Here is a 71727-nt window from a genome sequence, read left to right as displayed (position 1 = left end):
ACTAGGTACACTGAGTGTTTGCTAGTATAATGGCTTGGTTAGAATGAGTTGTAGTGTGCAACGCAGGCAGACGCGCTCTGCAAATGTCTTTGCACTAGTGGGACTATAGCAAAGTCCAATAGCCACGTATAGGATGCCACTAGGTACACTGAGTGTTTGCTAGTATAATGGCTTGGTTAGAATGAGTTGTAGTGTGCAACGCAGGCAGACGCGCTCTGCAAATGTCTTTGCACTAGTGGGACTATAGCAAAGTCCAATAGCCACGTATAGGATGCCACTAGGTACACTGAGTGTTTGCTAGTATAATGGCTTGGTTAGAATGAGTTGTAGTGTGCAACGCAGGCAGACGCGCTCTGCAAATGTCTTTGCACTAGTGGGACTATAGCAAAGTCCAATAGCCACGTATAGGATGCCACTAGGTACACTGAGTGTTTGCTAGTATAATGGCTTGGTTAGAATGAGTTGTAGTGTGCAACGCAGGCAGACGCGCTCTGCAAATGTCTTTGCACTAGTGGGACTATAGCAAAGTCCAATAGCCACGTATAGGATGCCACTAGGTACACTGAGTGTTTGCTAGTATAATGGCTTGGTTAGAATGAGTTGTAGTGTGCAACGCAGGCAGACGCGCTCTGCAAATGTCTTTGCACTAGTGGGACTATAGCAAAGTCCAATAGCCACGTATAGGATGCCACTAGGTACACTGAGTGTTTGCTAGTATAATGGCTTGGTTAGAATGAGTTGTAGTGTGCAACGCAGGCAGACGCGCTCTGCAAATGTCTTTGCACTAGTGGGACTATAGCAAAGTCCAATAGCCACGTATAGGATGCCACTAGGTACACTGAGTGTTTGCTAGTATAATGGCTTGGTTAGAATGAGTTGTAGTGTGCAACGCAGGCAGACGCGCTCTGCAAATGTCTTTGCACTAGTGGGACTATAGCAAAGTCCAATAGCCACGTATAGGATGCCACTAGGTACACTGAGTGTTTGCTAGTATAATGGCTTGGTTAGAATGAGTTGTAGTGTGCAACGCAGGCAGACGCGCTCTGCAAATGTCTTTGCACTAGTGGGACTATAGCAAAGTCCAATAGCCACGTATAGGATGCCACTAGGTACACTGAGTGTTTGCTAGTATAATGGCTTGGTTAGAATGAGTTGTAGTGTGCAACGCAGGCAGACGCGCTCTGCAAATGTCTTTGCACTAGTGGGACTATAGCAAAGTCCAATAGCCACGTATAGGATGCCACTAGGTACACTGAGTGTTTGCTAGTATAATGGCTTGGTTAGAATGAGTTGTAGTGTGCAACGCAGGCAGACGCGCTCTGCAAATGTCTTTGCACTAGTGGGACTATAGCAAAGTCCAATAGCCACGTATAGGATGCCACTAGGTACACTGAGTGTTTGCTAGTATAATGGCTTGGTTAGAATGAGTTGTAGTGTGCAACGCAGGCAGACGCGCTCTGCAAATGTCTTTGCACTAGTGGGACTATAGCAAAGTCCAATAGCCACGTATAGGATGCCACTAGGTACACTGAGTGTTTGCTAGTATAATGGCTTGGTTAGAATGAGTTGTAGTGTGCAACGCAGGCAGACGCGCTCTGCAAATGTCTTTGCACTAGTGGGACTATAGCAAAGTCCAATAGCCACGTATAGGATGCCACTAGGTACACTGAGTGTTTGCTAGTATAATGGCTTGGTTAGAATGAGTTGTAGTGTGCAACGCAGGCAGACGCGCTCTGCAAATGTCTTTGCACTAGTGGGACTATAGCAAAGTCCAATAGCCACGTATAGGATGCCACTAGGTACACTGAGTGTTTGCTAGTATAATGGCTTGGTTAGAATGAGTTGTAGTGTGCAACGCAGGCAGACGCGCTCTGCAAATGTCTTTGCACTAGTGGGACTATAGCAAAGTCCAATAGCCACGTATAGGATGCCACTAGGTACACTGAGTGTTTGCTAGTATAATGGCTTGGTTAGAATGAGTTGTAGTGTGCAACGCAGGCAGACGCGCTCTGCAAATGTCTTTGCACTAGTGGGACTATAGCAAAGTCCAATAGCCACGTATAGGATGCCACTAGGTACACTGAGTGTTTGCTAGTATAATGGCTTGGTTAGAATGAGTTGTAGTGTGCAACGCAGGCAGACGCGCTCTGCAAATGTCTTTGCACTAGTGGGACTATAGCAAAGTCCAATAGCCACGTATAGGATGCCACTAGGTACACTGAGTGTTTGCTAGTATAATGGCTTGGTTAGAATGAGTTGTAGTGTGCAACGCAGGCAGACGCGCTCTGCAAATGTCTTTGCACTAGTGGGACTATAGCAAAGTCCAATAGCCACGTATAGGATGCCACTAGGTACACTGAGTGTTTGCTAGTATAATGGCTTGGTTAGAATGAGTTGTAGTGTGCAACGCAGGCAGACGCGCTCTGCAAATGTCTTTGCACTAGTGGGACTATAGCAAAGTCCAATAGCCACGTATAGGATGCCACTAGGTACACTGAGTGTTTGCTAGTATAATGGCTTGGTTAGAATGAGTTGTAGTGTGCAACGCAGGCAGACGCGCTCTGCAAATGTCTTTGCACTAGTGGGACTATAGCAAAGTCCAATAGCCACGTATAGGATGCCACTAGGTACACTGAGTGTTTGCTAGTATAATGGCTTGGTTAGAATGAGTTGTAGTGTGCAACGCAGGCAGACGCGCTCTGCAAATGTCTTTGCACTAGTGGGACTATAGCAAAGTCCAATAGCCACGTATAGGATGCCACTAGGTACACTGAGTGTTTGCTAGTATAATGGCTTGGTTAGAATGAGTTGTAGTGTGCAACGCAGGCAGACGCGCTCTGCAAATGTCTTTGCACTAGTGGGACTATAGCAAAGTCCAATAGCCACGTATAGGATGCCACTAGGTACACTGAGTGTTTGCTAGTATAATGGCTTGGTTAGAATGAGTTGTAGTGTGCAATGCAGGCAGACGCGCTCTGCAAATGTCTTTGCACTAGTGGGACTATAGCAAAGTCCAATAGCCACGTATAGGATGCCACTAGGTACACTGAGTGTTTGCTAGTATAATGGCTTAGTTATCAGTTGGAGTGTGCAGAGGACAAGAGGGTACAGTGGCAGGATTGTGGTGCTCTGGGTAGAGGAATGGAAGACTGCCTTTCTATTCCCTCCTAATGGTGAAATGCAGGTAGGAAATCCCTGACCTGGGCTACACAGACGCTGTTGCTGTTTGCAGGACCTGTCACCTATGGCTCTCTGACCCTGCCGGTTGGAGCCCTTAAAAGGACTGCTATAAAGTGCTCTCCCTAAGCTGTCTAACGCTGTGTATGCAGCGCATACAGCTGTATCGGCTATAGGACTCAGGAAGACGGAGCTGCGACAGTGATGTCTGACACCAAAGACGCAGAAGGCAGATAATGGCGTCCGTGAAGAAAATGTCCGGTTTTATAATGCAGGGACATGTGACATGCAGATCCTATCACACATGCCGTTGCTTCTCTGGCTCAAAGTCCACTTAGCTGTGTGTGTGTCTGGGATTGGCTGACATGCTGGCCCGCCCCACAAGACGCGCGCGCTTAGGGAAGGAAGACAAGAAAAAAAAAAAAAAAAATGGCGATCGCCATTATAGAAACAGCAGTGATCTGAAGGCGCTGTTCACGCACACTATACACTGAAATGTGATAATAGTTTGATTCACAGAGTGACTTACACTATTACAGCAGAAACCAAGCTATGATTTAGCTGTTTTTTGGCTGCTAGAACCGTTCTCGAACGTTTCTAGAACTACCGAGCTTTTGCAAAAAGCTCGAGTTCTAGTTCGATCTAGAACATGCCCCAAAATCACTCGAGCCGCGAACTGGAGAACCACGAACCACGAACCGCGCTCAACTCTAATGTATATATAAACATATATATTATATACAGTGTATACATACATATACAGGGTGCTGTTCGATTGCTACTACTACCGACTCCAGCTCTGATGGGAGATGATGATAAACCAAAAAAAAAGATTTCTCAACTCAATCACTATCATGAGTATAATCTAGGTGGTTTTGTGATCTTGTCTGTTTTAAATGTGGCAGGAACACCACACGTCTTTGTGGTTTAGCGAAAGACATATTCTCACGAGGTTTTTCATTAGATTACATCTACCAACTTAGAGAGCATCCAACCTTTTATTTATTTAATTATTGCTTGGTCTTTGCAAAGCTATGAATTTTTGAGAATCCATATTCAAAAAACTATTTACAAGCCCTCTCCCTGAGCATGGGGTAAAGGGGCAGAAAAACAAACAGGTGGAGCATTTGTTAAAGCGAATACATCAGCAGGGTTTTGATAGCTGATCTGAGAGCAGCATGATGTAGATATTCAGAGACCCTGAATCCAACAATGTATCACTTAGTTTACTGGATTCAGCAGTTCTGACACAATCAGAGATTTTAGATTTAGCATGTAGCAGAGCTCAGAAACCTGCTCCCACCCACGCCAGGCTCTGTATGTACATTTCTATATTACAGCAGGGGGTGTGCTGGACTAGCTGACGTAGTTCAGCAATGATAATTTACTGAAGCTAAAACAAACATTGCGGGGAAAACAACTCTATACAGTGTGACAAGATACATTGCTGAAATCTGTGTGTTAACCCCTACAGCATGCTGTCTTCAGATTACATAGCAAAAACCTGCTAACAGGTGCTTTTTACCAGTGCTTGAATATGGATTTTTTTTCTACAGACGTAATTCACTGAAAATCAAGATAGGATACATGTGATCACCCTCATCATCAATGTTAGAGGTCACTCTCAATACTACAATTTATTTAAACCCAAGAGAATTAAAGAGAATCAAGACCAATATATAATGTTTGAACCGAACACGACTCCAAACAATCCATTTTTGGTAAATTATCAAAAAATCTTTATTATACAAAAAACTTTAAAATTAACACCAAAAATACAGGAAATACATAGATATTCATATCATCAAAGGTGAGGAGTGAAAAATCCAGATAAAATTATCTGTTTGGGGGCCAACATCGGGTATTGCCACAGTCCAGTATGGGATGTGGCAAAGGTGTGTGCCAAAGATATCACACAATGCTGGATAGAGTGTAAGTTTAATTCATACAAAAGAGGGACGAATAAATAAAAATCCCCCTAGAATACTAATTGAGTGCAAAGTGCAACAATTATAGCAATGGGGATATCTCTGGTACCACACATCATATGAGACAATATAATAGCTAGTGCTTACCCATATTGGCTACCTCAAGCAGATAACAACGCACCCCAACGCGTTTCGTGGTCTTCCTTGGGGGGCTGCGACCACCAAATGCGATAATATCAATACATTAGATTGGATAGATGTGACGTAAAAAATGAGCAATATACTACAGTGGCGCTGACATCGGTTATCGTTGGTTTCGGTTTTCGTTGATTTTTTTCCATTAAAAATTTGCCTCGGTTTCAGTTTGTCTTCATCGGCATGCCCACGTGACTACGCTGCTAATTTTGCGGCAACAAAGGGTGATCCACGCATTCTCCTGTTTTGTGTAACATTGTGTGAGTGTCACCCGCTCGTCATTTTGAAAATGTATCTAACAAATGTAAGATAAAATGTATTTATTCTTTACATTAGTATTTTATATTCATTTTATATTCATTATATATTAATTTCTTATTGTTTTTAGTATTAAACGCTATCTTTATTCCCTATAAAATGTGTTTTTGGCATGTATTTTAAAGGGAACCAATCACCAGAATTTTTGTATAGAACCTAAAGCCAGTGCTATACTGGCACTATCAGGCTGATTCTATACATACCTGTAGTGGTCAGCTCGGATGTTTAGGTTTTGAAATCCAAGAAAGTAAAGTAAAAAAAATAAAGGGAACTTTATTTTTTTTGAGCAGTATATATATATATATATATATATATATATATATATACACTGTATATATATATATACATATATATATATAGTCTATATATATATGTGTGTGTGTGTGTGTATATATATATATATATATATATATATATAGATAGATAGATAGATAGATAGATAGATAGATAGATAGGTATATATATATATATGCAGTGTGTCCACCCATATCTTGTCCACCGCCATTACCTTGAGAACCGCGGTAGCTATAGGCATAGAAGTGGTGTCTAGGTATTGTAAAGTAGCCATGTGCTACGCAATGAAACTACCTATTGCGCCACCTGGTGGAAAACAACGGAGTTAGCGTTTTTATCTTGAAAATGAAACAAGATAGAGAAAAAAAGTGAATTAAAAAATTGTAGGGCATCATCAATTCAATACGAATCGACACCTTGCATACAGAAATGCTATGATATGAAACCCATGACCCCCCAAAACATTGAATGCTGATCACGCATATGGCGCTCATTTAACTTTGATGCTCAAAGTGGCCACCGTCAGCTGCAATGCACATCGGGACTCTGGACAGCATACTGTATCTTGCTGCACGTTGTGCAATATGGTAGGTGACACGTTTGCACAAGCATCTGTGATACGTCGTCGTAGCTCCTGCAATGTTGGTGGAGGTGTGGCGCCCCAGGACCTGGTCGCCACAACAGCATTGCCCTCCCAAAGGGTTAATGCTGAGCCTGGAGGTAATTGGGAGATCATTGGCCAGTAAGTTTAACACCCAACGCAGTTCTCCCTCCGGCCAGCAGAGGGAGCTCTGAACCTGGAATTTCAGGGAGGATTCCTTAAGTCTGGCTGGAGGGAGGAAGTAGTAGTTAGTCTGTAGACAGGAGTGAAAGAGGACAGACGGAGAGTAGTGCTGCCTTGTAGAACTGGGGCCTAGAGCTGGGATAGCTTGGCCCAGTGAAGCAAGAGGTGCAGAGAGGCACAGAAGAGACTCGGACATCGGAGTCTGTGGTTGCCAGGGCATAAAATCCATCCCTGGTAGCTGAATCCGGAGGGCAGGAGAGCTGCAAGCCCCCTGGCCCAGAAGCAATCTGAAGGTACAGCTGCATCCCAAGGGCCCGGTGTGGACTCCAGCAGAGAAGCACCAGAGAGGGCCTGCGCAGTCTACCACACAGAAAAAGGGACGAACCACCAGTCCCAGCAGCAGGAGGGCAATTGCTAACCCAAAGTGCAGTGTCCTAAAACAGCAAAGAAAGATTAGGGAGTAGGCCTCATACTCAACTGGCCAAAGATCACCCCATGCACTTCCAGGCCGGCCGGACCATCTTTACCATCTGTGACGGTCTCCCTGGACTAAACTTCTGCCGAGTAAAAGAGGAGAAGGTAAAGAGACTACTGTTTGTGCCTGTTTCTTTCATTGCTTGTCGGCCCTGCACCGTGTTAGTCACACAACACCATAGACTTCCACAAGCACCAACTGTGTCCCGGGGCACCGCTCCACCTGTGGGGAGCAGTACCACCTTTGCTGCCACTTCATCACCCCGGAGGCCTTACACAGCAGCGGCGGCTTAATAGCCGCATACCACAGGTGGCGTCACGAACACAAACTTAAAGTCATCAGCCACATATTCTACTGACACCCACCAGGGCCACGGAGCCGGGCCCAGCCACCACTGACTACCACCGGACTAGTCCGGCCCGGCACCGGGTGTCCCATAGCCCTGGGGTGGGCGAGTCAACTTTGGCGTCACGAACAGGATTTCGTGCCCGGTCACACCGGGTACTGTGCGCCTGCAGGAATTGTGCTTAAAAGACTGTGTACTGTCTGCAAACTGCCGCCGCCATTAGCCTCGCCGAGCGCAGGAAGAAGGGGGGCGTGCCTGACAAAGAGCGCGAAGGGAGTGCGCCATCAGAGCAGAGCGCTGTTAACCCCGCGCGACCCAGAAGGAAATTTGAAAAGTGAACGGAGCCTGGTAAGGTTGACTAAGGGGGAGGAAGATGTCCGACTCAGAGGGAGAGCAGGTGGCTGCCATCGTCCGAGGCGCTGCAGCACCGGCCGAAGCAATCCCAGTCGCCGTCGCCCCAGCCCCCGCTGTAGCGCCGGTAATGCCGATCACAATGCCGTACATCCCGGGAGCAGAATGGCTGCCGCAGTACTCCGGGGAGTCCCATACCTTGAGCGACTTCAGAGCAAGCCTGCACAGCTTGTTCCGGGTGTATCCTCTGACTGAGAGCCAGAAGGTGGGCATATTAATGGGACAGCTAGCCGGCGCAGCCCAGCGTGAAGTGAAGTCCTGGCCTGATACAGATAAAGGGACAGTAACCCAGATATTGGCCAAGCTAAAGAGTACTTTTGACACCCGCACCACAGCAGAGATAAAGATGAGATTCTTTGGGTGCAAGCAGCGGGCCACAGACAGCATAAGGGACTATGCCTTAAACTTGCAGGAGGCCCTGAAAGCAGTTAAACAGGTGGACCCAGAGAGTGTACGTGAAGAACACAAACTCCTAACTGAGCAGTTCATAGAGGGGCTCCGGTCAGATGCCCACAGGACCCAGCTGCGTATCATGGTCCTGCAGAACCCTGCTCTGGACTTTGCAAAGTTTAAGGACCAGGCCATCCGGGTACTGAGAGAATCTACACCGAATGACCCAGTACCCCTCCGGCCTCTTGCTATCACGTACCCCGGGGTGGTGCCTGCAACACGAGCTGCTGCAGGGGCTGAGGCGCAGTCCCTGGATAAGGATCCCACTGCAGAGCTCAGACAGCAGGTCCAGGAGCTGACCAAGACTGTAGCTGCCCTTGCCAAGACCGTGCAGTCTCTACAAGTGACCCCATCGCCTGCAAGAATCGAGTTGGCCTCCAGCCCAGATGACGTCCCATGGATGCGACAGAGGAGGATTCCGCCGACCCGAGGAAAAGACACAGACCGGTATGATTCAACAGGACAACCGATCTGCCGCCGCTGCAGCCAGGCGGGCCACATTGCACGACGCTGTCCTTTAAATGGGCCGAGCCTGGGGCCAGGAGCCAACCCCCAGGTGTAAGGAAGCCCGGCTCAAACCCCAGCCGCAGCAAGTATGTGGGAGGACGACCGGTCCTTCCTATTGTGCTGGATGGGATCCCTTTGAATGCCCTCCTGGATACGGGGTCCCAGGTAACAACCATCCCCTACAAACTGTACAAAAGATATTGGGCTGATTCAGACATTGACCATGGCCCAGATGATGATTTAACAATTGTGGCCAGTAATGGTCAGCCCTTACCTCAAATTGGGTACAAAGAAGTAACCATTAAAGTGGGGCGGGTAGAATTGCCATGTCAGGGGATGATAATTGTAGATATAGATCGCAAAGAATCTGACCCACTGCTAACCATTGGTACAAATGTGATAGAAAATTGTATTGCCGAAGTGATAATTTTGTTGCAACAGGCATCTGAAACCGCCAGCTCCGGGCAGCAGCGTGCCCTACAGAGGGAGATCAGAGCCCTGGTGAGGAGGCAGCAGGTAGAGCTGGCCGGAGGAGAAATTGGCAGTGTGAGGGTAAGTGACCCCCTCCCCATTGCAATACCCCCAAGAAGTGAAATGTTGATATGGTGTCGGGCAGCAATAGGCCTCAAGGGTCAGGATTACAATGCCTTGGTAGAACCGGTGTATTCAGACAGTAGGCCTGGAGTCCTGGTAGCCAGAGGGGTAGCAGACGTCCGCAAGGGGAGAGTGCCCGTCCGTGTCCTGAATTGTGGGGAGGAGGAGGCCAAATTGCCCCGGTACGCCACTGTAGCAAAACTGTACACTGTCAGCAACAATACCATCAAAGCAGTGGAACCCTTGATCCCGTCCGACCAGGCGGAAGACAATGGCTCCAAGGGGCAGCTGGAAGACTGGTGCCAAAAATTACATGTGGGCACCGACTCCACCCCCTCACACCAAAAGCATGGGGTTTACCGGGTGGTACAGGAGTACGAGCGGGTCTTCAGCAAACACCCCCTAGATTTTGGGCAGGTGAAAGGGGTTAAACATCAAATCCCCACGGGTGATCATCATCCCATTAAAGAGAGATACCGCCCTGTACCCCCCGCACAGTATCAGCGTGCCAAAGAAATGTTGCGGGAAATGAAGGAGGCTGGGGTTATCAGAGATAGTTGTAGCCCCTGGGCAGCTCCACTAGTGCTCGTAAAGAAAAAAGATGGTACAATGAGAATGTGGGTAGATTACAGGCAAATTAACCGCATTACACATAAAGATGCTTATCCACTGCCCAGAATAGAGGAGTCACTAACAGCCTTAAAGTCAGCTAACTATTTCTCCACCTTGGATCTCACCAGTGGGTATTGGCAGGTTCCCGTGGCAGAGGCGGACAAGGAGAAGACTGCATTCACGACACCAATGGGCCTCTGTGAGTTCAACTGTATGCCATTCGGGCTCTGCAACGCTCCAGGGACATTCCAAAGGCTGATGGAGTGCTGCTTGGGCCACCACAACTTTGAAACCGTGCTATTGTACCTGGATGACGTCATAGTCTACTCCAAGACTTATGAAGACCACCTGAGGCACTTAGCAGAAGTGTTTGAGTCCTTGTCGAAATATGGCCTGAAGATAAAGCCGTCCAAATGTCACCTCTTGAAGCCAAAGGTACAGTACCTGGGTCATGTGGTCAGCGCAGAAGGTGTGGCACCTGATCCGGAGAAAGTCACCGTAATCAAGGACTGGCCAAGACCCACCACGGTAAAGGAGGTGCGGCAGTTCCTTGGGCTGGTGGGCTACTACTGAAGGTTCATTGATAGCAGCGCCCCTTCAAGATCTCCTGGTGGGCCAGCCAAAGCAGGCTAAGAAGCAGAGCCCTCCATTTGAATGGAGCAGCCAACTAGAAACATCCTTTGTCCGGCTGAAAGGGGCTCTCACGGGAGAAGAGATTCTGGCCTACCCTGACTACAGCCAGCTGTTTGTACTGTATACAGACGCCAGCAACGTGGGACTGGGAGCAGTTCTGTCCCAGGTGCAGGGAGGCAGAGAGAGGGTGATAGCGTACGCCAGTAGGAAGCTACGGCCCACAGAAAGGAATCCAGAAAACTACAGTTCCTTCAAGCTGGAGTTCCTCGCTATTGTTTGGGCAGTGACTGAACGCTTCAAGCACTATCTGGCATCGGCCAAGTTCACCATCTTCACGGACAACAATCCGTTGACACACCTGGCAACAGCCAAGTTAGGTGCGTTGGAACAGCGATGGATGGCCCGGCTGTCTAACTTTGACTTTACCATCAAGTATCGGGCTGGCAAGAAGAATAACAATGCTGATGCGCTGTCCAGAATGCCTCACTTACCCGAGTCTGGAGAAGACCTGGATGAACTCGAAGAGATAGAGTTACCGGCTTTCCATCACCAAGGTGTTTCCCAGTGTGAGCATGCTGTAGGAGTGAAGCGCTCGAGCCAGCACGAAGTCTCAGTCAACCCATTACTCCACCATAATTGGGAAGAGACACAGAACGGTGACCCGGCCGTGCGATTGGTCAAAGAAAAGCTAGCACAAGCTGAGACTCATCTTGGCCCAGATGCTCCAGAAGAAGCCCAGCAGTTGTGGAAGGAGAGGGGACGACTGTTCACCTACCAAGGCAAGCTCTGCAAGAGATATGTCAACTGGCGAACGAATGAACTCGTCTGGCAGATAGTGGTTCCGCAGAGGGATGCTCCAATGGTCCTAGCAGCTTATCATGATAATGCAGGACACTTCGGGTGGAAGAAGTTGGAGACCCTACTCCGTGATCGGTTCTACTGGGTGCACATGAGAAAGACAGTCGAGAAGTGGTGCCGAGACTGTGGTCCGTGTAACCTGAGGCGGAAAGATGATGCTAGCCAGAGGTCTCCTTTACAGCCAATTGTCACGAAGCAGCCCCTGGAGTTGGTGGCCCTGGACCACGTGAAGTTAACACCAAGCCGGTCAGGTTATGTGTACGCCCTCACCATTGTGGACCATTACTCTCGTTTCCTGGTAGTAGTGCCCGTGAAGGACCAGACAGCCAGAACAGCAGCGAGAGCATTTCAGGCCTACTTTTGTCGACCTCACGGTTACCCTGAAAGGGTACTGACTGATCAAGGTCCTGCATTCGAGGCAGAAGTGTTCCAAGAGTTCTGTAACATGTACGGTTGTAAGAAAATCAGAACCACACCGTACCACCCCCAAACCAATGGATTGTGCGAGAAGATGAACCATGTGGTTATTGACATGCTCAAGACTCTACCTTTGGAAGAAAGAAACCAATGGCCAGAAAAGTTACCAGATCTGGTAGACTTGTACAACCATATCCCGGTGAATTCGACCAACTGCAGCCCTGCTTACCTGATGCGAGCCAGACCTGGCAAGTTACCCGTAGACTTTGAGATGGGGACTGTGTCACCTGAGGCGGTTCAGGAAATAGAGGATTGGGATACAGAGCGGCAGCAGCGGTACCGTAAGGTCCAGGAATGCGTAGAGAGGAGCCTGTCTCAAGCAAGAACGAGACAAGAGCAGCATTACAATCAAACAGCCCCAGCAACTCCCTTAGCACCTGGAGAACAAGTCCTCAAGAAGAAGCGGAGGACGCATAAATTGGATGATCAGTGGGAAAACGAGCCCTACACCATTATCCCCTCCAACTTTGACAATAGTAAGGTATGCCTCATAAGCAAGGATGAAGGCAAGACCTATCAAGCAATTTCTCGAGACCGCCTGAAAGCGTGCCCTGAACGGTGCAGAACCCAAAAAGAAGTAGAAGAAGTACAAGAAAGTCCCCAAAGTCAAGAAAAAGAGGAAGAGATGATCCAAACAATCCTTGGAAAATTCCCCAAAACTTGGACCCGAATAAACAATGCCATAGTGGTACCAGTCTTGACGTTCCCGCAGTTGGTCGAGCCAGAAACAGAAGGGGTTCCAGATCCACCTAAAGAACCGGCCGCTCCAACACGAGGTGACACGCCAGCAGTGGAACAGGAGGTTCAACCCCCTGCCAGTGGTGAACCTGCCGTACCCTTGGCGAATCTGAGATCCCGTAGGCAACCGACATGTATCCCTGTCAGGGTTAGGCCTACCAATCACACGGGGGGGGCAGACACTCTAAGTAGTCAGGGACAAACCCCAGAGCTACGCCGGTCCCAACGTAGCACTCGGGGACAGCCCCCTCCAAGGTATAGAACATAGAAAGTAAAATATCTAACAGAATGTAAATAGTTATGTGAAATGTCTGTCATGTTGTGTATAAAATGCTTTTTGTCTTAGGTGATTAAGTAAATGGACAATTGGGCCACTGGACTATGGGTGGCCAACACCTAAATTGTTCATAGTTAGCACCAGTGTGCTCAACACCCCTGAAGAAAAACCCGTCCGGCGTGCATAGAGTGGGGTCATCAATGCTCTGACGCACGCCCAGAGCCTACGTTGGGGGTTTGATCGCGGCGGGTCCCCCATGGAGCAGTGTAATGGACACCCGGCAGGGAGCCACACTGGACTCTTATAGTAATGTTTAAGTTTGTAACGTTCAAGTAATGCGCCTCCCATAATGGGATGAAATGTTCTAACATGTCATGTTTGTTTCTACAGTCCGGGAGTACTGAATTTAACTAAGGGGGAGTGTGGCGCCCCAGGACCTGGTCGCCACAACAGCATTGCCCTCCCAAAGGGTTAATGCTGAGCCTGGAGGTAATTGGCCAGTAAGTTTAACACCCAACGCAGTTCTCCCTCCGGCCAGCAGAGGGAGCTCTGAACCTGGAATTTCAGGGAGGATTCCTTAAGTCTGGCTGGAGGGAGGAAGTAGTAGTTAGTCTGTAGACAGGAGTGAAAGAGGACAGACGGAGAGTAGTGCTGCCTTGTAGAACTGGGGCCTAGAGCTGGGATAGCTTGGCCCAGTGAAGCAAGAGGTGCAGAGAGGCACAGAAGAGACTCGGACATCGGAGTCTGTGGTTGCCAGGGCATAAAATCCATCCCTGGTAGCTGAATCCGGAGGGCAGGAGAGCTGCAAGCCCCCTGGCCCAGAAGCAATCTGAAGGTACAGCTGCATCCCAAGGGCCCGGTGTGGACTCCAGCAGAGAAGCACCAGAGAGGGCCTGCGCAGTCTACCACAAAGAAAAAGGGACGAACCACCAGTCCCAGCAGCAAGAGGGCAATTGCTAACCCAAAGTGCAGTGTCCTAAAACAGCAAAGAAAGATTAGGGAGTAGGCCTCATACTCAACTGGCCAAAGATCACCCCAGGCACTTCCAGGCCAGCCGGACCATCTTTACCATCTGTGACGGTCTCCCTGGACTAAACTTCTGCCGAGTAAAAGAGGAGAAGGTAAAGAGACTACTGTTTGTGCCTGTTTCTTTCATTGCTTGTCGGCCCTGCACCGTGTTAGTCACACAACACCATAGACTTCCACAAGCACCAACTGTGTCCCGGGGCACCGCTCCACCTGTGGGGAGCAGTACCACCATTGCTGCCACTTCATCACTCTGGAGGCCTTACACAGCAGCGGCGGCTTAATAGCCGCATACCACAGGTGGCGTCACAAACACAAACTTAAAGTCATCAGCCACATATTCTACTGACACCCGCCAGGGCCACGGAGCCGGGCCCAGCCACCACTGACTACCACCGGACTAGTCCGGCCCGGCACCGGGTGTCCCATAGCCCTGGGGTGGGCGAGTCAGAGGGGTTGCATATGTGACGCCCTGGAGTCACATATGAAGCCAAGGGTCACAGGTAATGATATCACCACACCCTACACCCCGGTTAGGCACATCTAAGCTAGACCAGAAACCCTTGTTGCCTTCCTCCAGGGGCTGATGTTCACACCAGGGGGTGGGCCAGGCGGTTGGCCCCGCCCACCGAGGAGTTCACAGTCCTGGAGGCGGGAAAACACAGGCAGTGAGAGTGAAGCTAGGGAAGTGAGAGGAGAGATCAGTTTGAGAGGTGAAAGTGGAAGGAGGAAAGTGACAGCTTAAGAGCCTGAAGTTGGTCCGGGTGTGTGCCCCGGACAGAGACAGCAAGGTTAGCAGACGGCGGTGACCGTCTGCAGGAGTGGCCTATCAGAGTTGCCGTAAGGACCGTGGACGGGTGGTACCGGACCGGTACACAAGGAGAAGCCAGCACCATTGGCAGGGGCGTTTCGGATCCCGGCAAGGCTAGGAGTCACCGTGAATTTGCCAAATCCGTCAGTGAAGGGGACCTCCGGGTTTCTAAACAACTAAGTCCCGATTGAAGGCAACAGTCCAACCGTATGAGAGAGACACCACCACCGCCAAGGCACCAGTTTCTCAGGGCCAGCGGCTGCGGGCAAAGAGGGGCTCCTCCGGCCCATATCCAAGTCGGGGAGCGGGTTACCGGTGGGAACCCATCGTAACCAACAGAAGTACTAGGTGCAGGGAAAGAGACAGTCACCGTTAACTACTGGGGAAAAGCAACAGCAGCTGTCCGTGGGAACCGTCTTTCCAGCCGTGTGTTTTACCGAGAACTGTGTCAACGTCTCAGGCTGAGTGAGTACCACCGTGCCGTGCGGCACAGTGCTGCCCCTGCGACCCTGCACCTCACCAGGCCCCGCACCCGGCCTGCCATCCACCCCTACCCCATCACCGGGCCCCGGGACAACCAACCCCCTACCCACGGAGGGGAGGAATAACAACAAAGCTGCTCCCTGTCACCGCTCCCGGGATCCCCGTCCAGAGCAGCGGTGGTGTCCACACAATCACCACAACCGTGGGTGGGGTGGCGTCGCGGACAATATCCCCAAAACCCAAACCACCCCTTTTCACTAACGAGCGAGGAGCACCGCTCGAGTCCCCGGGATCCGGCCCATCGCTCGAGCCACCGAGCAGCAGAGGCCGCAGCAGCAGCGGCAGCCGGACCCGAGCAGTGGGAGAGCGCAGCGTCCCCTCCTCCGCCCGCGACACATATACCTGCTGTTTGATGTGACCGCACAGAAAGAAGTCTAATGGGGTCAGGTCAGGTGAGCATGGAGGCCACTCCACGCAGACACCATACCCAATGACTTGTAGGAAGGTCTCCATGAGTATCGCTTCACATCCGCAGCCTTGTTGGGTTTTACACATTCTAATCATAGCATTTCTGTATGTAAGGTATCGATTCGTATTGAATTGATGATGCCCTACAACTTTGTAATTCACTTTTTTTCTCTATCTCGTTCCATTTTTGAGATAAAAATGCTAACTCCGTTATTTTCCACCAGGTGGCGCAATAGGTGGTTTCATTGCGTAGCACATGGCTACTACACTATACCTAGACACCACTTCTATGCCTATAACTGCCGCCGTTCTCATGTTAATGGCGGTGGACAGGATATGGGTGGACACACTGTATACTGTGTATATAGTCATTATACCGTGCTCCTATTCTATTGCGTGCGAGAACTGGATCACAGGTGAGGAGAAGGACAGATTAGTTTCTCCATCGCCTGTCTCTGCGTATTTCGGACATTCTACTGCAGTCCGATGTTTCACATGCACCCATAGACTTATATAGGTGCGCATGATCCGAGACCTGCTGCCAATTGAAGCATTCTGCAATTTTTTTTTCCTCAATCCATTTGGTGCTAAGGAAAAACTCGCAGATCTGACCTGCATCATTGACTAACATTGGTCTGAGTGCAACGTGAGATTTTCTGGTATTGTGAGTGTGGCACCCTGGAAAAGCCAGGACGTCACAGGTACTACATCAACACACCCCACACCCCGGCTAGGCACATCTAGGTCAAACACAAATCCTTGTTGCCTCCCTCCAGGGAATGATGTCCACACCAGGGGGTGGGCCAGGCGGTTGGCCCCGCCCACCGAGGAGTTCACAGTCCTGGAGGCGGGAAAAGGAGTCAGAGATCAGTTAGGGAAGGGAATAGTGAAGTGGTAGTAGAGGAGACTGACCGTGTCCGGGTGCGTGGCCCGGGCACATACAGCAAGGTTGGCAGACGGTGGTGACCGTCTGCAGGAGAGGCTGATTGGAGTGAACCGTAAGGACCGGGGACGGGCGGTGGCCCGCCGGTACCGGATCGGGGAGTGAAGAGCAGCCAGCACCATTCGGCAGGCCTACGGACCCCGACCAGGCTAGGAGTCGCCGTAAAACTGGTCAAATCCGTTAGCGAAGGGAACCTCCGGGGTTTCCCAGCAGTCAAGACCCGATTGAAGGCAACAGCTCACACCATAAAGGGAAACACAGTCACCGCCAAGGCTACAGTTCCCAGGGCCAGAGCCTGCGTGCAAAAGGGGCTCCCTCAGCATCTATCCAAGCTGGGGAGCGGGTTACCGGTGGGAAGCCATTGGAACCGTAAACACAACACAGGTGCAGGGAAAGGCAGTCACCATCAACCTACCGGGAGGAGAACAACCGCAGCCGTCTGTGGGACCCGTCCATCCAGCCGTTTGTTTTACCGGAGACTTTGCATTATTCATTGGCTGAGTGAGTACCACCGTGCCGTGCGGCACAGCGCTGCCCCCGCGACCCTGCACCTCACCAGTCCCCGTAACCCGCCTGCCATCCTCCCCTCACCGGGCCCCGGGACAATCAACCCCCCCCCTACCCACAGAGGGGAAAAACAACATCTAAGCTGCTCCATGTCATCGCTCCCGGGATCCCCGTCCAGAGCAGCGGTGGTGTCACAACCTCACCACAACCGTGGGACAATATCCCTAAACCAAACCACCCCCTTTCACTCACGGGCGAGGAACGCCGCTCGAGTCCCCGGGATCCGGCCCATCGCTTGAGCCACAGAGCAGCAGCAGCCGGACCTGAGCAGTGGGTGAGCTCAGCGTCCCCTCCTGCACCCGCAACATGAGCGAGCCCTAAACAGGAAAAATACTGATCTTCATCTACTAACGGTAGGCACCATGCAACATCCTCCTAAATGTGAAATAACGCAGACATCAGCTCTCACGTGGATGCAATACTAACAGTTGAGTAACACTGGTATACTATACCCTCTATGATAGTGATGATGGTGATGATGACTCATATGTGAAGCTGCGGAATTTTCCACGGAGGGAAATGCTACTTTATGTAGATAAGATTAAGATTAAGCTAATCACATGTGTTATATAAAGACTCATGGATCAACAAATATGAGTTGATCAGCCATGGAGCATTTCATCATCCTGCTTCTCTCCGCAGTATGTCTGCTGGTCTCTGAAGGTAGGGTGCAATCATTTTTACGTATTTTCTCTAGTTCTTCATTGATTGAATTCCAAGTACAAACTGCATACATCATTTAATAGATCTTAATCCCAATGAAGCTGGTGTACTTACTTTGAAAATTCATTTAAGAATGACTGTATAATCATTTTATTAAAATGTACATATTTTACACAAGCTAGTGCTTTATTTTCATGTAGATTTTAAAAGGTCTATAAAGCCATTGTGACATGGATTTTCAAAGTAAATACACCAGCCACATCAGGTCAAATAGATTCATTTAAAAGGAATCTATCATCTACCCAAATGCTAAAAACCTGCAGATATAAAATTTATTTCCAGGTTAAGAGAGTTACAATGTTGTTCAGTTGTTTTACTGAGATTGCAGCTATAAACTTATTTCCTTTCAGAAGCTGCTGTCACTGTGATTGACAGCGAGTGCTGCACGGATGTGCTGCAGTCAGGTGTCAATCAAAGTGCCGAGGCGTGCTTACAGACCCCGTTCACTATGTTAAAAGCAATGACCATAGTAGCTCTGGGCACATCTGCATGACTGAAATTCAGCATCTCGCAGAAGAAATAATGTTTTTTTTTCTCCTGGTAGCTGTTTCAGTAAGGCAACCAGACAACATAGGAAAGCTATTAAAGGGAATCTGTCAGCAGATTAAGGGCCTATAAGCTGCGGCCACCACCAGTGGGCTCTTATATACAGCATTCAAACATGCTGTACATAAGAGCCCAGGCCGCTGTGTAGAACATAAAAAGCACTTTATAAAGTTATCTAAAACGGTCACTGCGGTGGAGTTGGGCCATATGGGCATCTCTGTTCTCCGGTGCCGTTGCCTCTTCTTTCGGCCATCTTCGTCCTCCTTCTGAAGCCTGTGTGCATGACGCGTCCTGCACACAAGGATGACAAAGGTGGACGAAAGAGGAGACGCCGGCACCAGAGAACGAAGACGCCCATCTGACCCACCTGCACCTCAGCGACCATTTATATGAGTATTATAAAGTGATTTTTACGCTCTGCACAGCGGCCTGGCTCTTATATACATCATGTTAGAATACTGTATATAAGAGCCCACTGGTGGTGGCCACAGTTTATAGGCCCCAAATCTGCTGATAGGTTCCCTTTAACCTGTAGATTAATTATATATCTGCAGGTTAATAGCATTTGGGGACATGACACCCTCCCTTTAATAATGTATGTGTGTCGCCCGTGGATAAGGGGTACTCAGATCCGGGCCACGAGGTCACTTCTGTGGGTATCACGGTGGCGTGACCCGGTCTGTGATCCCAGGCTCCACAGTAAAAAAAAAGGTTAGGTAAGGGAGATTGTCCGTGACGCCACCCACGGTTGTGGTGAGGTTGTGACACCACCGCTGCTCTGGACGGGGATCCCGGGAGCGATGACAGGGAGCAGCGTAGTTATGTCCCCTCTGTGGGTAGGGGGGTTGGTGGTCCTGGGGCTCGTGGAGGGTTTTGGAGCTGGCAGGCGGGTTACGGGGCCTGGAGAGGTGCAGGGTCGCGGGGGCAGCGCTGTGCCGCATGACACGGTGGTACTCACTCAGCCAGTAATGATGACACAGTTCTCGGTAAAACACACGGCTGGATGGACGGGTCCCACAGGCGGCTGTGGTGTTTTTCCCCTGACCCCAGGTTGGTAATGTAAGTCCTCTCTTTCACCTCCGAGCTTGCTCCTCCTGCAATCTGGTTTCCAGCTGGCTCCCCGATTCAGTACCGGTGGGCCACCGCCCAGCCCCGGCTACCTACGGTTCCACCAACTGTCTTCTCGGCTCTCGCAGACGGCCACTACCGTCTGCCTCACTCTCTGCACGAGGGCCCTAGGCTCCAACCTAGGCCCCAGTCTGCATCTGCCTCTCTGCAGACCTTCTCTCTCCTCCTCTCCCTGGACTTGACTGGGCTTGTTTCCTACCTCAGGCCAGCTAAACTCCTGGGTGGGTGTCTTCATCTCCTGACTCCGCCCACCTGGTGTGTCTGTCTGAGCCCGAGGAAAGGAATCAAGTTTCACTGGGGATGTCTGCTGTGAACTGCTGGGGGTGGGGGTGTGTGTGTGTTGTTATCTGTGGCCCCTGGCTTGTCCAGGGCGCCACATATGCAGTTTGTATTATGTAGTCTGGGGACAAATCTCATTTAAGGCATCTTATTGTGGGTACAACTACTATCAATGCACCCCCCATACAAACCTTTGCGGTGTGGCTATGTACCGCCCCGCGCTCGGCTGCAGCCGAGCCGCTCGGCTGCAGCCGAGCCGCTCGGATGCGGGCTCGTGGTTTTGGTTTAAGTTCGTGACGCCACCCACGGGATGTGGTGAATATGGACACCACCGCTGCTGTTTACTCGGCACCCGGGGAAGATGTTGCGCAGGTGTTAACCCCTCCGTGGGTAGGGATGATGGCCCCGGGACCCGATTGGGTAGGACGGGCTGGTGTGGTGCAGGGCAGTGCGCGGCCCGAGGGCACAGGGGTACTCACGATGATTGACACACACGAGTCTCTGGTAAACCAAGATGATGGTGGTCGGTGCCCGCATATGGTCACCCACCCGGTTTGGTGGTCTTGGCTTCTTTTTTGCACCTGGTTGTGTGGTTATGGGCTGCCCGTACTTCAGCGACGGGAGCCCGCTCCCAGGCTTTGTGGATGCCGGGAGAGCCCGTTTCCCGCAGACGCTGGCCCGTGGGATCTCTCTGCCTGTGCGGTGGCTTTCTACGCCCCTCGGTGGGCTGTTGTCTTCAGTCGGGACTTGGTTGGGAAAGGACCTAAACTCCAGACCTCAATCAGTTAATTAACTTGGTCCGGTAGGTTCTGGACCTCGTTTCAGGGTCTGAGTACCCCCCTTTTGTGCTCCGGTTTCCAGTCGGTTCCCCGGTTCGGTACCGGTGGGCCACTACCCTGTCCCGATCCCTTACGGTTACACCGAGCCATCTTCCCGGCTCCTGCAGGCTGAGGCCACCGTATGCCTCCTAGCCAGAGGTGGCTGGGCTCCAACCCAGACACCTGTTGTCAGAGTGCGGCAGACCTGGGCACAGGCCTGCCTCAGGACTTGAACTTCAGACTAAAACTCTTAAACTGACTTGTTTTCCGGCCTCATGACATGAGAACTCCTCGATGGGCGTGGCCAACCGCCTTGCTCCACCGCCTGGTGTGTACATCAAGCCCTGAGGGAAGTGACTAGGGTTTTGTGTGGTTGGCTGGTGTCACGTAATGTGGGACTGGTGTTGTGTGGGGCGCTATTTGTGACTACCTGGCTAGTCCATCACACTCCCCCTTGGTTAACTACAGACCGTCCGCGGGCTGTCCAACCACCACCGTTTATTTTGCAACTGAAAAGAGATGAAAGAAAACATTTACAGTTATAATAACTTTTTACAATTCAAGTCAGTTCAGGAATCATCCCTTGCGTGAGCCATTTTGCTTTAACGTTGCAAACATGCAAAAACAACATTTTTATTAACCGGGAATGGGATGGGACCGGGTCCTTTCATTTGCCCACCCAAACAAACCTACCCCTTCATGCTGCCTCTAAGAAACAGGTCAGCACCCCTTTTCCGCAGTCCAGGAATCGGGTACGGGTCCGGGTGTTGCCCACAACGGGCCGGGTACAAAGTTCCATACCCGGCAGACTCTCAGAGGCTCCACGTCCAGGGGACCCCTGGCCCGAAGGGTAGTCACCGGTTGCTATGGTGACGGGACCTCGGCCTCCTCTGCCGCAGGCCCTTCCTCCAACCAGCCTCTCCGGAGACCGCAGACATGAAAGGGTGGTCCAGGGGTTATTTACAAAGCCCAAAAGTTTTTGGGTGGCCTGCAAGTTCTCGGCCTTGTTCATATTTAAATGGGGGGTAAAACAATGGGAAGTTCAACAAAGTCCCAACGGGGACGGACAGTATGGTAGCCAGGAGCCGCTACCTTTTAACACTATTCTTCTTCCATGGAGCTGTATGGCGGGGGAGGGGACTGGGGGCGCCTCGGGACGCTGCCGCTCACCCTCCTCTTTAAATCAAGGGCGAACCAGCCCCTCTCCCTGCAATGTTGGGTGTACGTGACGATCTCACCGGGCTCCAGGTCACGGTCTGGGTGACCAACGGGCAGGTGCGGGTACACGTCCCTGCGGGACACAAACACTGCTGCCTCCAGGCCGGGCTCATAGATAAACCCCCATCCATGCTGGGGGTCGAACTGCCAGACTTGGCCTTCGTGGGTCGGGCCCCGCACCCGATAGGTGGCGCTGCAGTGGTTTTCTTTTTCTCTGATGGTCCGGGCCGGCACCTCCTCCTTCTGCCTCTCACATGCCGCGATCTCCCGGCCCAGCTGGCGCTGCTTCCGCTCCCAATACGGAGCGTCTGCCTGCTCCCTTTGCGTGGGGGTCGGGGCCAGCCAGAGCTTCCCCATGCCGGCTACGACCGGCACCTTCTGGACTGGGGGACTCCGCCGTGACATGGCCTGCTGTGCTGCTCTGCAGCGGCAACCCTGCGACGCCTCAGCCGAGGCCTGGTTTGTGGGAGCGGCCAGCTTTGCCCGCTGGACCTCCTTCCGGTCACCGGGTACTTCCATCTGGGCCAGGCGGACTGCCGGGGCCTGGATTAGCTGGGGCGCGGCTACTTCCGGGACTAACGGGCTCGCTCCAGGGCCGGACACCTGCCGGGGAAAAATCTTCCAGGGAAGCGGGATTGGTGCATACCATGCTATCGGCCGTCCGTAGGCTGCCTCCACAGGCAGGTCCTCGTGGGCGGATGGGATGGGCTAAGGCCACCGTATGCCGCCTAGCCAGGGGTGGCTGGGCTCCAACCCAGACACCTGTTGTCGGACTGCGGCAGACCTGGGCACAGGCCTGCCTCAGGACTTGAACTTCAGACTAAAACTCTTAAACTGACTTGTTTTCCTGCCTCAGGACATGAGAACTCCTTGGTGGGTGTGGCCAACCACCTGGCTCCGCCCCCTGGTGTGTACATCAAGCCCTGAGGGAGGTGACTAAGGTTTTGTGTGGTTGGCTGGTGTCACCTAATGTGGGACTGGTGTTGTGTGGGGCGCTATTTGTGACTACCTGGCTAATCCAGGGCGTCACAGCTACCTCATGAGCCAACTGTGAGGTGGTGGAGGTTACACTGGAAGTGTTCCAGTTCCAGTAACGTTTGCCTAAACGAACAGGTCTCTATGATTCTTTCGACAGTCTCTGGTACATACAGGACAGTTAGCTCAGGAGGACGTCATGGACCTCGCCGTTGCATGTCTTCCCGAGTTATGACTGTGCCACCAGACCTACCAAAGAGTCTCTTTGCAAGGGCCAACATGGACCTCTGGTGGCAGGAGGCTGACACTACCGGTGTGATCTCCACCACCTCACAGTTGCACCAACGAGGCAGTGGCTAGCATAACTGCTTCAGGTAGCATACATTTGCACCCTGTCTTACCTCTGCTCACCTGGACATTGGCTTTCACATCTGTTTTTTTACAGCAGTCATTTGGCCTCCTTTCTCAGCTCCTCTCTCCTCTCAGAGAGCTTTCTTTTACCTAATAAAAAAATCTGTCCTCTGTTTCATAGCATAGCGCACAGTTCAATATTAGAGATGAGCGAACCCGTGGATATTTGGATTCACTAAGCTAGCACAGACCCCCCCAAAAAAACAGGATTCGGCACCCAAACTAGACCTTGAGCTTGACCCCTAACAACGAACCCCATATAAGTCTATAGGGACCCGAACATATGTGCTGTAAAATGGTACTAAGTAAGGGCTAGGGGGCTGCAATGCAGGAGAATTATACTTACCAAGTCTCACTCGCGGCTATCACACTATTTTCGGGTCCTCTCATTAGCTTTCATGGATATTCACTGCTTCCCCCGCCCACCTTCTGTGGCAGTGTCTGTGATTGTTTGCAAGAAAAAAGACTGATGGCACATCCTATCTTTCTAATGTGAATAGGTGCAAACAGAATATTAACAAAAAGGAGACAGTTGGACTCTGTAGTCTAAGATCTGTGGAATAATGAATATGGGAATATAGACATATATTACTGCTATGAGAAAACATGTAAAAATTGGGTCTCTATCAGCTTCTTTAACCCAAAAAGACGCATTAGTTTGATAGGGACCCAACAAAAATGAGGTCGCCTTAACGCTGGCTGTTGAGCTGACATAAAATTTCGCCAATTTTGTGTGCTAATTATCTCTATATTTACATGTTTTTTATAGAAGTAATGCATGTCTATATTCTCATATTCATTGTTCCACATAATTTAGCACTACAGAGTGCAACTGTCTCATTTTCATTACTATGATTGGTTGCAATCAAACTGCTGGCGTGTCGGCATCTGTGATTGGTTTTGGAGTGTAAAAATAAATAATTGGGAAAAAAATTAAATAGTGTCTTCCTTATAATGATACCCAGCACAGAAAAAGCAGACAGTTACAGGCTGCAGCAACTAGCTACGTGTGATATCTTGGATGTGTAACAAAATATGAGGGACCCCATGTGGCATTTTTTTTTTAATTATTTAAAAAAATAAATGTAAAAAATGGCGTGAGGTTCCCCCCCAATTTTGATACCCAGCCAAGATAAATCGGACAGCTGGGGGCTGGTATTCTCAGGCTGGGAAAACCTATGGTTATTGGGCCCCTCCAGCCTAAAAATAGGCTAAATCCATTAGATGCGAGAATTCCGGCACTTTATCAGGCTCATTCCGACTGCCTTGGTGCGGTGGCAATATAAGGGTTTAATGACAGCTGTGAATTGTGAAAAATTCACAGTTATCATCAAGCCCGAGTTTAGTAATGAGGAGGGGTCCATGAGACCCATCATTCCTAACCCTGTAAGTCAAAAGAAATAAACACAAAACACAAAAAAATACTTCATTTAAAAAAAATAACAAAAAAACACCCTCTCTCTCCAAATTATTAACCCCTAAAAACACCCTGCAGGTCTGACATAATCCACATGAGGTCCCATGATGACATTAAAAAACATGACCGCTCACAATGGCCATCAGGGACACACTGAATGAACCTCAGCTGTGAGCAGTGATGTCACTGAGTTCCCCTGAAGTCACAGCTGGAGGTTCCCATGGTTCCCCAGATGTGACCTCAGATGAACTGACCTGAGGTGAATTCTTTGAACTCAGTGACCTCATCTCAGGTGAGCTCAATACCAGATTATTGGATGAGGCTATGTGTGCATATTGAATTATTGGGTGTAGACATTTCTGCACCAAATCTGGCAAAAAAAACATACCATAACCGCATCAAAATGCATGCGGTTTTGATGTATTTTTTTGCCAGGATATACAGATTTTGTGCAAAAATGTCTGCACCCAAATAGCCTTTTTTTAGGCTGGGGGGAAATAAGCATGGGATTTTCCAGCCTGAGAATACCAGCCTCCAGCTGTCAGCTTTATCTTGATTGGATATCAAAATTGGGTGGGGGGGAACACACACCGTCTTTTCAATTACTTATTTATTCATTTATTTATTTAAATAATTTAAAGAAAGGTTGCCTGAGGTCCCTCATATTTTGATATACAGCCAAGATAACGCTCACAGCTGGGGGCTGCAGCCTGTAGCTCTCTACTTTATCTGTGATGGGTATCAATATCCAGGGGAGCCTATGTCATTATTTTCAATTATTTATTTATTTTTACATTTCATAACCAATCACAGGTGCCAGCAGTCTGATTGCAACCTATCACAGACGCTGTCACAGAGGGAGGGCGGAGGAAGCAGTGAATATACATGAGGCTTAATGAGTGGACCCGGAAGCAGTATGACAGCAGTGCGGGAGACATGATAAGTTTAATTCCCCTTCTTTAATCTGAATTTTGCTTCCTTTTAACTTTTTTTTTATTTTTAGCCCCACTCGAACAGGAACTGGACATTCAGTACAAAGTCTATGTTCGGGGTTCAGCACTTTACAGTTCCAGTTCGCTCACCACTATTCAAGATGTTTCCACTACTCATCTACTAGCCACTACCCAGTAAGGCCATGTTCACACAGTATTTGGTGAGTTTATCCTCAGTATTTGGAAGCCAAAACAAGGAGTAGAAAAGTCAGGGAAAAAGTATAATAGAAACACGGGCACCACTTCTGCATTTTTTTCACCCACTCATGGTTTTGGTTTTCATATAACTGAGGTAAAAAATTGACCAAATACTCAAAGTGTGCACGTGGCCTAACTTGGCTCCTGTTCACTAAATAGACCACCTGCAACTGACATTACTTCCTCCCTCAACTGACACTGTATGTAGGAAGACCAGCTTGTACATAACCGTCTGTCACAATTTCTACGCAGAGACTTCAATTCTTAAACTGCTGCAGCATTATGATGACTTAGCACTACTCGTAGGCACACAACACACTGAATTTGACGCACCCACGGGGTCTGGGGGGTTCCTCATCACCGGGCCGGTGTAGAAGGCTGGGATGTCACAACAGCTAGGCCCAGTTCCATGACCCCAGCGGTGTCAAGAAATGGGGGATGATGATGGGGATAGTAGTTATTTGTGACGCCACCTGTGGTGTGTGGATAAAATAGGAGCCGCCGCTGCAAGAGGTTTCCTCTGAGGGTAGATGGTAGTGCAGCTAGGTTGGTACAGCTCTCCATAGGCAGAGCTCAGGCCCACAGGGTGGTTGAGAGTAGTAGTAATCTTTTGGCGGAGCGCAGGGTTGGAGGCGGTGAAGAAAGGGAGTGGCACAGGGGTTGCAATCAAAGTTCTTTACTCACTGAGATATCACCACCTTTGGACTGCCGGACTCCGCTGTCATGGGCTCCAGCCGATCCCGGATAGTTCGGAGGTCAGAACCGGTGTTTCTTTCTGTGCGAGTCCTTCCTACTTGCGCTGTGTTGTGTGAGTCCCTGCGGCTTGAAGCTACGCTGGGACCCAAGTCCTTATATTGGCTCCGTTCCTGTCCCGTATGGCAGGCAGCGTGAGTCCGTTACTGTTGCCACTCTTTTGTCACGACTCCTGGCTCTATATGCTGCTGTGCCCCGGGCACTTTGTGTGGGCCAGAAGACTTGAAATCCTCTGCCCGGCGGATTCTGCTGGCGGGACGTGCAGTGCTCACCAGCCTAGAGCTCCGTACCCTTTTCTGTACGTTCAGTCCTGAGGGAGATATGGCGCAGCTCTCTCCCCAGCGACCGTGTTCTCTCCTCACTTGTTCCCTGTTGCTGACCAACTGTCTGTGTGTGTGTCGCCTACTCCCCATTGTGTAGCTCCACCACCCGAGTTGCTGAACTAGTGGGTAGGAGGTCCCATACCTTGTGGTGACCGTCCAAGGGTGTCCTACCCTAACCCAGTCCCAGTGGAAGGGCAACTGACTGTGTGTTTTGGTGAATTGTGGTGGTTTACCGGCAATGACCTCTTCTGTACCCGTGATAAATACTGCTCCTCTGGTGAGGTGCAGTACCCTGTGGCGACTGAAGCCTCAGGGGTGCCACAAATGCATTGCTGGAAATGAGTAGTCAATTAAAACAAAAGCAGTGCTCTGAATATACATATATGTGAGCGATGGAAACACTTAAAGAGGTATTCCCATCTCTAAGATCCTATCCCAATATGTAATAGGCATAATATAAATAATACTGTATTAGCAAAATACCTCCAAATAGAAATGTAGTATAGTTCTCCTGATATAGCCATGTCTCTTGCCTCATGTGTAGCTTAGGTATCTATGGTTACAACCACTCATATAGTGACAGTTAGTTCATTGCTTGTGGTCGTAACCATAGATACCTAAGCTGCAATGCCCTGGAGATCAGGTAAGAGACATGGCTATAACAAGAGAACTATACTACAATCTGAATTGGAGATATGTGCTAATATTATTAGTATTACACCTACTACATACATTTATTATAGCGCCATTTATTCCAAGGCACTTTACAAGTGAAAGAGAGTACAACAATCATTAACAATATAAAACAGACTGGTATAGGAGGAGAGAGGACCCTGCCCACGAGGGCTCACAGTCTACAGGGAATGAGTGAGGGTACAATAGGTGAGGCCAGAGATGGTTGCGCAGTGGTCTACTGGACTGAGTGTTATTGAAGGTTGTAGGCTTGTTGGAAGAGATGGGTCTTCAGGTTCCTCTTGAAGCTTTCCACGTTCGGTGAGAGTCTGATGTGTTAGGTGAGAGTCTGAGCATTCCAGAGTATGGGGGAGGCACGGGAGAAATCTTGGATGCGATTGTGGGAAGAGGAGATAAGAGAGGAGTAGAGAAGGAAATCTTGTGAGGATCTAAGGTTGCGTGCAGGTAAGTACCGAGAGACTAGCTCACTGTATGCCTCTATGTATATAGAGGTATACTGTTACGGTTGCTGCGAGCACTGGAGACTAAGTCCAGATTTCTTACTACTGCACATGTGCGAGCGCTGGAGACTAAGTCCAGATTTCTTGCTACTGCACATGTGCGAGCGCTGGAGACTAAGTCCAGATTTCTTGCTACTGCACATGTGCGAGCGCCGGAGACTAAGTCCTATTTTGGAGCCATTGCACATGTGCGGGTGACATCATCGCTGACACGAGGTCACATGTCTCTGACACCTTCTATGCCGATTGGTCGCTGGTCATGTGCTTGTGATGCCTTGCTCGGTGATAGGCCAGCATGACGTCACTCCTGTCGTTCTGGCAGCGGATTGGCTCTGGTGTCCTCCATCTTGGATGAGGCACAGAGTCTATATAAGACCCTGACACACGCCGCATGGCGCTCAGTCCTCTTGGTTCATGCATAAGAGTAGACGCTCTGTGCGCGTTCCTCTAGGCATTCCTCTGTCTATGCTAGGTGAGCGCTACCGGCAGGGTAGCGTTCTTATACCTTACAGCTTCGGCTGCTGTCCGTATCCTTACCTCTTAGGGGAGCGGACATAGGCAGGTGCCTGAGGCACATGGTCTGGCTGGGCCTTGTGGTTCGACTCGTAGGTGGACGTTGCCGCTAGGGTAACGTTCCTTATACTGCGTCTGGCAGTTGTTCGTATCCTCGCACACTAGGGGAGCGAACAGAGGTAGGAGCTTTGTGCGGCTTACACTGCTGTTCGTCTCTGTTGCACCACTAGAAGAGCGGACCTAGGCAGGTGCCATATCTAGTGGTTCGTGTCCTCGCACACTAGTGGAGCGAACGCAGGTAGGAGCTTTGTGCGGCTTACGCTGCTGTTCGTCTCTTTTGCACCACTAGAAGAGCGGACCTAGGTAGGTGCCATTTCGCACACATTGCCTTTGTCTCTGTGATTATTAACAGAGATCATTCCACACACCCTCCAAGTAAGGGAGGAATTGCTTTACTTACTTATTATATCCTTCTGTGAGTTAACAGAGGTATTGCACTCTGCCATAGTCTGCAGCAGAGTCTTTGCACGGTGGACCCTGACTGTCTGATACTCCTTTAGGTTATCAGACAGCCCCCCGTAACATATACAGTGGAAATGAACATTGCAAAATCAGAGGGTTAACACACCCAACACAATTATAGCAGCTTAATTGATGAAAAATGCCTAGAGTGCAGCTTCACCTTTTTATATATATATATATATATATATATATATATATATATATATACAATGCAGACCAAAAGTTTGGACACACCTTCTCATTCAAAGACTTTTCTTTATTTTCATGACTCTAAAAATTGTAGATTCACATTGAAGACATCAAAACTATGAATGAAAACATGTGGAATGAAATACTTAAAATAGTGTGAAACAACTGAAAATATGTCTTATATTCTAGGTTCTTCAAAGTAGCCACCTTTGTCTTCGATTACTGATTTGCACAGTCTTGGCATTCTCTTGATGAGCTTCAAGAGGTAGTCACCGGAAATGGTTTTCCAACAGTCTTGAAGGAGTTCCCAGAGATGCTTAGCACTTGTTGGCCCTTTTGCCTTCACTCTGCGGTCCAGCTCACCCCAAACCATCTCGATTGGGTTCAGGTCTGGTGACTGTGGAGGCCAGGTCATCTGGCATAGCACCCCATCACCCTCCATCTTAGTCAAATAGCCCTTACACAGCCTGGAGGTGTGTTTGGGGTCATTGTCCTGTTGAAAAATAAATGATGGTCCAACTAAACGCAAACCGGATGGAATAGTATACCACTGCAAGATGCTGTGGTAGCCATGCTGGTTTAGTATGCCTTCAATTTTGAATAAATCTCCAACAGTGTCACAAGCAAAGCACCCCCACACCATCACACCTCCTCCTCCATGCTTCACGGTTGGAACCAGGCATGTAGAGTCCATCCGTTCACCTTTTCTACAAAGACACAGTGGTTGGCTCCAAAGATCTCAAATTTGGACTCATCAGACCAAAGCACAGATTTCCACTGGTCTAATGTCCATTCCTTGTGTTCTTTAGCCCAAACAAGTCTCTTCTGCTTGTTGCCTGTCCTTAGCAGTGGTTTCACAAAGTCTCCCCTTAATAGTTGTTCTAGAGATGAGAAGGTGTGTCCAAACGTTTGGTCTCTACTGTATATATGTGTATATATATATATATATGTTTATATCCTACCAAGGGTGGGCATGGTGAGACAGCTGCATCTTCATTGTGTTTTAAAGATGAGTTGCTGCGTCTATTTATATCTGTAATGGATATTTCTATTTTTGTGGCGTAAAGTTATTTTTTCCTAATTCTTAGGCAAAACCGTGAAAATCATAAATGGAAATGAAGCTATTCCTCATTCTCGACCTTACATGGCTCTGATATATTTTGAGACAGAGACAGATGAAATGATTTGTGGAGGAAGTTTAATACATCCAAACTGGGTACTGACTGCAGGGCATTGCCACAAGTAAGTGCCGCTATATGTAATGTCACCCGTTATATACACTGCACAGAATCATGCCATGTTCTAAGTGCAGTCACCCTCACAGAATATCTGTAGACACTGTTCATATTATCTGTTATGTCCTTTCTATGTTATATGCAATAAAAGTGTGAACAATGAGGTTGAGAACTTCAGCCCAGTGGCATATCTACTGCGGGGGCAGAGGGGACCACTTAGAGCTACTGCCCCTATAAAGTGTATCAGCGCATGTGGCGTGCCGATACGGTCAAGCTCTGTGAATTCTGTAGATGTACTGCCCCAGTGCCAGCAGCCGGGCTGCTGCTCGGATCCGGATCTGCGGTGGCTCGAGGGATCTCCGGACCCAAGAGGGGGGTCGCGCGGATAGCCAAAATAAAAGGGGTATTTACAGGGGAGTTTGTGATTATAGTCCATGACACCACCCACGGTGTGTGGTAAGGTGAGATACCACCGCTGTTGTTGGGAGCGCCCGGTGGCGATGGAATAGCAGCCAGATGTTTAACCCCTCCGTGGGTAGGAGGAAGATGCCCCGGGGCTTGGTGATGGTGAGAGGGGAGCACCGTTGGGAGGAAAGGGTCACTGCGTACTCACTCAGTCCAATAACGCTGACACCGACAACTTGTAAACCGGAATTCTTAGCACCACTGTAGCCAGGAGGGAGCACGCCAGGATCCCGTGCCCGATGGTGTTGCCTGTTAACCTGTGGCCTTGACCATGGCACCTTTTTCTGGTTTGGTCCCTTTCAGCTTGGAACTGAACGGGTCCTGCTCACCCGTATGGCTAACGGAGTGAGCTTGCTCTCAGGGTTCACGCTTGGGATTTTCTGGACTATAATTTGGGAAAGTCCTATCCCCATCTTTGCACTAGTACCCAGATTTTGGAGCGGGTGGAGAACGAATCGTGAAGTCTTCGCCCTCGTCGGTTAAATTACCAGAACGCGTGAAGCTACTTCCCAGCCTAGGGTCCACGTACCCCGTCGTGCCCTGGCCCCTGCCAGGAGATAGCTCAAGGCCGCCAGCTGCCCTGCTCGGCATTTCCGTGCCTCTTGACACAATCCCCTGCGACCAGGGTTCCAGCTCCTACCAGACCCAGACCAACGTCTGTCACCTAGCAACTGAGGAGCCCAGCTTCCTGACCTCTCCACACGAGAGTCACCACTCAACTTCTCCTTCTACTTCTACTGTCTCCTAACACTCCTGACCTCCCCTTACCAACCCCCCAAGGGGCCAGCCCTATTCCCTATAGGCTGTCCATTGTTGTGGCTGGTGGGTGTAGTGCAGAGTGTTTCTAGGATTTTGATTAGCTTGTTCTTGGCAACACCACAGGCTAGGGATCCGTAACCAAGGAGGATTGGATATCATGCAGAAGGTTAGATTGCACAATACCCTGTGATGACCTGATAGGCCAGGGCGTCACATAGACTGCAAGTACAATTAGGTCTGCGGGCTACAGAAAAGCAGTGAGGTGCACAGAAGAAGTGGGGGGATGGGTCATGCAAAGGTATTACCACATTGGTCTACCCACGCATTGGTGCTGTCTACTGCTGGCTCCTCAGGATCCATGGTTGGGTGAGTATGCCATTTTTTGTTTTATTTTAATAGTGCTCATGGGGGGGTTTACTGTGGGTCATCATACAGTGTGGGGGGAATACTGGGGACCATGATACAGTGTGGGGGGGAAACTGGACTACTAGGTGCCATCCATACAGTATGGGGTGACTAATGGACTACTGAGGGCCATCTGACGTGCTACGCGGGGTCTCTGAGATTTGTCACCGGGCCGGTGTCGGTTTGGGATATCACAGTGGCCTGGCCCGCTTTTGTGACCCGGCAGTGTCACTAAAGAGGAGGATGGGGATGATAGGATTAGTAGTTATTCGTGACGCTACCTGTGGTATGCGGCCAGGTATGGGAGCCGCCGCTGCAGGGTTGATGTCCGCTGGGGCTGATGGTGACGCAGGATGGGTGTTGCAGCTCTCCACAGGTAGAGCTAGGCCCCAGGGAGGACATTGGGAGTAGGCCACCCCAGTGTGAGAGCGTGGGGCGCCAGAAGGATTTTAAGTTGTTTACTCACTGAGTTGCTCCTGCTGTTGGACTGCCAGACTCTGCTGTGATGGGCTCCAGCCGATCCCGGGTAGTTTGAAGGAAAGAACCGGTGGAATGCTCCATGAGTCCTCCCTCTCTGCGCTGTGTTGTGTGAGTCCCTGCAACTTGAAGCCACGCTGGGACCCGAGTAGTGGGGGTGATTATGTTCCCCATCACGTATAGCAGGCAGTGCGAGTCTGTCGATAGGGTCGCCCTATGGTCACGACTCCTGGCTCTATGTGCTGCTTTGCCCCTGGCACTGTTGTGGGCCAGAAGACTTGAAATCATCTGCCCAGCAGATTCTGCTGGTAGGCCGTGAAGTGCCCACCAGCCTAGGGCTCCGCATCCTGAGATGTGTGCCGGTCCCGAGGGAGCTAAGAGTTCTCCCCTTGGCGACCGTGTTCTCCTGCGTCTCACTTCGTTCCCGGTAGTTTCTCAACGCTCTGTGTATGTGTGTGGCTCCTTTCTCCCCCGATCAGTCGCTCCGCCCACCTGAGCACCTGAGCTAGTGGCTGAGATGCCCCAGAAGAGATGATGACCATCCTAAATGACCCTACCCTAACCCCGTCCCGGTGAGAGGGTAACTGGCTTATGTGGGTTTGTGGATTGTGAATGACCGACACCAATCTCCTCCTTACCCGGGATGAATACTGCACCTCTGGTGAGATGCAGTACCCTGTGGCAACTGAAGCCTCAGGGGCGCCACACAGCCATACTGTCACAATTCCTCTGTGCAGAGCATTTTGACTTTGGAGATGCTCTGCTGCACTTTCCTGTGTTACTAAGCTACCATAGCAGTGTGTTTGAAAGCAAAGAATTCCATGTTGGTACTGATTACGCAAGTGCTCCACCTGTCATGATTTGTCTGTGCAGAGCATCTTGTCTTTGGAGATGCTCTACTGCACTTTCCTGTGTTACTAGCTAGAAGTGTGTTTGACAGCTCAGGATTCAATGTTATTGCTGATTACTCAGGTGTTTCACCTTTCTGGTAATTCCTCAAGCTTCTTTACTGAACATGCTCGCCCAGACATCATCAGTTGTATTTTCTGGTTCTGCAGTTGTGCTATTAGTTTGTGTCTCTGTTCTGATCTTTGTTCTCTGACCCCGATCCGTGTTGTGACTCCTCTCTGCCCGCTCCCTATTCCTGTCGTGACCCCCTGCCTGTTTGACCTCGGACCGTGTCCTGACTACGTCTCTGCTTTCTCCCTGAACTTATTACGTGCTCTCCTGGACTTCTGACCCTCGGATATCTCCCTAACTACGCCTCTGTTTACTCCTTGTGCTTATACATGTCCTCCTGTTAACAGACCCTGGCTTTCCTGACTACTCTGCTGCCCACACTCCCCATAAGTAGTGGCTAGCATCTCACACACAGTTTGGGAGGACTAATGGGGTTCATCATACAGTGATGCAGGACTACAGGGGGAAATTCATACAGTGTGGGGGTAGGGGCCTTCATACAGTGTGAGGGGAATACTGAGGGTCATCTTACAATGTGGGGAGAATACTGAGGGCCATCATAAAGTGTAGGCAAACTACTGGGGACCATAATACAGTGTGGGGGGGTTGCTGAGGACCATCATACAGTGTGAGTAGGGCTACTGAGGGCCATCATACAGTGGGGGGGGCTACTAAGGGCTGTCAAAAAGTGGGATGGGGCTATTGTGGGGCATCATGCTGTGCATCGTGAGCTGTGGACTCATCATTCTCTTTAGATGGGAGCTGTAGACAGCATCAAACTGTGTAGAGAAGAGCTGTGAGGGTCATCATGCTGTGCATAGGGAGCAGTGGATCTATCTGGCTGTGTATGTGGGTGTGTGGGGAGCATCATATTGTGTGTAGGGACCTGTGTATTCATCATCCTGTATAAGTGAGAGATGTGGAGAGCATTATACTGTGTAGAGGGGAGCTATAGATGGCATTATGCTATATATAGGGAGCTGTGGATACATAATCATACTGTGTAAAGGGGAGTTGTAGGTGGCATCATGCTGTGTATAGGGAGCTGTAGATTCATCATCCTGTGTAGGTGGGGTGGGAGCTGTGGGGAGCATCATATTGTGTAGAGGGGAGCTGTGGGGGGCATCATGCAGTGTATAGGGAGCTGTTGATCTATTCTGCTGTGCATGTGGGAATGTGGGGGGCATAATGCTGTGTAGCGGGGTACTATATATGGAGGGACTTGGGACATTATTAATTGTTAAATGGGCACTTAAAGGGAACCTTTCACCAGATTTGGCGACTATAAGCTGCGGCCACCACCAGAGAGGTCTTATATACAGCATTCTAACATGCTGTACATAAGAGTCCAGGTGTAACGCCTGCCTGGATCAACAGACTCAGGTGGGATGTAATGGACAGACTAGAGGGAAGCCGCTCACCAAGCAGGACCCCCATAACCCTGAAACCCTTTAACCCCTATACAGGGATTTGGAATTACACAGGGCCCTGGAGATCACTACCTGTGGAAGGCAGCAGTCCGATGAGAGTAGTCGTCAGGCAGGGTCAAACCAGGAATAGAAGAACAGGGACAGAATCGTCAGACAAGGACGTAATCAGAAAACGTAGCAGAGGTCAAATCCGGATCGGACAGCGAGGTACAAAAACAGCAGGCAGAAGGGTAGTCAGAAAACACGCAGAAGTCAGCACACATGAATCACAAAACAGAATAGGGCGGACCAGGAGCCAGGAAATCAGAACTATCTCTGGCAGAGGTCAGCAGACAGGAGGGGGAACTAAGAAGAGTGTGGTGCCTTCCCATTGGCTGTAGCTGAACGTTGGCAACTTCAGCCGGAAGGCACACGCCACCCACAGTCAGCCAGTTGTACTGCAGATCCCAAGATAACCCAGCCCAGTGGATGATCGGAGCCTGCGCCCACCGGTGCCGCTAGCATCGACTCCTCTCCCATCACCAGCACCATGCATGGCAGGAACACGGCGTCGCCTGGCGGTTGGAGGAGAAGTCGCTGGAGCAGACTCCGGTGGCGACGTAACACCAGACCGCTGTGTAGAACGTAAAAATCACTTTATAATATTCACCTAATGGGTGATGCGGTGCAGACTGGTCAGATGGGTGTCTCCGTTCTCCGGGTCCGGCACCTCCTCCTTTGGCCATCTTTGTCCTCCTTCTTCTGAAGCCTGGGTCCTTGACGCGTACTACATCATGCACACTAACCGGCACACTAACAGGCGCACTTTGATCTGCCCCGAGCATCGAAGATCAAAGTATTGTAGTGCGCCTGTGCAGGACTTCAATGCCGGCTAGTGTGCATGATGTAGGACGCGTCATGCACCCAGGCTTCAGAAGAAGGAGGACAAAGATGGCCGAAAAAGGAGGCGTTCACCTTTATTCTTCACACCATTATGAAAGACATGACCTTCTTTCCCTTTCTTTAGCTTAGTGTGGGGTACTGCTCCTTGACCTGTCCTCCCCATCCTCCCTCCCCCCCGCTATCTTGGCCCTCGTTCTCAAGCTCCAGAGGCTGTGTCTTCTTTAACCCACATCCTCACACCTGCATCCAATGCTGAACCCCAATGGCTCTCTAGCCAGACGACTCTCTAAGCCCACCAGGGTGAGCCGTAGGCTCAGGACCTCTATAGGTTACCTCAGGGCTCCCTGATTTGCCCTAACACCAAGGCTATGTCTTATCTCATTTGAACCCTCTACTCTACTGTCCCTTCTCGAGACCTCCCTACCATCCTCCTTCCCGCATCTGTCACTTCCCCCTTAACCCTATCTTTTCCATTCTTCTTCACTAGGTGATGTCTGTTGGCAGCAGTACCACTCTACTGCATCTGGAACCTGCACTTAGCTAGCAGCATTAAATATTAACATATACAATACAATTGGTATAACATATAGAACACATAGCAAAACCAGTACAGGGCCAAGTCCACCTCCTCCAAGCGTATAGATGGTACTGGAAGCCATGGGACTTTATGAGTCATCCTAGGCAAAAGGTATAGATGGAGAAGAGTAGAGGTTCCAAGAAAGAGCCTTGAGGGACATCAACAGAGAGAGGATGGGATGAGGAGGTAGCATGGGAATAGGAGAAGCTAAAAATGCAGTTAGAAAGGTATGATTAGAGCCTTGAAAAGGCAAGGTCTTTGACGTCAAGACAAGAGAAGATCTGTAGTAGGAGGAGTGGTCGGCTATCGAAGGCACAGGACAAGTCTAGAAATGTTCGTTTTCTGTGGCAGTAAGTAATTTTGGTTAGGGCAGTTTTGGTGGAATGGTAGGGACGATAGATGGATTGTAGGTTGTCAGTGAGTTAGATGAGAGCTGGAAAGAAAGTTCACTATTAACATACTGCATGAAGAGTTTGGAGGCAATGGGAGTAGTGACATGGGACACTAGCTATATGTAGAGGTCAGGTCAAAGGATGGCTTTTTTAGGCTTGGTATGATCTTGGCATGTTTGAAAGCAGAAGGGAAGGTACCATTAGTTAATGATGGTTTAGGGCTGGGATACGTGTGATAGTGAGATTGGGGAGGATGTGGCATGGTGTCAAGTGCAGAAGTATTGAGGTGCAATTTGCTGAGTTAAGTAAACTTTCCTTCAGTAAAGAAGGGCAGTGAGCCCCATAGGGGTGAATGGACCCCATGACGATCGGGAGGGTGCAAGGTTAGGAAAGGGTTAATGGGTTTGCATGGGATGGGGGATAAGTGGGAGTACAGGATTGGTAGAAGGGAGCTGTAAGGGGATTGGGGGGGAGCAAGGATGGGGTGGGGTGTTGTGAGAGGTATAAGAGAGGGGGGTGTACTGATCACCTCCCCTTTCGTCGCTTGATCTCTGTGTCCCAGGACGTACTGCTGCCTCCTGCCATGGCTGCCCTTGCTGAACTGCTGGAGATGGTGCGGGGGGCCTCCGAGGTATTAGGAGTGGATGCCCTGAGGCAGCAGCTGGCAGCGGTCTGTGGGGCTGGAGCGGCGCCGCCTGCTGTTCCAGCGCCCGGGCCGATGCTACGTGCTCGGCGGGCGCGACCGCCGGAGCGCTACTCCCCCAGCGGGAGGGGGAGAATACGATCAAGGAGCCCCTGCGGGGACCCTCCGGAGCAGCGGCGGAGCCCTTCCACTCACCTAGGGGAGCAGCCGGCCACCGGGAGGAATCCGCGTCGGAGATCCCGTGGGTCGGGGGTGGGCGGAGCCTCGGCGAGGCCCACTTCCGGTCCGCGGCCTGCGCAGCATCGGACCGGAGCATGGATGACGGCAGCCCCCAGTGATGTGCCGGCTGGGGGTGGCGCTCGGCGTGCCGGATTGCCGGAGGAGACTCCCTGCAGGCCGCAGGGGAGAGCTACAGGACGGAGGACGGGAGCGGATGCGCGCGGCGAGGTCAGGAGATCGGAGGAGGGGTACGGTGGCCCGCAGGCACAGAGGAGATCGGTAGTCACGGTCCCCCCCGGCGAGGAGCGTGCTGGGGGAGGGTCCCGGCGAGGAGCAAGCTCGGCACGGCCTTCCTGCAGTCGGCAGGGAGAGAGCCCTCTGAGGACGGCAGGAGAAGTGGCGGCGCAGCAGGATGGCACGACTACAGCGAGGAAAGACGGCGGCAGGGCGCCACGGCGGGAGAAACGGAAGAGGTCAAGCAGGAGTCGCCCGGACGAGCAGGGTGCGGTGACCGTGGGGGTCGACGGCCGCCAGGTGCGGGCTGTCCCCTCGCTGGTCCCCCCTGAGGATTTCGGCAGCGCATCTGACTCCAGCGAGGAAGAAGGAGCAGCGGCGGGTCGGACGGAGCGGCAGCAGGAAGATCGTGGCACGGCTGTTCCGGGGTCGGCGCAACGGCAGGCTGGTGAGCAGACAACAGAAATGTTTCATGCTGTGGGTAGCGCGAGCGGGGGCGGGGGTTCCGTCGCGGGACGCGTTGCGCTGGGGGCGAGTGCGGTCGGGCAGTCTGGTTTACCAGGTCCGGAGTTTTGGGGGCAGCTTATGGGGGTGTTGCAGGGGTTGTCTGCGGAACGGGTTAGTCGGACTGGGCCTGGGGCTCCGGTGGGGGCGTGGGTGGGCCCCACGGAGGTGGTGCGGACAGAGGCGCCGGTGCGCGAGGTTGCGGCGGGGGACCCGACCTCGGCGGCAGGTACGGGACAGGAGGCAGGTGGGGCGGCTTCCGGGGGCGCAAGTAAGGAGGCGGAAAAGGAAAAAGAAAAGGAGGATGAGGTTGTGCGCTTGGATGATAGGGCGAGGAGTGAAATTTATGTGTGTTTTGAAGGTCAGTTAGGGGTTCATTTGAAAAAGGAGGTGAGGGAAAAGATTTGGAAAGGGGAGTATGTGGAAATTTTTTCCCTGCTTCCCTTGGAAAAGTTTAATTTGGATAAGGTAAAGCCCAGTGATACAAAAAAGGAGAAGGAGGATGAGGAAAAACGGAGGTATAGGTTGATCCCGAGGACGTTTACTAACTGGCTACAGGCCTTTGCGATCTTAGCCAGCGTGATCGGGGAAAAGGAGCCGGAGCATTGTTCCGCCTTATTTGGATATATGGATGCGATAGGGGAAGCGTATAGAGTATATGGCGGTTTAGGGTGGTTGAGATATGATGAGCAGTTCCGGCAACGGAAGGCTCTGCGGCCGGGAGTCCAGTGGGGCCACAAGGATATTTCTTTGTGGATGCGGTTAATGACGGCGCCGGTTCAGCCCTTTCGAGGGGGTGCCGGGAGCCCGGGTGCGAGCGGCGGGTCCTCGGCTGGACAGAAAAAGGGAGCTTGTTGGCAGTATAACGAGGGACAGTGTAAGTTCGGGGCCTCTTGTCGGTTCAAACACGAGTGTTCTGGATGTGGAGGGTCCCACCCTCTGGCCAGGTGTTTCAAGAAAGGGAAAGGAAAGGCGGGGGATGGGTCTGGAAAAAGGGAGGACGCCAGTGAGGGTCGAGGCGATGCTTCCCTATTTAAGTAGATACCCGGATGTTCGGGCGGCGGAGTTGTTGGAACGGGGTTTTACGGAGGGCTTTCGGATTCCGTTTGAATCTGAGGCGCCGGTGTTTCGCCCGGGAAACCTGAGGTCCGCAAAAGAACATCCGGCGGTGGTGAAGGAAAAGCTGCAGAAGGAGGTGGAGTTGGGAAGGATGTCGGGCCCATTCCAGGACCCGCCATTCTCCAATTTACGGATTTCCCCCCTTGGGGTGGTTCCTAAGAAGGAGCCGAACAAATTTCGGCTCATTCATCATTTATCTTATCCGGCGGGATTGTCGGTGAATGATGGGATATCACCGGAATTGTCGGCGGTATGTTATGTATCGTTCGATAGGGCCTTGGAGCTGGTAAGGGTAGCGGGGCGGGGGGCCCTGATGGCTAAGGCGGATGTGGAAGCAGCTTTTCGTTTACTCCCGGTGCATCCAGAGAGCTTTCATCTCTTGGGGTGTATGTGGGATGGTGAATACTATGTGGATCGTTGCTTGCCGATGGGCTGTTCCATTTCGTGTGCTTATTTTGAGGCATTCAGTACGTTTGTGGAATGGGTAGTCAAGGAGGTGACAGGAGTCCATTCGGTGATTCACTATTTGGATGACTTCTTTTGCGTGGGTCCGGCGGCCTCTTCGGTTTGCTCCTTGTTGTTGTTCACGTTAGAGCGGATCGCGCGTAGCCTGGGTATTCCGTTGGCAAAAGACAAAACAGAAGGGCCGGTGACGGTTTTATGTTTCTTAGGTATCGAAATTGATACACTGGCAATGGAATGCCGGTTGCCGGAGGGGAAGCTGTTGGATTTGAAGGCGTCGGTGCGGTTTTTGTCTCAGGCCAAGAAGGTGCGGTTGCGCGAGTTGCAGTCAGTGCTCGGAAAATTGAATTTCGCTTGTCGCATTATGCCGATGGGGCGGATATTTAATAGGAGACTGGCGGGCGCAACCGCGGGGGTAAAAGCTCCAAATCACTTTGTCCGAGTGACAAAAATGATGAAAGGGGATTTGTTGGTGTGGGAGGAGTTCTTGGACCGGTACAACGGTCGGACCCTTTGGATGAGCAAGGCAGTGTCCAATAGCCAGCTGGAATTGTACACTGATGCTGCTGGGGCGACGGGTTTTGGTGCAATTTTTCAAACGCGCTGGTGCGTGGGAAAGTGGCCGCAGCGTTGGGTGGAAGCAGGTTTGGTGAGGAATTTGGCGCTGTTGGAATTGTTTCCCATTATTGTGGCGGTGGAGTTGTGGGGCCCTGTTTTTGCTGGAAGAAGGGTTTGCATGCATTGTGACAACATGGCGGTGGTGCATTCCATCAACGCACTGTCGGCAAAATCCCCGCCGGTTGTGGGGTATTTAAGGCATCTCGTGTTGCGTTGCTTGGAGTTAAACATTTGCGTGGTGGCTCGGCATGTGCCTGGGATTCACAACGAGGTGGCTGATGCGCTATCACGGTTTCAGTTTTGCAGGTTCAGGAAGCTGGTGCCGGAAGCGGACGCGGAGGGAGAACCTTGCCCGAACTGGCTGTGGGACCTGGCATCGGTATAGCATTTGAGGGAATTCGGAGATCGGTGTCTGAGGCTACTTGGTGCCGATATCAGGCGGTGTGGAAGGAATGGGCAGAGTTGGAAAGTAGGGAGTTCATGGAGTCGGGTTACAAGGGTCGAGTATTGGGGGTACTGATGTTAATAAGTGGGGATTTTTCGGAAGGCAGGTCGGTTTCGGTGATTGGTTGCAAGTTGGCGGCGTTGGCCTTTTTGTTCCAGATGCAAGGGGTTCGGGACGCAACTAAGGATTTTCTGGTGCGACAGGCAATGAAGGGTTTTTGGAAAGGGGCTCAGTCGCGTGACTCTAGGCGGCCGGTGTCATTGCCATTGTTGGTGCGTTTAGTGGGGTGTTTAGGGGAGTTATGTTCGTCTCCTTATGAGCGGGTGTTGTTTTCGGTAGCTTTTGTACTGGCGTTTTTTGGGGCCTTTCGTATTGGCGAATTGGTCAGCCCGACTAAGCAAGCGATGGGTGGTTTGCTGTTGGGTGATGTAATGCTGGGGGAGGATGGAGTGGAATGTCGGCTTCGCTTTTCTAAGACGGATCAGAGGGGCCGGGGGCGCTTAGTAGTGTTGTTCGCTTTATCGGGGCACCAGTTGTGCCCAGTGTTACATGTGTCAGAGTTTTTAAAAGTGCGCGGCAGTTACCCTGGTGTTTTTCTTAGACATGCGGACGGATTGGCTTTGTCGCGGTATCAATTCAATGCGGTGCTGAAGATGGCTCTAGCAAGGGTGGGGGAGGAGCCACGTGAGTACGGGTCTCACTCTTTCCGGATTGGGGCGGAAACGGAGGCCGCCAGGTGGGGTTTGAGTGAGGACTGTATCCGGCGGATTGGGAGGTGGGAGTCTTCCAGGTTCCGTTTGTACATTAGGCCTCACTTGGTCAGGTGATGGTCAGGGGTGGGGGATTCAAGGTTGGTGTTTGATGCCGGTTTTTTGGGGCAATTTCTTGTTCTGTTGCTGTTTTTATTCGTGGTCTTTGTATTTTAGGTCCATGTCTTGTGTGGATCCTCGGGCACTCCTATGTGTATTGGGGAGCGTTACGGGCGGATGTGCGACGTGACGGCAGCTTGGAGTGTCGGTGTCGGAAGCTCGAGTAAAGTGGCTCGGAATTCGGGGCATGACCTGGGGTAGAGTGCGCCCTGAGGTGGCTTATTATAGCCGGATGGATCGGGTCCCTGATGTGTTAATTTTGCATGTGGGGGGGAACGATTTGGGAGTGAGGTCGGCGAGGGAATTGAAAAGGGATATTAAGCTGGACCTGTTGCATTTGTGGAGGGCGTTCCCGGGCATAGTTATCGTTTGGTCGGACATTATAGCTCGGACGCAGTGGCGTTTTGGGAGGTCGGTAGACCGTATTAATAGGGCCCGGAGCAAGCTGAACCGGGCTATTGGCAGGTTTGTGGCGAGAAATGGGGGGTTGGTGGTGCGGCATAGAGAATTGGAGGAGTCCACGGAGCAGTATCTGAGGAGAGATGGGGTTCATCTGACTGATGTGGGTCTGGATTTATGGATGTTGGGTTTGAGGGATGGCCTAGAGCAAGCACTGGGGGTGTGGGGGGCTCGGGCCAAGTAAGGGTGTCACTTGGCCGGCCTGTGGCGGGGTGATAGGTCCGTCTGAGAGGTTGGGAGTACCGACAGTCGGTTGTTTGGTACGAAGTCGCTCAAGGGGAGTGGCTTCGGAGTGGATGGGAACTTGTGGGCGGAGGTCCCGCAGGTTCTGGGTAGGGGTAATTAACGATGGAACGTTGTTACCCCTCACCTTGGGCCGGGTGATCACGGCCGAGGTGGTCCTCTGGGCCGGTTTGGAGGTTACGGCCGGGGGGTTAGGAATGATGGTTTGCCTCTCGGACGGATCTATCGGTGTTTCTGGTTATACGGGTATATATGTATAAGGTTAAGTTGAACAATTGAGTGGCATGTTGGGCCACGAGTTTTGGTATACATATATACGGTAAAATAAAACTGTGGCCATTCCTGCAATAAAGTCGTGGTTCTCGTCTTTATTTAGGGAGATATAGTACGGGGGGTGTTTCTGCAGGATAACCTGCTTATCCCTTATAGATGCGTCAAGAAGGGCAGTGAGCCCCATAGGGGTGAATGGACCCCATGACGATCGGGAGGGTGCAAGGTTATGAAAGGGTTAATGGGTTTGCATGGGATGGGGGATAAGTGGGAGTACAGGATTGGTAGAAGGGAGCTGTAAGGGGATTGGGGGGGAGCAAGGATGGGGTGGGGTGTTGTGAGAGGTATAAGAGAGGGGGGTGTACTGATCACCTCCCCTTTCGTCGCTTGATCTCTGTGTCCCACCCGCCCGCCCTGATATATAATTTTTATGTATATGTTTATAAAAATAAAAAAAAAAAAAAAAAAAAAAAAAAAAAAACAAAGTGAAACGGTGATGGTTTTTTCAAAAAAAAAAAAAAATTTATAAAAAAAAAAAAAAAAAAAGGAATAAAGGTGAATACAAGGTTGAGTTGCTAATCTATTGTTGTCACAGCGTGGTGATAGGTCCGTCTGAGAGGTTGGGAGTACCGACAGTCGGTTGTTTGGTACGAAGTCGCTCAAGGGGAGTGGCTTCGGAGTGGATGGGAACTTGTGGGCGGAGGTCCCGCAGGTTCTGGGTAGGGGTAATTAACGATGGAACGTTGTTACCCCTCACCTTGGGCCGGGTGATCACGGCCGAGGTGGTCCTCTGGGCCGGTTTGGAGGTTACGGCCGGGGGGTTAGGAATGATGGTTTGCCTCTCGGACGGATCTATCGGTGTTTCTGGTTATACGGGTATATATGTATAAGGTTAAGTTGAACAATTGAGTGGCATGTTGGGCCACGAGTTTTGGTATACATATATACGGTAAAATAAAACTGTGGCCATTCCTGCAATAAAGTCGTGGTTCTCGTCTTTATTTAGGGAGATATAGTACGGGGGGTGTTTCTGCAGGATAACCTGCTTATCCCTTATAGATGCGTCATGGTGGAGAGGAGAGTTATGGGGCAGAGGCTGTGTTCTGTTATATGATGGTGTTGTGGTGGTTATGCAGTAAAGACTTTTTTGTTTGGGCAATCTTGTTTTTAAAACTGCAGCAAAGTCTTCTACAGAGATGAGAAAGATCGGTGGGGGGCAGTGATATGGAATGGAGGAGGAAGTTGAAGTGTGGAATAGCTGTTTGGGGTTGTGGAATAAAGAAGATACGAGGCATGTGAAGTATTCCTGTTTAGCAGAGGTGAGGGCCAACTTGAGTGTGAAAGTTCCTTGTTTGAATGTGGTGAAGTGGCAATCATCTTGGGAGTGCATTTTCTTTCAGCGTTGCTCCGCAATCCTGGATACTTGTCGAATCTTCTCAGTGAGGTTGTTGTGCCACGGTTGTCTATTGTTTCGTCGCACTCTGCCCTGCACAAGAGAGGCAACTGTCGCGGGCGGGGAGGAGGGTGTCAGCACACCGCGCTCACCCCTTCTGCTCGGGTCCGGCAGCTGCTCAGTGGTGGCTCGAGCGGTGGGCCGGATCCCGGGGTTTCTCGAGCGACACTCCTCGCCCGTGAGTGAAAGGGGGTTTAGGGATGTTGGGATAATGTCCGTGACGCCACCCACGGTTGTGGTGATGTGTAGCACCACCGCTGCTTAATGCGGGGATACCGGGGATGGTGATGGGGAGCAGCCAGGTGTTGTGTTGCCCCTCCGTGGGTAGGGGTTGGTGATCCCGGGGCCCGGTGATGGCTTGGGAGGTGCAGGGCTTGGTGGGCGCAGGGACGCAGGGACAGCGCGGTGCCTTGCGGCACTGTGGTACTCACTCAGCCTGAGACACGGACACAGTTTGTACGGTAAACCAAACGGCTGGTAGGACGGTCCCACAGACGGCTGCTTTGCTTCCCCGGTAGGTGACGGTGATGTCTCTCTTCCTTGCACCTGTATGTACGGTTGGTTGCGATGGGTCCCCACCGGTAACCCGCTCCCTGGCTTCAAGCTGGGCCGGAGGAGCACTACACTTTGCCCGCAGGCGCTGGCCCTCAGAGACTGGTGCCCTGGCGGTGGCGGTGCCTCTGTTGTACGGGTTGGGCTGTTGCCTTCAATCGGGACTTGGTTGTTGGGGGAATCTACGTCCCCTTCACTGACGGATTCGGCAAATTTGGTGACTCCTAGCCTTGCCGGGGTCCGAGAGGCCCCTGCCCTGGTGCTGACTGTCCTTCGGAACACTGCTCCAGACCACCAGGCACACAGCCAACGGGGTCCTTCCAGGAACTTCCAAACGGTCCCCCTCCGGACAGTCACCGCCGTCGCTGACCTTGCTGTTCTGGCCCTACACACAGCTGGGCCCTCAGGCTTTGCACACTCTCTGCGCTGTCACCACTTCTTGCTTTCCTCCTTTTCCACTTTTCCTTCGCTTGCACTTAGCTTATCTGTTGTTTACTCAAGCTCGTCCCTGAGCTGACTGCTCTCTTGCCCTGCCCGGGCTAAAACTGCCTGGCACTTCCTGCCTCCAGAGCTGTGATCTCCTTGGTGGGCGGAGCCAGCCGCCTGGCCCACCCCCAGGTGTGAATCACCAGCCTCTGGAGGAAGGCAACAAGGATTTCTGGTTCAGCTTAGGTGTGCCTACCTGGGATGTGGGGTGTGGTGGTGTTGTGACCTGTGACCCCTGGCTTGCCCAGGGCGACACATTCCCCCTTAGCAAAATGCAGACCGTCCGCGGGCTGCCGTCCTACACCGGTTTTATTTTTCTGTTAAAAGGGGATAACAGGGTTAAACAAACATGCATAACATTTTTAATAAATTCTTCACAAGACGGGAGGCACATTTACTTTTAACGTTGCAACGGTTTACGGTTACGGTTTCCGCTCTCTCCCACCCAAGTAACCTGGCGCTGATGCTGCCCCTAAAACCCAAACTAGAAATATATGGTGTGCACTCAGCTATTGGTGAGTTTGGAGGTGCTAGTGAGTGGACCAGGGTCCAGACTATCATGTACAATATAGACACTGCACTCTCTATTCAAAAAACGAGGTATATAAAGACCAACAAATTCGTTTTTGTTCAAAAGGTTTTTTTGTTTTTTTATTTTTTAATTTTTCAATGCTATAAGAAAATAGAAAAGTGGTAATAATACATATGGTGGGACGTTTCGGCCATAACACTGGCCTTCTTCACGCCGTATTACACTCCATAGAAGTGGGGGGAACTAGTTTCCAATAGGTGAAAGGAGTGTGTACAGAGAAAATTAGAGTAGGGGAACACCCTAGGTATTGTTTTTCTATTGGTCACGGGAGGCAATTCCTGGTGGATAAAGAATCTCAGGGTGTAATTGCTCTGGAGAGGTCTAATGGGTACATCAGCGGAACATTTAAGATTATGGTTTCTTGTGATATTGCATAACCTTAATCCAGTAATTGTTGGAATAGTGTAGAGACCTATTCTGGATGTAATGTTTTCAGTTACGGTGTCACGTTTTATGTCCTTTTTGGACTCCACATGTGAAGTACAACTATTAGCATGTATTGTAATAGTCTTTGCAATGTGTAGTTCCTTTAAGCCGTCTGGACGGCTTAAAGGAACTACACATTGCAAAGACTATTACAATACATGCTAATAGTTGTACTTCACATGTGGAGTCCAAAAAGGACATAAAACGTGACACCGTAACTGAAAACATTACATCCAGAATAGGTCTCTACACTATTCCAACAATTACTGGATTAAGGTTATGCAATATCACAAGAAACCATAATCTTAAATGTTCCGCTGATGTACCCATTAGACCTCTCCAGAGCAATTACACCCTGAGATTCTTTATCCACCAGGAATTGCCTCCCGTGACCAATAGAAAAACAATACCTAGGGTGTTCCCCTACTCTAATTTTCTCTGTACACACTCCTTTCACCTATTGGAAACTAGTTCCCCCCACTTCTATGGAGTGTAATACGGCGTGAAGAAGGCCAGTGTTATGGCCGAAACGTCCCACCATATGTATTATTACCACTTTTCTATTTTCTTATAGCATTGAAAAATTAAAAAATAAAAAAACAAAAAAACCTTTTGAACAAAAACGAATTTGTTGGTCTTTATATACCTCGTTTTTTGAATAGAGAGTGCAGTGTCTATATTGTACACGCCCCTAAAACCCAGGCAGCACCCCTTGACCCACAGTCCAGCACACGGTACCCGAGCGGGATCTGTCCTTCCCTCCAGAGGGTAGCCACCGGTTCCTTTGGTGGCTGGGCCCTGGCCTACTCTGCTCAGGGCCCTCCCTCCAACCTGCCTCTCCGGAGGCGGCATTGCGGAAACGGTAACGGTAACCAACATATTTACAAGCCACTAACGTCTGTGGTTGCCCTGCAAGTTCACGGGCTTGTCCATGGATAGTTCCCATGCATTTTAAACGGTCCCCACGGGGACAACGGTGCCGGCTCCGGCCGGTTCAATCACAGCAGACAATCAGGTGAAAACTCGGTATAATCATCTTCTCATTTTTCAAAACGTTTCAAACAACAAACAGTGGTGGTCCCAACGGGGACGGTGCTGCGGGCTTCCGCTGCCCTTTTGCGGCTTAACAGTCCATTCTCACTCGTGGGGCTCTAGTGCCACCTTCACATGGTGCACCGCTCTGGACCCCAAGGGTAGCTCGCTGCAGGCGATCTTCTTCCATATTCATGCGGGCATGCACATCCGCTCTACACCCCTCTCGGGCATCGATCTCCCTGCGCAGCTGCTGTTGCCGCCGCTCCCAGCCGGGAGTACTTTCTGTTTGCTCCAGTTCAGCGTGTGCGGGGGACGGACCCAGCCAGAGTCCCTCCGTGTCGGCTACGACCGGCACCTTCAGTAATGAGGGACCCCGCTGTGACATGGTCTCCTCTGCCTCAAGGCAGCTGCATCCCCGCCGTGCCTCCGGTGCATCTTTGCTGACGGCCTCAGCCTTTGGTTTCTTCCATAGAAGCGGTTCAGGGTGGTCATGAGCTTCTGCTGCAGGTCCGTCCGCCGGGGCAGATTGGCAGGGTACCGCTACCGGTGGTGGTGGTAGCGGGCCTAGTGGCGGGGCAGCAGCAGCTAACGCGGGTAGCGGGAGAGGCAGCAGGGTGAACGGGTGTAGGCCGGGCCCCTCAGCCGCAGCGGCCGATCCCTCGGGAATACAGGGACGTGGGTCTCTTACCCGTTCCTCCAAATCTTCCTCCACCTCGCATCTCCACATAGCAGCCACCACTTCCACCATGTCGGCCTCCCACTCCTCCAGGAGGAGCTGCATGCGGACCTGCAGGCGGCTGCTTAGCTGGGCGGTCCGGACTTCCACCCACGCCGCCATGCCGGGCGCGGGGACCACGGTGTTGTTGGTCGGACTCAGCATCTTTAGCAGCGGCCTCTTCCAGGAACCAAGAAATGGCCGCAGGGTCCTGGCGTCCCTGCTTCCACAGCCGCGCTCACATGCGGCCAGCCGCCATCGCGTCCCCCTTAGCTCTTTCCGGCCCCTCCTCTCTCGGGGCGGGGTTCTGGCCTTCGCGCCTCTACTGCTCGAGAAGACGCTCGAGCGGGAACTTTTCGCGCCAAAGATGGCGGCTTCTGCAATTTTTCTGCCGGATCCCTCCGGCAGTAACAAGGCGCACCTCTACCAGACGGCAGAGCGGTAAGATCCTGTTCGTGACGCCAAGTTGTCGCGGGCGGGGAGGAGGGTGTCAGCACACCGCGCTCACCCCTTCTGCTCGGGTCCGGCATCTGCTCAGTGGTGGCTCGAGCGGTGGGCCGGATTCCGGGGTTTCTCGAGCGACACTCCTCGCCCGTGAGTGAAAGGGGGTTTAGGGATGTTGGGATAATGTCCGTGACGCCACCCACGGTTGTGGTGATGTGTAGCACCACCGCTGCTTAATGCGGGGACCCCGGGGATGGTGATGGGGAGCAGCCAGGTGTTGTGTTGCCCCTCCGTGGGTAGGGCTTGGTGATCCCGGGGCCCGGTGATGGCTTGGGAGGTGCAGGGCTTGGTGGGCGCAGGGACGCAGGGACAGCGCGGTGCCTTGCGGCACTGTGGTACTCACTCAGCCTGAGACACGGACACAGTTTGTACGGTAAACCAAACGGCTGGTAGGACGGTCCCACAGACGGCTGCTTTGCTTCCCCGGTAGGTGACGGTGATGTCTCTCTTCCTTGCACCTGTATGTACGGTTGGTTGCGATGGGTCCCCACCGGTAACCCGCTCCCTGGCTTCAAGCTGGGCCGGAGGAGCACTACACTTTGCCCGCAGGCGCTGGCCCTCAGAGACTGGTGCCCTTGCGGTGGCGGTGCCTCTGTTGTACGGGTTGGGCTGTTGCCTTCAATTGGGACTTGGTTGTTGGGGGAATCTACGTCCCCTTCACTGACGGATTCGGCAAATTTGGCGACTCCTAGCCTTGCCGGGGTCCGAGAGGCCCCTGCCCTGGTGCTGACTGTCCTTCGGAACACTGCTCCAGACCACCGGGCACACAGCCAACGGGGTCCTTCCAGGAACTTCCAAACGGTCCCCCTCCGGACAGTCACCGCCGTCGCTGACCTTGCTGTTCTGGCCCTACACACAGCTGGGCCCTCAGGCTTTGCACACTCTCTGCGCTGTCACCACTTCTTGCTTTTCTCCTTTTCCACTTTTCCTTCGCTTGCACTTAGCTTATCTGTTGTTTACTCAAGCTCGTCCCTGAGCTGACTGCTCTCTTGCCCTGCCCGGGCTAAAACTGCCTGGCACTTCCTGCCTCCAGAGCTGTGATCTCCTTGGTGGGCGGAGCCAACCGCCTGGCCCACCCCCTGGTGTGAATCACCAGCCTCTGGAGGAAGGCAACAAGGATTTCTGGTTCAGCTTAGGTGTGCCTACCTGGGATGTGGGGTGTGGTGGTGTTGTGACCTGTGACCCCTGGCTTGCCCAGGGCGACACACAACCAAGTCAATAGATGATATGAGCATGGTGTTGTAGAAAACAGTACTTTGTAGTAAATGCACAATGGTACGTTGTTAGGACTGGCTGGTGTCAGAGCCAGGAACGTCGGTCATGTGTCATGCTATTATGTAATATATATACTCCTTTATAGAATCTGACTAGATGTGCATGGCCTTGCTCAATGCAAGTGTATTGAGCGAGGCTGAGCCCATTTCGTTGGATTCTGGCGGGGAGTATGCATATTGCATACGCGCAGCCAGGTGACCGCCATTTATGGCTCTGAAATCGGCGAATCCTCACAGCGCACAAAGCATGCAAGGTGAGGATTCACAAGTCTGCAGTCACATAGCCTGACTGCAGACTTATACATTTAGACCAGAGAACCCCTTTAAACCAAAGCATATTGCTTTGCAAGAATTATAGCTTCTATATAAACTGTCTTTAAATTTAAAATCACCTGCTCCATTATCCAGAAAAATGTAATGTTTTCCATATGTTGATTAGCGTGCTTGGTGCACAGATGACGTGGCCGAGTGACTGAGTGCACCGATCCTCCAGCTATAATTTAGATGAGGCAGCCACCCTCTCTCTACAATGATATTCATAAAAAAGGATAGTATATGGTTGATCTGTATAGGATTTCATTTTTTGGTGTAACCACAGATTTAAACAGGCGACTCTTATTCGAAGTATGGACGAGAATAGCGCATAGTGAATTTTTTTCATGCAAACATTCGATCCATGTAAAAAAAAAATATATAATCTAAACAGTAAAACAGAGCTTAATTGGCCCTAGGGCTATCCACGTGAAGTCATTTTTTGCCATGCACAACACATCACCCCGAAAATATGTGTACATAGCCCATCAGAGGGGCACAGCATGTAGCCTTATCTCCTTTCTGTTGCAGCTGCTCCGCTACACTTCAGGCACATGAACGAGCAATGTAAACATTGCCTGTAAAGGACAAGCAATAGAGATGGAGCATTGGTGTACTCAGCCACTTAGCCAAGCAATGGGTGCACCGACCATCCCTAATCAATATAGGAAATAAAGTGCATTTTATGGATAACGATATGCTTAGCTTTATATGTAAGTTTTGGGGTTACAGACACTCCCATTAAAGTCGTATATTCATGACATATCTATTGTACAGATACATAGGTCTTCATATAATACTACTGAATAATCTTATCTATTTCTAGGTGGGGGAGTGAAACATCTATTCGTCTTGGGGCTCATTCATTTGAAGGCAAAGAAAAAGGGGCTCAAGTGTTTGGCATTTTTAGAACTATCGCACATCCAAAATACAACAGGGGAACTTTGAAAAATGACATTCGACTGATGAAAGTAAGACTTATTCTGCTTTGTATGGAATATAGTAGTCATGTAATCAGACAAATAATAGGATATGTATATGACATCATACTACACAACCATCACAAAAGGACCTTTCACCAGTTTGAGTGTGTTAATGGTTGCAAAGCTTAGCAAAATGCAGTTTTTATATTTCATTTTCTCCTATCCTTTTCAGAGATATTAGCTTGCCAATTTTATATTATAATGTATGTTATAGTTCAACTGGGGGATCTGGAAGTGTTAGTATTAATACACAACTCAGCTCTGCTGTATCTCTATACAGTAGCTGTGGAGTTATGTATCATTACAAATAATTCCAGATCTCATCTCACAGTGCTGTCTGCTTTCACCCTCCCGAACACACTGACTGCTGTGAGATTAGATCTGGAAGTGTTTGTAATGAGATTCACCAACTCCTGTAAGCCCATGATGTCCTCACTATTACTTGGCGATGCCCCGATGTCCCTAGATAATTGACAAATACAGTTTTCGCTAAGTTATGCAAATCCTCCAAATGTTCTACGGTATATACTTGATATATTTCATACAATGTAATATGTTAAATAATTTCACTTCTAGTTAAAAGGTACAGCAAAACTTGGAAAAACTGTTGCTGTGCTACCTTTACCGAAAACATTTGAGGACACAGCAGCACAAACAGTTTGTGAAACTGCTGGATGGGGATGGACTGAAAGACAAGATAATGCTGACTTTCTGAGGGAAGTGAATATCACTGTTCTGGACAGAGAAGCATGTCAGAAACATTGGAAAAAGAAAGTTGATATAACCGACAATTTAATATGCACCATTGTGGGGCCAAAGGGACAAGACACCTGTACAGTAAGTGTCAGTTCTGTCTGTCTTACTCCTTGTTCCTTTTTTGTTCGTAGTATGGTTGTTATCGCAGCAAGGACAAATTAGACCCAAATCTACATGTGACACTGGTCCTAAATCTGACCATACAGATTATTCCACATATTCCAACATATTACCCTGGCAATGCTTCTATTAGAGAATACTTCTATAACATTGCAAACACTTTTGGGTACCCCTATGTTGACAGCACCTTACTGCACAAAATGGACCTATAACCATGTACCATATACATTCGAGTATAAGCCGGCTTGAGTATAAGCCGAGGCACCTAATTTTACCACAACAAAACTGGGAAGACTTATTGACTTGACTATAAGCCTAGGGTGGGAAATGCAGCAGCTACTGGTAGTAATGTGCCCATATTATTTCCTATAGTAATGTTCCCATATTGTCCTCTGTAGCAATGTCCCCATATTGTCCCCTGTAGTAATGTGCCCATATTGTCCCCTGTAGTAATGTGCCCATATTGTCCCCTGTAGTAATGGGCCCTTTAGTAATGTGCCCCATCCTTTAGCATTGTCCTCTTACTGGTCCCATTCTTGTCCCCTATTATCCTGTTGTTCAAATACACATAAAAAAAAATTATTCTCACCTATCCTCCATTCCCACGTTGTTCTCTTACCTGCTTCTTCTGGACCGCAGGCATGTAGATCCCTCAGTGATTGAAGCCGGTACACGGGGCCGCCGCTGTCGTCAGTGCTTTACCTCACTTAGGCAGCGCAAATCATTCAAGTGAAGTAAAGTGCTGACAACAACAGCAGCGGACCCGTGTACCGGCTGCAATCACCGAGGGATCTATGTGCCTGCGGTCCAGAAGAAGCAGGTAAGAGGACACCATGGGAATGGAAGACAGGTGAAAATCATTTTTTGTGCGACTCTCACTCAAGTGTAAGCCGAGGGGAGCATTTTCAACATAAAAAATAGTAAAAAAAACCCTCAAACCGCAAAATAACACTGATTACTATCGAACATTTAGCCCTAAAGCACCTAAAAATGTGACCACCAATGTGCTGTGAGCCACTGAATGTCTTTTCTACCTACTCCTTCAACCGTCCTTGTGTCCTAGGAATCCTATTATCCAGATATTTTACACATTGAGACATAAAATATTAACACGAATCTATTAATCAAAATGTAATTACTTCTACTCCTTATTTTACAGGGAGACTCAGGTGGTCCTTTAATTTGCAAAGGTTCGTTTAGAGGAGTCACTTCTTTTGGGGAAAGTGTGTGCGGAAAACCCAACGATTCATCCATCTTTACCCGCCTAACTAAGGAATATGTCCATTGGATAAATAGCACAATTTCTAAGTACTCCTAAAGCTTCAAGAACATAAATAAAATTATTGGCATAGATTATAATTTGCACTGATCGTTAATTTCCATTAAAGAGAAGCTTCATTTTGCAAAATAGAAAACAACGCAGTGATTAGGAGCAATTCATCATATCTTTAAAAACAATGATATGTAATTTATATCCTGTAACATTGTCTATATTGTTGTATTTGCTGATTTGCTGCATGGGAATATTACGCATAGGCTACATTTCTATTTCTTGAACAATAAAAAGATGAGTGATTGAAAAAAGTCACATGGATGGAGAAAAGGAGCAGTAACAAATTATTTGCAAGATCCTGGTCCAATTGGCACATCAAACTAAGAATGTGGACACATGGTAAATAACGTAAAATAAGGTCTTACTTAAAGGGAATCTGTCAGGTGCAATATGCACACAGAATCAGGAGCAGTTCTGGGTGCATATTGCTAATCCCTGCCTAACAGACCCTTTATCAGCATATTATTATTATTATTATTATTTATTTATAGAGCACCATTGATTCCATGGTGCTGTACATGAGAAGGGGTTACATACAGAATACATACACAAGTTACAGTAGACAGACTGGTACAGAGGGAAGAGGGCCCTACCCTTGCGGGCTTACATTGTATAGGATTTTGGGGAGGAGACAGTAGGTAGGGTGTAGATTGGTCGGGCGGCGGCTCCGCTCGGTGGTCGGGCGGCAGCTCCGCACGGTGGTCGGGTGGCGGCTCAGCACGGTGGTCGGGCGGCGGCTCCGCACGATAGTGAAGCAGTGAGGTCATTGTAGATTATAGGCATTTCTGAACAGATGGGTATTCAGGTTCCGTTTGAAGCTTGCAAGGGTACCAGATAGTCTGACGTGTTGAGGCAGTGAGTTCCAGAAGACTGGGGATGCTCGGGAGAAGTCTTGGAGTCGGTTGCGTGAGGAGCGAATGAGAAAGGAGGAGAGAAGGACATCTTGGGAGGACCGGAGGTGATGTGTTGGAGGGTAGTGGGAGATTAGTTCAGAGATATACGGACAGATTATGCACAGGTTTGTAGGTCAGTGTTAAGGTCCAGTCACACTAAGCAACTTACCAGCGATCCCAACAACGATAGGGATCGCTGGTAAGTTGCTAGGAGGTTGCTGGTGAGACGTCACACTGCGACGCTCCAGCGATCCCACCAGCAACCTGACCTGGCAGGGATCGCTGGAGCGTCGCTACACGAGTTGCTGGTGAGCTCACCAGCAACCAGTGACCAGCCCCCAGCGCCGCGTGGAAGATGCGGCGCTTGGTAACTAAGGTAAATATCGGGTAACTAACCCGATATTTACCTTGGTTACCAGCGCACGGAGCTACACGTGCAGAGAGCAGGGAGCAGCGCACACCGCTTAGCGCTGGCTCCCTGCTCTCCTAGATACAGCACACATCGGGTTAATTAACCCGATGTGTCCTGCAGCTACATGTGCACAGAGCAGGAGCCGGCACTGACAGTGAGAGCGGCGGAGACTGGTAACAAAGGTAAATATCGGGTAACCAAGGACAGGGCTTCTTGGTTACCCGATGTTTACTGTGGTTACCAGCCTCCGCAGAAGCCGGCTCCTGCTGCCTGCACATTTAGTTGCTGCTGTCTCGCTGTCACTAAAGGCCCCGTCACAATAAGCAACATCGCTAGCAACATTGCTGCTAACGAACAACTTTTGTGACGTTGCTAGCGATGTTGCTGTGTGTGACATCCAGCAACAACCTGGCCCCTGCTGTGAGGTTGTTGGTTGTTGCTGAATGTCCTGGGCCATTTTTTAGTTGTTGCTGTCCCGCTGTGAAGCACAGATCGCTGTGTGTGACAGCGAGACAGCAACAACTAAATGTGCAGGGAGCAGGAGCCGGCTTCTGCGGAGGCTGGTAACCAATGTAAACATCGGGAAACCAAGAAGCCCTGTCCTTGGTTACCCGATATTTACCTTTGTTACCAGCCTCCTCCGCTCTCACTGTCAGTGCCGGCTCCTGCTCTGTGCACATGTAGCTGCAGCACACATCGGGTTAATTAACCCGATGTGTGCTGTAACTAGGAGAGCAAGGAGCCAGCGCTAAGCATTGTGCGCTGCTCCCTGCTCTGTGCACATTTAGCTGCAGCACACATCGGGTTAATTAACCCGATGTGTGCTGTAACTAGGAGAGCAAGGAGCCAGCGCTAAGCGGTGTGCGCTGCTCCCTGCTCTGTGCACATTTAGCTGCAGCACACATCGGGTAATTAACCCGATGTGTGCTGTAACTAGGAGAGCAAGGAGCCAGCGCTCAGTGTGCGCTGCTCCCTGCTCTCTGCACGTGTAGCTCCGTGCGGTGGTAACCAAGGTAAATATCGGGTTGGTTACCCGATATTTACCTTAGTTACCAAGCGCAGCATCTTCCACGCGGCGCTGGGGGCTGGTCACTGGTTGCTGGTGAGCTCACCAGCAACTTGTGTAGCGACGCTCCAGCGATCCCTGCCAGGTCAGGTTGCTGGTGGGATCGCTGGAGCGTCGCAGTGTGACATCTCACCAGCAACCTCCTAGCAACTTAGCAGCGATCCCTATCGTTGTTGGGATCGCTGGTAAGTTGCTTAGTGTGACTGGACCTTAACACAGCGATCTGTGCTTCACAGCGGGACAGCAACAACTAAAAAATGGCCCAGGACATTCAGCAACAACCAACGACCTCACAGCAGGGGCCAGGTTGTTGCTGGATGTCACACACAGCAACATCGCTAGCAACGTCACAAAAGTTGTTCGTTAGCAGCGATGTTGCTAGCGATGTTGCTTAGTGTGACGGGGCCTTTAGTAGTTTGAATTGGATGCGGTGGAAGATTGGGAGCCAGTGGAGGGACTTGCAGAGAGGAGAAGCAGGGTGGTATTGAGGAGAGAGGTGGATCAGACGGGCAGCAGAGTTAAGGATGGACTGGAGAGGGGCGAGCGTGTTAGCAGGGAGGCCACAGAGGGGGATGTTACAGTAATCGAGGCAGGAGATTATGAGGGCATGCACTAGCATTTTTGTAGATTGCGAGTTGAGGAAAGGACGGATTCTGGAAATATTTTTGAGTTGAAGACGGCAGGAGGTGGTGAGGGATTGGATGTGTGGTATGAATGACAAGGCAGAGTCAAAGGTCACTCCGAGGCAGCGAACTTTGGGTAATGGCGAGAGCCTGGTGTGATTTATTGTAATAGATAGATCAGGTGGAGAGTGTAGGTGAGACGGAGGAAAGATGATCAGTTCAGTTTTGGCCACATTGAGCTTTAGGAAGCGAGAGGAGAAAAAGGAGGATATAGCAGATATACACTTTGGGATTCTGGACAGCAGAGATGTGACATCTGGGCCAGAGAGGTAGATCTGAGTATCATCGGCATATAGGTGGTACTGGAAGCCATGGGACTTTATGAGTTGTCCCAGGCCAAATGTGTAGATAGAAAAAAGTAGAGGTCCCAGGACAGAGCCTTGAGGGACGCCAACAGAAAGATGGCGGGATGAAGAGGTTGTGTGGGAGTGGGAGACACTAAAAGTGCGGTTGGAAAGGTATGAAGAGATCCAAGAGAGGGCGAGGTCTCTGACACCAAGGGAAGAGAGGATCTGTAATAGGAGGGAGTGGTCGGCAGTATCGAAGGCTGAGGACAGGTCTAGAAGTAGGAGTATGGAGAAGTGCTTATTAGCTTTGGCAGTAAGTCATTCGTGATTTTAGTCAGGGCAGTTTCGGTAGAATGATGAGGATGGAAGCCGGACTGTAGGTTGTCAAAGGGAGAGTTAGATGAGAGGTGGGAGGAAAGTTCAGCAGGGACATGCTGTTCCAGGAGTTTTGAGGTGAACGGGAGTAGTGATATGGGGCGGTAGCTGTTAGTAGAGGTTGGGTTGAGGGAAGGTTTCTTTAGGATAGGTGTGACTGTTGCATGTTTAAAGGCAGAAGGGAAGGTACTGTGGCGCCCTGGACTAGCCAGGTCATCACAGGTAACACAAACACACCCCCACCCCCATTAGACAGTAACATTAGCCAAACATAAAATCCTTGTTGCCTCCCTCCAGGGTCTGACATCCACACCAGGTGGGGCGGGGCCAAGCAGTTGGCCCCACCCACCGAGGAGTTCACAGGCCTGGAGGCGGGAAAAGTGACAGAACGAGTTTGGAGTTTGAAGCGTGAGGAGTAAACACTTGGGTGTCTGGGTTTGTGGCCCAGGCACTGACAGCAAGGTTGGCAGACGGTGGTGGCCGTCTGCAGGAGTGGTGAAGCAACGCGGAACCGTAGGACCGGGGTCAGGCGTTGGACCGCCGGTACCGACCGGGGAGCGAAGTGAAGCCAGCACACACAGGCAGGGCCATCGGACCCCGACCAGGCTTGGAGCCGCCGACAATAGTCAGATCCGAGTGTGACCGGAACCCCAGGGGTTTCCTAACAGCCAAAGACCCGATAGAAGGCAACCGCCCACACCGTGAGGGTATACAGCTACCGCCTAAGGCTAGAGACCCAAGGGCCAGCGCCTGCGGGCAAACGGGCTCCTCCGGCATCCATACACCGGGGAGTGAACTACCGTTGGGGATCCATCGTAGTCAAACAAGTACACAAAGGTGCAGGGAAAGACAGCCGCCATCACCTGTCCGGGGAGAGACACTGCAGCCGGCTGTGGGATCCGTCCATCCAGCCGTTTGGTTTACCGAGGACTTTGTGCATCTCTTACTGAGTGAGTACACCCGTGCCATCCGGCACCGCGCCGCGCTGTCCCTGCAACCCTGCACCTCACCAACCCTGCCTCCTCGTCACACCACCGGGCCCTGGGACCACCGACCCCTACCCACGGAAGGGGAAAACAACATCCCAGCTGCTCCCTACCATTGCTCCCGGGATCCCCGTCACCAGCAGCGGTGGTGCCCATCTTCACCACAACGCGTGGGTGGCGTCACGGACTAAATCCCCCAAACCAACCACCCCTTTCACTCACGGGTGAGGAGCGCCGCTCGCGTCCCCGAATTCGGCCCACCGCTCGAGCCACCGAGCAGCAGCAGCCGCAGCAGCGCCGGACCCGAGCGTTAGCGAGTGCGCGGCGGCGGCGTCCTCCCCGCCCACGACAGTACCAGTCATTAAAGATAGGTTGAAAAGATGGGTTAAGGCTGGAATAAGGATAGTGGCGAGGTTGGGGAGGAGGTGGGATGGGATGGGGTCAAGTGCGCAGGTGCGCTTTTGAGAGAAGACGTGCAAGCTCTTCTTCGGTGATGGTGGGGAGGAAGTTTATGGGGGAGGGGCAGTGGTCTGTTATGTGAAGGGGTTGTAGTGACTAAGCAGAGAAGACTTGCCTTATTTGGTCAATTTTTTCTTTGAAATAAGTGGCAAAGTCTTCTGCAGAAATGAGGGAGGTTGGAGGGGCAGTGGTGGGCGAAGGAGGGAGTTGAAAGTATTGAATAACTGTTTGGGGTTGTGTGTTAAAGAGGATATGAGGTTTCTGAAGCAATCCTGTTTAGTGGAGGTGAGGGCTGAACGAAATGTGTGAATTGCATTTTTGAATGTGGTGAAGTCTTCCTGGGAGTGCGTTTTCTTCCAGCGCCGCTCTGCAGCCCTAGACACTTGTCGTAGTTTTTTAGTGAGGCTGTTGTGCCAGGGCTGTCTATTGATTCGTCTCACTCTGCCATGCACAAGGGGAGCGACTGAATCAATAGCTGATGTGAGAGTTGTGTTGTAGAAAGTGGTGGCACTGTTTGTGTCGTGGAGAGATGATCTGGAGGACAGCGGAAGGATAGAGTCAGAGAGGGTGTGCATGTTGAGGTGTGCAATGTTTCTGCAGGGATGTGCTAGGCGCTGGACAGGGGGGGCAGGTGAGGAGGACAGGGGTGAAAAGGTCAGCAGATGGTGGTCAGATAGGGGGAGGGGGGAAGTTGTGAGGTCAGAAAGGGAACAGAGGCGGGTGAAGATAAGGTCTAGTGTATATCCATCTTTATGGGTGGCAGAGGCGGACCACTGAGTTAGACAAAAAAAAAAGCGAGGGACAGGAGTTTGGAGGCTGCTGACTGGCGGTTGTCAGTGGAGATGTTGAAGTCACCCATGATGATGGTGGGAATGTCAGCAGAGAGAAAGTGTAGAAGCCAGGCAGAGAAGTGGTCGAAGAAGGCAGTGGTAGCGCCCGGGGGTCTGTATATGACAGCCACTTGGAGGTTAGAGGGAGAATAGATTCAGACAGAGTGTACTTCAAAGGAAGGCAGGACAAGGGAGGGTTGAGGTGGGATTGGGTTAAAGCAGCAGTTGTTAGAAAGAAGGAGGCCCACTTCTCCACCCTGTCTATTGCCAGGGCGAGGAGTGTGGGTAAAGTGCAGGCCACTGTAGCATAGTGTGACGCCCTGGCAAAGCCAGGTTGTCACAGAAAGAGTTAATCCTCCTTGGTAATCTGATCTCACACCGGTGCAGCAGGACAAACCACATCCCCCAGGGTAAGAGAAAAGCAGAGCAGAGGGGAGGGGCTGGAGCAGAGTGTTTGGAGAGGCAGACAGAAGAGGAGTCTGGAGTTGTAGCTCCCAGGCTGATAGTGAAGCGTGCTCCGAGAGGGCCGGGACAGGCTGTGAGTGAGGAAGGGGCCAGAGGTAGCCGGGCAGGGTAGTGGCCCCCCGGTACCTGGGTGACCCGGATCACTGCAGGGGAGTGTATTCCCCGTTCCCGGCTGAGGAGAAGGAGGAAGAGAGTGGAGAGAAAGGCACCTGGCTGCAGGGAAAGAACAACAGGAGCTGCTGCACCGTGTGTGGGACACTAACACCCCGTACCGAAGGCTGCGGACACCGGTGATTCCTAGTTACCAGTGACTCTGTGTGAACTACTTGTGAGTACGCCCGTGCCCTCAGGCACCGCACAGCAGCACTGCGCCCTGCTCCCTGCTTATCCCCATCACTGGGCCCCGGGACAACTACCCCCTACTCACGGAGGGGAGAACCAACAACTTTGCTGCTCCCTGTCACCGCTCCCAGGATCTCCATACAGAGCAGCGGTGGTGTCCATACAATCACCACAACCGTGGGTGGCGTCACGGACAATCTCCCTTACCAAATCCCCCCCTTTTACTGTGGAGCCTGGGATCACAGACCGGGTCACGCTACCGTGATACCCACAGAAGTGACCCCGTGGCCCGGATCTGAGTACCCCCTGGTCCCCGGGCGACACATTTGGCGTCACGAACAGGATCGAACCCATCCAGTTACCTGGAGGAAGTGCGCCTTATTCTGGACTGTCAGCGGTGATCCGCTGCAAAAATTTTGAAAGTCGCCATCTTTGCTGCCATTTTGGGCGTGAAAATCTCCCGCCCAGCACCTTCTTCCCCAAGCGGTGGGCGCGAAAAAGGCTCCGCCCCCTGAGAACGCGGGCGGAAGTGAAGCTCCGGAGGACCGGAAGCGAAAGGAAAACTTTAAAAGTTGCTGGAAGGACTGCTCCCGAGTACCAAGGGGGAGCAGGAGGAAGGAACCGCAGTTTATGTGACCAGGACTGTAAAGGCAGGGACTCCAGGACTTTGCCTAATTCTGTTCCTGGACAAGCAGTAGCCGCAACCCCGATGACATCTTACCCGGCTCCGGCAGTCCGCCCAGCCGCCACGGTGATGACGTCGGCTCCGGCAGTCTGCCCGGCCGCAACGGAGGTGGCACCCGATTGGAAGTCTGCCCCAGATGTGGCGCCAGCCGCTCCCAGGTACCCCGTCACGGCTGTGGAGCAGCCGGAGTGCACCTGCAGAGAGGAGGAGCAGGCCAGTGAGAGATGGAGCCCTCGGCAGTTAGCGAGGCCGGTTGTAGCCGGCGCCGAGGGCATCCAAGTGGGCCTGGCTTCTGGACAGGAGGCAGAGCATGGAACCCGTGCCCCGTACTGGGAGTGGCGGCAGCGGCAGTGGTAGCGGAGTATGGACGGCTACCCACAAGTTAAAAAGTTGACTGTTTTATGGACTGTCACCCCTGTTGAACGCCCTCAAGTTCAGGAGGAGGCCATCTGCTCCGCAGGTGTGGGGTGGCAGAACAGTTTAGAGTGTAAGAAAACGTACCTCCCGATGTGGGAAGATGTATGATTGTAATGTGTTGATTTTTCCAGTTTTAATAAATGTTGGTGGCCAGACGGCCCAAGGACGGGCCGTGTTTTACCAAGGGGGTGTGTGACGCCCTGGCAAAGCCAGGTTGTCACAGAAAGAGTTAATCCTCCTTGGTAATCTGATCTCACACCGGTGCAGCAGGACAAACCACATCCCCCAGGGTAAGAGAAAAGCAGAGCAGAGGGGAGGGGCTGGAGCAGAGTGTTTGGAGAGGCAGACAGAAAAAGAGTCTGGATTTGTAGCTCCCAGGCTGATAGTGAAGCGTGCTCCGAGAGGGCCGGGACAGGCTGTGAGTGAGGAAGGGGCCAGAGGTAGCCGGGCAGGGTAGTGGCCCCCCGGTACCTGGGTGACCCGGATCACTGCAGGGGAGTGTATTCCCCATTCCCGGCTGAGGAGAAGGAGGAAGAGAGTGGAGAGAAAGGCACCTGGCTGCAGGGAAAGAACAACAGGAGCTGCTGCACCGTGTGTGGGACACTAACACCCCGTACCGAAGGCTGCGGACACCGGCGATTCCTAGTTACCAGTGACTCTGTGTGAACTACTTGTGAGTACGCCCGTGCCCTCAGGCACCGCACCGCAGCACTGCGCCCTGCTCCCTGCTTATCCCCATCACTGGGCCCCGGGACAACTACCCCCTACCCACGGAGGGGAGAACCAACAACTTTGCTGCTCCCTGTCACCGCTCCCGGGATCCCCATACAGAGCAGCGGTGGTGTCCATACAATCACCACAACCGTGGGTGGCGTCACGGACAATTTCCCTTACCAAATCCCCCCCTTTTACTGTGGAGCCTGGGATCACAGACCGGGTCACGCTACCGTGATACCCACAGAAGTGACCCCGTGGCCCGGATCTGAGTACCCCCTGGTCCCCGCGCGACACAATAGTGCAGCAGGGGAGGCAGTGTCAGAGGGTGTCAGCCATGTTTCAGTGAGACCCAGAAAGGATAGATTGCTGGAGATAAAGAGATCGTGAATGATGTGTAGTTTATTAAAGACAGAATGGGCATTCCAGAGTGCTAAAGAGAGAGGGAGCGTTGGAGTAGGTGAGAGGGGAATGGGTTTTGTATTGGAGAGATTGCGGTAGTTACTAGTATGTGGGGAGTGATAAATGGGTGGTAAAGAGGGGTGTATCATCTGTGGGGGGCCAGGGTTGGGGGATATGTCACCAGCGGTGAGAAGAAGTAGAGAAAGGGAGAGCAGGTGGGAAAAGGAGAGTGGACGGCATGGTCTGCGTGTTATAAGGAGCGATCTGAGGTTTAGGAGCAGGTCAGCAGATGAGGACAGATGAGAAGGCAGGAGGGAAGGGGAGATGAATATTTGCTTGGAGAGTGCTGGGGTGTGGGGATAACGAAGGAGAGTAAGGAGGAGAGGGGCAAAGACTGTGAGGGCATAGGTGAACATGGTGGGAGTAAGGTATTAAGTATGGGGTTTAACAAATATATTGTGACAGTGGCAAACTCAGTTAGAAAGAGTAAAATTTTACCTTCTGGTCGCTTCTGGGACCTTTCTGGTATATGTGTCGCCCAGGGATAGGGGGTACTCAGATCCGGGCCAAGGGGTAGCTTCTGGATGTATCACGGTGGCGTGACCCGGTCTGTGATCCCAGGCACTGTCGCGGGCGGAGGAGGGGACGCCGCGCTCTCCCTCTGCTCGGGTCCGGCGGGCACTGCGGCCTGCTGCTGCCGCTGCTCGGTGGCTCGAGCGATGGGCCGGATCCCGGGGACTCGAGCGGCGCTCCTCGCCCGTGAGTGAAAAGGGGAATTGGTGTTTTGGGATAGTTTATTGTCCGGGACGCCACCCACGGTTGTGGTGATTGAATGTACACCACCGCTGCTCTGGCTGGGGATCCCGGGAGTGATGGTGTGGAGCAGCCAGTTGTTGTGTTGCCCCTCCGTGGGTAGGGGTTGGTGATCCCGGGGCCCAGTGATGGGGTTGGGATGGTGGACAGGCGGGTATGGGGCCTGTGGAGGTGCAGGGGCGCAGGGGCAGCACTGTGCCGCACGGCACGGTGGTACTCACTCAGCCCAATGAAGCACACAGAGTCTTTGCTGAAACAAATGGCTGGATGGACGGGTCCCACAGGCGGCTGCGGTGTTTTTCCCCTGACCCCAGGTTGTTAGTGTAAGTCCTTTCCTTCGCCTCCGTGCACACTCTTCCTGCTCTCCGGTTTCTAGCTGGCTCCCCGATTCAGTACCGGGGGGCCACCGCCCAGGCCCGGCTACCTGCGGTTCTACCAACTGGCTCCCCGGCTCCCTGCAGACGGCCACTACCGTCTGCCTGACTTTCTGCACAGGGGCCCTAGGCTCCAACCTAGGCCCCAATCTGCGTCTGCCTCTCTGCAGACTTCCTCTCTCCTTCCCTCCTGAACTTCACTGGGCTTGTTTCCTGCCTCAGGCCAGCTCACTCCAGGGTGGGCGTCTCCATCTCCTGACTCCGCCCACCTGGTGTGTCAGTCTGAGCCCGAGGCAGAAAGCAGGTCACTTTGGGGATGTCTGCTGTGAACTGCTGGGGGTAGGGGTGTGTGTTGTTACCTGTGTCCCCTGGCTTGTCCAGGGCGACACATTCCCCCTTAGCAAAATGCAGACCGTCCTCGGGCTGCCCGTCCATCACCGGTTTTATTTTTCTTTTAAACTGCAAAAGATAAGAAAAAAAACAATACAAGGATACTAACATCATCCCACAACGGGAGGCATATCAAACATTAAACACTTTTAATAACGGCAACGGGTCCTTCAGTCACCCACCCAAATAACCTAGCCTTGGTGCTGCCCCTAGGAAGTGGGCAGCACCCCTTGACCCCAGTCCAGGAACGGCTCCTGATTGGTCAACGGGACCGGTACTTCGCTGCCGTTGCGGCCGGGCGGACTGCCGGAGCCGTCATCATCTCCGTCGCGGCCGGGCGGACTGCCGGGGCCGGTGGCAGGGCGGTGACAAAGGTGAGGCCTGGGGACCCCAGGTCTGGGTCCTCCCCCACAGACGCTGCGGGCTCCGCTACCGGTAACAGGGGTAACGGGTTGGTGCATCACTGCGGCGGCCTCTTCCAGGAACCAAATGCTGGCAGAGTCCTGGCGTCCCTGCTTCCACAGCCGCGGTTCACATGCGGCCGGACGCCGTCCCGTCCCCCTTAGCCTCTCTTTAGCACTTCCTTTTTCAGGGTGCGGGGCTCCACATTCGCGCCTTTCCTGCTCGGGGAAGACGCTCGAGTGGGAAATTTTCGCGCCCAAGATGGCGGTTTTACAAAATTTTCGGCCGGACACCTCCGGCGGTCACAAGGCGCACCTCTACCCAACGGCAGAGCGGTAAGATCCTGTTCGTGACGCCAAGTTGTCGCAGGCGGAGGAGGGGACGCCGCGCTCTCCCTCTGCTCGGGTCCGGCGGGCACTGCGGCCTGCTGCTGCCGCTGCTCGGTGGCTCGAGCGATGGGCCGGATCCCGGGGACTCGAGCGGCGCTCCTCGTCCGTGAGTGAAAAGGGGAATTGGTGTTTTGGGATAGTTTATTGTCCGTGACGCCACCCACGGTTGTGGTGATTGAATGTACACCACCGCTGCTCTGGCTGGGGATCCCGGGAGTGATGGTGTGGAGCAGCCAGTTGTTGTGTTGCCCCTCCGTGGGTAGGGGTTGGTGATCCCGGGGCCCAGTGATGGGGTTGGGATGGTGGACAGGCGGGTATGGGGCCTGTGGAGGTGCAGGGGCGCAGGGGCAGTGCTGTGCCGCACAGCACGGTGGTACTCACTCAGCCCAATGAAGCACACAGAGTCTTTGCTGAAACAAACGGCTGGATAAACGGGTCCCACAGGCGGCTGCGGTGTTTTTCCCCTGACCCCAGGTTGTTAGTGTAAGTCCTTTCCTTCGCATCCGTGCACACTCTTACTGCTCTCCGGTTTCCAGCTGGCTCCCCGATTCAGTACCGGGGGGCCACCGCCCAGCCCCGGCTACCTGCAGTTCCACCAACTGGCTCCCCGGCTCCCTGCAGACGGCCACTACCGTCTGCCTGACTTTCTGCACAGGGGCCCTAGGCTCCAACCTAGGCCCCAATCTGCGTCTGCCTCTCTGCAGACTTCCTCTCTCCTTCCCTCCTGAACTTCACTGGGCTTGTTTCCTGCCTCAGGCCAGCTCACTCCAGGGTGGGCGTCCCCATCTCCTGACTCCGCCCACCTAGTGTGTCAGTCTGAGCCTGAGGCAGAAAGCAGGTCACTTTGGGGATGTCTGCTGTGAACTGCTGGGGGTGGGGGTGTGTGTTGTTACCTGTGTCCCCTGGCTTGTCCAGGGCGACACAGCACCACAACAAAAAGGGGCATTATATACAGGGGAGATTTAGTAGTCTATGTTCCGTGACGCCACCCGTGGTGTGCGGTGAGGTAATGGAGCACCGCTGCTGCCGGTCACAGGATCCCGGGGATGGTAATAGGCAGCAAGGTGGTGATTTTCCCTCCACGGGTAGGGTGTTGATGTCTCAGGACCCCGGTGTGATGGATTGGGGAGTAACGGGTGCAGTCCACGGCTTGGATCGGGTGGTGCAGGAGTACTCACAGTATAAGCAATAACTGACACGAGTCCAGAATTTAACGAAGTTGCTGGTAACTGGTGCCCACGGCCGGCTGCTGTGAGGACAGGTCCCACACCCATGTGTGTAATTCGGGTGTTTTTTCTCCCAGCTCCCTATGGGAGCTGCTCCTTGACTTCTCCCCTCCAGCAGACTGACTGAAAACTAAACTCTGCTCTCACCAAGCTCCTCTCTACCCCCTCCCATTTTCCTGAGGAGGGGGAGAGTGGGGCCTGATTGGCTGGTGTGTGTTTGTGTGGAAACTCCCCAAGGGAGAGTGAGATCTGCACCAAAACATGGATGCAGACCTCTGTGACACCCTGGTTTTGCCAGGGCGGCACATATATTTCTGACACTCCACTTAATAGATCCCACTTATGAGATCACACCAGACCAGGGTCTTAGCAGACCAGCACCAACAAATTTATACTTCTCTGAAGACCTGCAGATTGACTCTGGTGTGAGCAGAGGGGAGGAGACGTACTAACACAGAGCACAGAAACACATCAGGGGTTAATTAGCAGGACGCTACAAGAAGCATTTGGACTACTTCACAGCAAGATGGCTATACACTTGAGATGGAGAAGATATAATCAAGTGTGATCTAGGATCAAAGAGTTAAAAAAACAAAACAAAGGGAATACAGATGTTGAATGGATATGACATACCAGGAGAAATATTGATACAGGACAGAATAGACTTCAATGAAGAGAGCAGTTGTGGAAGGGATCTGACATACCAGGAGAAATATTGATACATGACAGAGTAGACTTCAATGAAGAGAGCAGCTGTGGAAGGGATATGACATACCTGTGGATGAAACAGATGGATTGTCAGGTCAAAAGAGGTGGTCGCACTCAGGAGGATATATTATGAATTACATTTCTGGTATATTTCTGACACTCCACTAAATAGATCCCACTTATGAGATCACACCATCTTTAGAAAAAGTATTTCTAAAGATCCTTTATGATATGCTACTGAGTAAAGGGACTAGTCACAAGGGCGTTAGTTCTTGTGCTCATTCCGCCCCCTTAGCATGTAAGCACACCCACAGTGGTAAGCAAACAAGCAATTCAATGCCTACTGCCAGTGTCATCATCGGCAGTGACGCGCGTACCTGTGTTCATTGTACCACCTCAGAACGCTGTGTATAGGGTCAGGGAGCATGATCAAAAGTCACCGGCACTTCCCATCATGTGTACTACGCCAGTTTGAAGCCGGGATACGTACACCCGGCTTCATAGTGCACATGACTGGAAGTCCGAGGATCATGCGCATTGAGCTGATATAATGCATCGAGAGCGGTGGCAGTAGAGAGCTGCGCATTCATTAGCATGTTACTACGCCCACAGGGGCGTGCTTACATGCTAAGGGGGCCAACTAGCCAAAGGAAGTAACACCCTTGCGACTAGTCACTCGCCTCATTAGCATATCACAAAGGATCTTTAGAAATACTTTCTTTTAAGAGATCTCTTTATCTATGCTACTAGATGCTGGGGCTGCTAAGCAGTGATTAGCAATATACACCCAAAACTGCTCGTGGTTCTGGGTGCATATTGCAGCTGACAGGTTCCTTTTAAATCTACAATACCTGACCCGCCCAGTTCTTATAAAGACTAGAGGTCCCAGCTGTGCAGTCCCTACAGGCCCCTGCGCAGACTGAAACAGCCCTCATTGGTTGACTCAGATGATCACTCGGACCTTTGCTTCCTAAGCAGCCATCGAGGGTTCTACGTACTTTCTTAAGAATCCAGGGGAAGGTGCATAAGGTAAACCAGAAGTTATAATCTGCCAGGAGACACATAACACAAACAGGCTGCAGTTCCAAGCAGGGTCCATTTCAGAAAAATTACCAATGGGAAATGGACGCTCAGGGAAGCTTTAAATAGTTACACCTGTCGGGTGATAGGGCAGACTAAATTATAACATAGAAAACACTTGTTGGCGGAAGGCAATGAACACACAAAGTGTGCACACAAAGGTAAAGAGTTCAGAACCTGGACAGCGGCTGTTACGTGGTTGACGAAATGAATGGTAATAATAGGTTCAATCGCAACCCGGGGTCCACCATGCAGAGATGGTATACTGCTGCTGCTAGTAGTCCAGAGCACAAAGCGGACACAACAGCTTATAGATGAATACAAATACACCTCTACTAGCCTGTATTAACATCACACAGGAGTATAGAATGAGTCGCAATAACTTGTGTTGACCTCACAGAGGTTAAGCTAATTAATGACTCCAAATATAAGCGTGTGCACACGGTGCACGTAACAACCTTGAACACACTGTGCTTACAACAGACTGTGTCCGAAACTGCCTGCTTAAGCGGCCCGTATAAGGTGCAGAGAATCTTTCGCAGCACTAGGTCATGGCACGAGCAGTACCTGCCCAGGTGACCCTCACAAGATGTGGAGTAACCCTTTCACAGCACCGGGTCACCGGATGAATGGTATGAGCAGTACCTGCCTAAGTTACCTGTCTAAGGCGTGGAGTAACTCTCACAGACCCAGGTCACAGCGATGGCGTCCATCCAGACATCAACACACATGAGGTAATAGCATTTGATAAGTGCTCACCCATGTGCACCGGAGTGAGCCTTAAATAACCTTAGCTCCACCCCAAACGAAGGCATCAGTAATCGTCAGACGACCAATCCTGAAAGGCATCGTCATCAGGGCCGGCGTCAGGCAGAAATCAGCAAACGACACCTCAGCAGGACAGCTGACGAAAGAGAGACAATCAGGACCTGCATTATCACGGACATGCTCAGTAGAGTCCTTTCCGGATTCAGCCTCCACCAGAGTGGAAACTGAACTGCTCGCACATGCCTAGTGGAGAGATTTCCAGACAGTCTGTGGTTGAGGAGATTCTGTCCGAGCATGCTCAGTAGCCCGAACACAGGACTAAAGGGTACTTTGCACGTTGCGACATCGCTAGAATCGACTAGCAATGTCCAGCGCGATAGCACCTGCCCCCATCGCACATGCGATATTGTGTGATAGCTGCCGTAGCGAACATTATCGCTACAGCAGCTTCACACGCACTTACCTGCTCGGCAACGTCGCGGTGACTGCCGAACAATCCCTCCTTCAAGGGGGAGATACGTTCGGCGTCACCGCGACGTCACTAAGCGGCCGGCCAATTGAAGTGGAGGGGCAGAGATGTGCAGGACATAACATCCCGCCCACCTCCTTCCTTCCGCATTGCCATCGGGACACAGGTAAGGAGATGTTTGTCGTTCCAGCGGCTTCACACACAGCGATGTGTGATGCTGCTGGAGTGACAAACAACATCGTACCTGCAGCAGGAGCGACATTATGAAAATGAATGACGTGACACAGATCAGCGATTTGTGACTGTTTCACGCTCGTTCATCGTCGCTCCTAGGATTTAGACATTGCGATGTCGCTACCGGCACCAGATGTGCGTCACAACAACCGTGATCCCGACGATATTTCGGTAGCGATGTTGCAATGTGCAAAGTACCCCTTAGTCTCTGGCAATGGGGATTCATGCCGGGCATGCTCAGTAGCCAGCACTTCACACTTAGACGCAGAGGCCAGAGCAGTCAGCTGAACAACCTGTGGCACTGTCAGAATCCGAGGACGGTGCCCAGGAGGATTAGAAGCCGCAGCAGGCCATTTCCGGTATCAGTGGCACCGGATTGTAACAACGACCAAACCTGACTATGGTCCACTGAAGAGAAAAATGGACCACAGCACAGGAGGCTGCTGGATCAAATCTGAGGCATGGCAAAGAATTATGTAATTAACGAAGCAGCAAAGTAATTAGGAGCATGGCAGTGTTAAGAAATTTTAATATTTGGGCTAGAGGACCCTTTACCCATGTGCATGCCATGGCTTGATACAACAGATCAGCCTGTATTACATTATATAAACATGTTTTGCATACACAATCGTCATTCACAGAAAATTCAAAAACACAGTTTTTAAAAAGAAAGATAATATTAATGAGGCTTCATACAATTATTTTTACTCCATTATCAAATTACAAGATCAAGTAGAAAATAGAAATAATGAACACTAATAAATAACATAAAATAATTATTTTTTTTTTCATGTAAATATGCCTAAAATTGACAAAAGTATTCTAGGAGTTAAGGGGGGCTTTACACGCTACGATATCGTTAATGTTTTATCATCGGGGTCACGTTGTTAGTGACGCATATCCGGCGTCATTAACGATATCGCAACGTGTGACACTGACCAGCGACCTTAAGCGACCTCAAAAATGGTGAAAATCGTTCACCATGGAGAGGTCGTCCCAAACACAAAAATCGGTAAGGCTTGTTTATCCATGTTGTTCATCGCTCCTGCGGCAGCACACATCGCTATGAGTGACACCGCAGGAGCGAGGACCGTCTCCTTACCTGCCGCCGGCCCCAATGCGGAAAGAAGGAGGTGGGCGGGATGTTACGTCCTGCTCATCTCCGCCCCTCCGCTTTGATTGGCTGGCCGCTTAGTGACGTTTCGGTGACGTCGCTGTGATGCCGAACGTCCCTCCCCCTTGAAGGTACTTACACGCTCGATATCGCTAGAAATTGCTAGCGATATCGCTACTGTGTAAAGCCCCCTTTAGACCTTCAACTGGTAACCAATTTAATTTGTAAACCTGCCTGAAGAAGGAGCCTGTGTGCTCTGAGACTTGCAAATATAACTTTCCTGGTTAGCTAATAAAGGTATCACTCACAGAATACTTTTTGTCATTTTTGGCCATAAAAGTACATACATTTATTATTTTTCAGTAAACTTTATGCATCATCATCTTTCAATAACTATCACAATTTCTTATTGCATAAGATTGGCTAGATATGTGAACCCAGGGTAATTGCATATACTTAGTTTACAACTCTTTCTTTATTACCCCTTTTCTTACTGTTTTTTTTATTACATACAGAGGGGGTAAGGAGTTTTTTTGGGGGGAGGGGGGCTCTGGAAGACATAATAACTGTTTTATTGGTCTGTCCATCATTTCTCAGTCTCGGCATTTTCTATGGTAGGTGCACAATGACACGTTCGCCTACTTATGTAGGAGTCAGGCAGAAGAACAGTAGCTGTCGTAATTATTTTGGTCTATCTTGCGCCTCTGCTACTGCTTCCTAAATATATTATTATATGAATATATGAGTAAGTGCCTCATACTTACCAGCATTCAATTTTAAGCCCTGGTCCTTTGGGATACACAAACTATCGACCGACGAGTTCCTACTATTGGGTCTGACTCAGTTAAACACTGTCCCTTTCTACCCCTGAAAAATTGGGATTGTTGATAAGTGTGGTGGTTGGACTGGTCCACGATGGTCCGGAGTCTTCTCAAGTGAGCCCAGGTCTGACAAAATATTAAGGCC

The 71727-nt window shown here is 51.1% G+C and overlaps 1 protein-coding gene across 1 annotated transcript; it reads left to right on the top strand.

Annotated features, from left to right (window-relative positions):
- The first annotated feature begins 17933 nt into the window (after positions 1 to 17933).
- Positions 17934 to 54039, top strand: LOC142301742 (granzyme A-like). The gene is made up of 5 exons (XM_075342764.1): positions 17934 to 18035; positions 30659 to 30812; positions 51413 to 51557; positions 52146 to 52406; positions 53605 to 54039. Exons 1-5 carry the CDS (start codon positions 17981 to 17983, stop codon positions 53761 to 53763), a joined length of 774 nt encoding a protein of 257 aa, XP_075198879.1. The 5' UTR covers positions 17934 to 17980; the 3' UTR covers positions 53764 to 54039.
- Positions 54040 to 71727: the final 17688 nt, after the last annotated feature.

This window comes from Anomaloglossus baeobatrachus, chromosome 1, assembly GCF_048569485.1.
Source record: "Anomaloglossus baeobatrachus isolate aAnoBae1 chromosome 1, aAnoBae1.hap1, whole genome shotgun sequence".
NCBI lineage: Eukaryota > Metazoa > Chordata > Amphibia > Anura > Aromobatidae > Anomaloglossus > Anomaloglossus baeobatrachus.
This window is presented reverse-complemented; position numbering and strand designations above follow the sequence as displayed.

Coding starts and splice junctions, on each gene's coding strand:
- LOC142301742 (XM_075342764.1), top strand. CDS start 17,981: ATGGAGCATTTCATCATCCTGCTTCTCTCCGCAGTATGTCTGCTGGTC. Junction 51,558..52,145: donor ATGACATTCGACTGATGAAA/GTAAGACTTATT, acceptor TTTCACTTCTAG/TTAAAAGGTACAGCAAAACT. Junction 52,407..53,604: donor AGGGACAAGACACCTGTACA/GTAAGTGTCAGT, acceptor CTTATTTTACAG/GGAGACTCAGGTGGTCCTTT.